Source organism: Amblyomma mixtum, chromosome 3 (assembly GCF_055824585.1).
Source record: "Amblyomma mixtum isolate Tamu chromosome 3, ASM5582458v1, whole genome shotgun sequence".
NCBI lineage: Eukaryota > Metazoa > Arthropoda > Arachnida > Ixodida > Ixodidae > Amblyomma > Amblyomma mixtum.
Window position 1 is genome coordinate 206,951,612 of NC_143014.1, and position 68,669 is coordinate 207,020,280.

At 49.3% G+C, this 68,669-nt stretch overlaps 2 protein-coding genes across 2 annotated transcripts in view; one reads left to right on the top strand and one right to left on the bottom strand.

The window, feature by feature from the left end:
• The first annotated feature begins 18,771 nt into the window (after positions 1 to 18,771).
• On the top strand, positions 18,772 to 35,298 carry LOC149353429 (uncharacterized). The gene is made up of 6 exons (XM_089575821.1): positions 18,772 to 18,884; positions 19,494 to 19,620; positions 24,845 to 25,320; positions 25,628 to 25,738; positions 28,944 to 29,073; positions 34,216 to 35,298. The coding sequence occupies exons 2-6, from the start codon at positions 19,497 to 19,499 to the stop codon at positions 34,908 to 34,910; spliced, it is 1,536 nt and encodes a 511-aa protein (XP_089431947.1). The 5' UTR covers positions 18,772 to 18,884; positions 19,494 to 19,496; the 3' UTR covers positions 34,911 to 35,298.
• A 29,737-nt stretch (positions 35,299 to 65,035) lies between these two features.
• The window catches only part of LOC149353430 (uncharacterized), a 21,496-nt gene continuing 17,862 nt past the window's right edge, over positions 65,036 to 68,669 (bottom strand). The window contains exon 5 of the mRNA XM_089577351.1: positions 65,036 to 65,139. Coding sequence (XP_089433477.1) covers positions 65,065 to 65,139 — 75 coding nt within the window. The 3' untranslated portion in view covers positions 65,036 to 65,064. The remainder of the gene's footprint in view (positions 65,140 to 68,669) is intronic.

The following is a 68,669-nucleotide window of genomic DNA, read 5'->3' on the forward strand; positions in this document are numbered from 1 at the left end:
CGAAGCGGCACTTTTTTAAATTGAGTTGGAGGCCAGCGTTGGTCAGGCAGCGAAGAACAGTCTCAAGGCGATGGAGGTGAGACGAAAAATTCTGGGAAAAGATCACAACGTCATCGAGGTAATAAAGACATATGTGCCATTTTAGCCCGCGTAGGAGGTTGTCCATCATGCGCTCGAATGTGGCGGGGGCATTGCAAAGGCCGAAGGGCATGACATTAAATTCATAGAGCCCGTCGGGTGTGACGAATGCAGTTTTTGGGCGATCGGCCTCTGCCATTGGCACCTGCCAGTAACCAGAGCGCAAGTCCAAAGAAGAGAAGAACTCAGCGCCCTACAGATAGTCAAGAGCGTCATCTATACGAGGGAAAGGGTAAACGTCCTTGCGTGTAATCTTGTTCAGACGACGGTAGTCGACGCAGAACCGGATGGAACCGTCTTTTTTCTTGACCAGGGGCCCGATTCTCGATATTCACCAACCCGCCCAGAGCGGAGCGTACCCGCTACGTGTGAATCGGGGCGGTGCGAAAGTGCGTAAACGCCGGACAGAATGACGAAATTGAAAAATAAAGTACAAAGTTTAAAACAAAAATAAGCAGTGTCGTCTGCAACATGCAACTACAAAAAACACAGCCGAGTTGCGGTGCGTAGGTGCGTACTCGTCGCACAGTAGCCCCGTAGAGATGGACGGTGAAATGCGTTGCGGCGGCGGTCTCGGCGTACGCTCCACACACATCAGCTGAGTAATGGTGCTGAATGCGACGCGAAAGACCCTGTGGGCCGGTCATCACGAAAACAAGAGCTTAACGAAAATTATACTGCATGAAGCGACCGCTTATCGCCCGAAACCATCGCGCAGCGTGCAGCGTCCAATTATCGCCACATGCGGCGATTCCGCACTTGTGAGATGCGATCAGCGTAACGGAGAGAAGAATTGGCGGAGAAACGGCTGGCTCTCGATCGTAACGTCAACGCGTCAGTGGCGTTGGAAAGCTTTTCCTCACCGTGTCGTCTTCAGCGATGTAGCGCGAAGGGCCTTACACAGCGAGTGTTAGCTGCGAAAAAAACCATGCCTAGCTCGGCAATCCTTCATACATTTTAGGAATCGATGTGCATCGAACTTTAACGCTACCCTTGCCTACGTTTGCAAGCGGCCACGCACGAAACGCGACTGCGAATCGCGTCAAGCGCAACGCTATGAACGCGTATAATGTCTTATCAAAAACGACAATTTCTGGAGCCCTCCATTACGGCATCCCTCATTGCCTGAATTCTTTTGGGACGATAAGCCCCACTAAACCAAACCTTGACTATGCACTTCAATAATATATATTTTTTGCATGGCTGTCCTCTTGGAGCTCAGTAAGTCTGCCCCAGTCACTGCGTCGCACCAATAGACAGATGACTGGCTGCAGGGTTGCAGGGTTACTGATGCTGGTAGCACACACACTTTTCATCACAGATGTTGTGATGCGGCCCGCACGATGCGTGTACCATTTTGCACAGTTTGCTTGGTCTCTTGCGCACTCTTCAACGAAGTTCACCATTTCCTGCATTATGGCAAAAACTGCCATTAATTTCTTTGCGCGCTCAGTGAGGTGATGCAGGTCTTCTGCTCGTGCTTCTTCACAGAAGAGGCCATGAAGAGGCTTTGGTTCTCTAGTCTGGGGAGGCCGGAACATTCCATTGTACTGCGGATTCAGTGCGGAAATCGCCGGCTTTATCCCTGAAGCAGCAATTTTGGCATAAAAGGCATTGTGTTCTTTCACGGTTGAAGCAGGGGGCACGGGCAATGATGACTGACCAGAGCATGCTATTGCACTCTGGACATTAGGGTCAACATTTTCTGTGTGATCCATCATTTTTTTTTCTTGCTTGGGATGATGCAAAATCTATGTCCCGCAGCCTCTTGAATGCCACTCCTGGCTTGTGTGCAGGAAAGCACAGACTGCGCTTTTCTGTGCAGGTTTGAGAATCTCTGAGGCGTACTGCTGTCTCTACCGCAAACAACGAGGCACCAACGTGTGAGCAGGCTTCACCTGCTCCTGCTGTGACGACCCCACATAATGCGCAGGTCCACACGGGACGGAGAGGCAAGAAGACACCGTATGGCTCAGTTTAAACAAAATGATGTATTCAATAATTATACATTGTACATCAGAGGCTGGGGTGTCCGAGCTTACGTGGCGACGCCTTCATGGGGGCGATGGAGGGGCTCCGGAGTTGCGCTCCGTCGGTGGCTGGCAGAAGCTGCGCGCCGTCGGGCTTCGGCGCTGAAGGACCCTTTTTGTGAACGATGTCGTGCTGAGCGTGCTTTTCGTCCGCACTGGCCAGCTATCCCTGCTCCGCCGCCCACGCCCGATTTCTCTCTTCCCGGCTGAATTGTTTCCCTCGTCCTCCTTTCCACGGCGGCGCCTGCGGCACCCCCGACCTCCCGCGTTGGGATGTCGTTTGTCTCCCGCTGGCAGCTTTCTTCTCTTGTCGGGTTTTCAGCCTCTCTTGCGTCCTTGTACGGCCAGGCAGCCTAATTGGGCTGGCTTTCCCTATGCGGCGGAGGAGCACGTGGCGCTGGGAGAGCGGGGGGGGGGGGGGGGGGCGTTTCCCTCCCGCCGGCGTCTTTGTACCATTGTACCCTTTCAGTGGTTTTGCTGCCTCTGGGGGCTCCGTCAACGCGGCGCCGTCGAACGCGAACCGTTTAAGGGGAGACAAGGGAGTAGGACGGAACGAGCTGCGTCCTTTGCCGGGGTGCCTCCGGGGTTCAGCACAGAGAAGATTCCGCCGAAGATATGGGCCCTCGTAGCGCACGCTCAGAACGTCACACTCGCTCACCCTCCAGAAGAATGTTCTCCGAACATTTGAGTCCAGGCAGCTCCCCTTCTTTTTCTGAATCGCCTCGCACAGTGCGTCCGACAAAACACTTTTCGCTGCACACAACACCACTGCACTGCACCATATGCCGCAGCTGTCATAACTGGCGTCTCCAGGGGCAGCACTGATCTTCTTTCACAGACAAACATGAAACTCAGCACCCAAGCCTCTCCTTGCTAGTCCAAACTGGACGAAATAAATTTACCACAGTTACAAAGGAGCTCCCACTTCCAGCACAATCACGGCACAGACAAAAAATATATAGGTAACGAAAGGAAGTCGGGCATGTTCTGCATCCTGTGTAAAAGTGTTACTTAATGACAGAAAGGCTTAACTAGCAACTCCGATATCTTAACACATAAGCACATAGCAATGCTATGAGCTGCAGCATTACACAGTCTTAACCAGTCCCCAACTCCGCTCTGTTTACGCCATTAGTCCGACTTAGCTCTCCGATTTCGAAGCGGATATCGGCGTTCATGAGTCGTACCAAGTAATTCTGTGACCCCTTGTCTGCTTTGAGACTCGCGAGGGCTCGTGGCAGGAGCCTCTCTTGGCGTTATCTGCGCGGCAACCTCGCGCGCTTCTTCCTCCAGCAATGCATGAAGTAAATCCGGTGGCATTCCTGCCGTAACCTCTGGCGCTTGCCGAACAAATGCAGGAGAGGGCGTTTCTTGCGAACTATCTGCGCGCTCCGCTTCACTTCGGTCCCCATCAAAATCTGCGCTTTCCCCCTCCTCATTTCGTGAATACTGAACCGGTGCCGACTTGAGGCGATTTGCGTGTATCCTTATCAAGCGGCGGTTCACGTCTCGGACCCTGAAGTTTACCGGAGAAAGCTTCTCGACAACCTCGCACGGTCCTCTCCACCTCGTCTGGAACTTACGAGCCAACCCAATCTGTCTTTGGCTGTTTTCGATGTACACGCTGTCCCCCACATCAAACGGCGCGTCTCTAGCACCGCGATCGTGCACCTCCTTCCTGCGCTTCGCCGCTTTCTTTAAGGCCTCCTTTGCGATGTCCCTCGCCACTTGCAAGCGCGATTCTAGCTCAACCTTATAGTCGTCCAGTGAAGCGTATGGGACACGACGGGGGCCCTCTGGCACTTCACTAGGCTGGTCCGGGTCTCGGCCGTAGAGAAGAAAGAATGGCGATTCGCCCGTGCTCTCGTGTGCTGCGGAATTGTGGGCAAACATTGCATACGGGAGCCACAAGTCCCAGTCCCGCTGGTCGCGCGAAACAAAATGCGACAGGAACCCGGCCACGGTTTGGTTCAGTCGCTCCACCGCGCCGTTACAAGCCGGATGGTACGGTGTTGTCTGCTTCTTAGTGATCTTAAGCAGCTCGCAAACTCTCCTCATTAGCTGCGACACGAAGTTCGTTCCCCGATCTGTCAAGAGTTGCCTCGGAGATCCATGTCGGAGCACGATCTGTTCGACAAATGCTCTTGCAACCGTGTCTGCTTTCTGATCTGGGAGTTCTACCGCTTCCGCGTATTTTGAAAGGTGATCGACAAATACTAAAATGTACCTGTTTCCATAAGTAGTCGTGGGCAATGGGCCCATTATGTCCATACCTGTCCGCTCGAAGGGAGCCGAAACCTCAGGGAACGGCTGAATTGGTGCTGGCCTGCGTCCCTTGGGTGTCTTTCTCTCGAGACAGGAATGACACTTCGCACAGTAGTCTCTAACATCCTGTCGCATGCCACTCCAAAAGTACAAACGCTCCACACGCCTGCGTGTCTTCGCTACGCCAAAATGACCGGCGCATGGTGCATCGTGGAACGCGCGAAGAACCCTTTCTGTCCACGACCGAGGTATGACGACTCTTTCCCAAGCGATTTTCTCTGGTCTCCCTTTCCTGGTTGGCCTCGTGCGCCGACACAGGGTGCCGTCTCTGCCAATGAAATAACCTAGCTGTTTGGGGTGAGATGGTACGCCCTCTAAGCTTTCGATTATTCGCTTCAGGTCAGGATCTTTGCACTGCTCTGTGCGTAATTCGGCGGGGTCGACTACGGGGACAACTCATCTATAGCTGACACGGCAGCTGTGCGGCTGAGCGCATCAGCATTCAGATGTGTCTTTCCTGACTTGTGCTCCACCTCAAAGCAGTATTCCTGCAGCTGTAGATTCCATCTAGCGAGTCGCGAGCTAGGGTCCCTGACACTCATCACCCATTTCAGAGGATGGCAGTCTGTGACTAGCTTGAATTGGCGGCCGTAAAGGTAGCATCTGAAGTGCTTTACTGCCCAGACAACGGCGAGGCACTCTCTTTCTGTAGCTCCGTACTTCTGCTCTGTGGGGCTCAGCTGTCGGCTAGCAAAAGCCACGGGATGTTCTTTTGCCCTCGATAACCTGAGATAACACGGCACCAACTGCGAACTTTGACGCATCTGTGGCCAAAACGAAGGGCAAATTAAAATCCGGGTGGCGCAACAGCGGTGCACTCATTAGCTTCCTCTTCAGGGCCCCAAAAGCATCCTGCGCGTTTTTGCACCAGCGAAAGGCGACATTTTTGGCTGTTAAGGCGGTGAGCGGCTTAGCGAGCTTGGCGAACTCCTCTATGTGCCTTCGGTAGTAACCGATCAGGCCGAGAAACTGCCGGACCTGGCGGACACTAGTCGGGGATGGAAAATCCGAGACACACCTTAGTTTCTTAGGGTCCGGTCGCACGCCGTCAGCTGCAACAACGTGCCCGAGGTATTTCACCTCGTTTTTGAGGAATTGGCACTTAGAAGGCTTCAGCTTGAGACCAGCTCTTCTTAGTCGCACCAAAACCTGCTCAATATCGCGCAAGTGGTTCTCAAAACTGTCACTGTATATGATTATGTCATCCATATACACGAAGCACAGCTTCCCCAGAAGACCCGCCAGGATAACATCAGCGGTTCTCTGCCAGACAGCAGGGCTGTTGACCAGACCCATCGGCATTCTTTTCCATTCATAGTGCCCTGAGGGCGTGTTGAATGCCGTTTTCTCAGCATCTGCCGGATCCATTGTTATCTGCCAGAATCCCGCCGCCATGTCCAATACCGTGAAGTACCTGGCAGAGCCCAGCTGAGAAAGCGTCTCCTGTATATTGGGGTTGGGGTATGGATCGATGCGAGTTACAGCATTTAGTTTGCGGTAGTCCACCACCAATCGATACGAGCCATCTGGCTTTTCCACCAATAGTGCCGGTGCTCCCCATGGTGACTTTGAGTGTTCGACAATGCCGCGATCAATAAGGTCCTGCACCTGCCGCTCCATCTCCTCACGTTGGGAGTAAGGAATCCTGTACGCACGTTGGCAAACGGGCGATGAAGTGCCGGTTTCTATCCTGTGCTTTATAACGCCACAGCAGCCCAAATCCAGGTTGGACGCGGCGAATACCTCTGAGTAGTCGTTCAGCAAACCAGCCAGAACCTCCCTCTCCCTGGATTTTACGTGGGAAAGATCGAACAACGCATTTAGAGGAGCCGAAGGAATAGCATGCTCCACAGTTGCGAGTACCGTATCGGTGGGCTCACGTTTCTCTATCGCAGAGGTGAAGAAAGCCAATGTTTTGTTCTTGGGAAGGCTCAGTGGCTGCTGGCTACAGTTAACCACCCGTAGGGGCACTCTGTGGGCGTCATTAACAGTCACGAGGCACGCGGCTGCCTTCAGGCCATTACTAAGAGAGTCGACCGGTTCAAGCACTCCCACGGCGCCGCTCTCTACATCTGCAGGCACATAAGCGTACAAAATGTGCTCCGACCACGGAAGGACGACTGCCTCATCGACCAGCTTTACGGCAACCCGCGAATATACCTTCTCTAATGATTGACGGGTGTCAATATCGGTACTGCGAATCTCAGCCCTGCTCCTGTTCAAAAACGGAACTTTTGAGCCCCCCGCATTAACTTCTTCCTCAGAGAATGAGACTACTACCTTCCTTTTCTCAAAAAATCCTGCCCTAATATACCTGACACTCCGTTTGGCAGAGACACCGTGTCCGGGCATACGTAGCAGGGGTGCTCCAATGCAATTCCGCCGAGAGTGAAGTGTAACCGGTAGAGCCCACTTATGCCAAGAGGATCCCCCGTTGTGCCTACAAATTTGGTTGCCATGCCACCAGACGCTTCCAACACCTCGCGATCCCCTTTCCTTCGAAGCGTGTTAAAGCTGCTTTCCTTAAGCAAGGTCACCTTTGACCCCGTGTCTATCAACAATTCCATGCAACAACCATTTAACTTGCAACGCACAACAGGGCATGCCTCGTCGGCCACACAAACCACCACCACCTCATTACCCACTGCTCCCTCCCCACGCTCATCAGGATGGGGAGGACAACCTAGTTTTTGTCCCTGTATCTGGAGCCTCGCTGTAGGCTTGCTTAGGGCGTGTCTCGCCTGCTTCTCTTTGTGGCTCCCCACGGCGCACGTTTGGGCAGAACCTTGCGATGTGTCCGCGACACTGGCACGCAAAGCACACGATTTCTTCAAAATCTCGCATACCGCGCCTGTAGCTTTGTGGCGGTCTCCGGTTTCCAGCGAATGGGCGCCGTTGAGTGCCCGCTTCAACCTGGCGTTCCACCTGCTGAGATAGCAGCTGCTCTAAGCGATCTAACCGCTCTGTCAAGAGAGCAACCTCAGGGTTGGGCACCGCTCTCTCTATGACGCGTACTCTCGCTGCGGCCGCCGTTAGCGCCTCATTTCGTTCCTCATCCAATGCGGCCGCCACGGCTTGGTCGAAATTGCTCGGCTTGCGCGAGAGCACGAACCGGCGCACGGGGTCTTGCAGACCAGCCACAAACAAAGCTGGTCATTTCCTCTTTAAGTAGATCCTCCGCGTATTTCTTCTTTAGCTGGTCTCCTTCCTCCTCCCTACTCAATGTATCGCGCGCTAGGCGCTGAAGCCGCGACGCAAACGTTCGCACGTCCTCCCCTACCATCTGTCCGGCATCACGGAACCTCTGTACCCGCACATGACGTGGTTCAGTGTCGAAATGCTCGAACGCGAGCGTCTTAAATTCCGCAAATGATTTTGTTGATTTTACTTTTTCGTCTCGCCATGCAAAATCATGAGCAGCTCCTGCCATCTTACACCTCGCCATTCCCAGCATCTGAGCATCGGACCATCCCCCCATTTTCCCAATCTCTTCTAGCATGGAAAAGAAATCGCAGATTGGAACCCCTGTCTTATCTCCCGTAAACGTCGGAATGACGCTTCCTAATGCCAGCATGCTTGCTCCGAGCGACGGCTGTGGAGTGGGAGCTCCCTCAGTTACAGACATTTTTTCCGCTCCAGCCCTCCGGTGCCTCAAGCCTCTCAAATGGGGGTCAAAGTCCCACAATCAGTCCCGTGATTCCCCTTTGATTACAATTTTGAAGTCATGAATGTCGCAGCATTCAGAGGACATTTGCTTTTGAGACCCCACTTCTGACACCAGTGTGACGACCCCACATAATGCGCAGGTCCACACGGGACGGAGAGGCAAGAAGACACCGTATGGCTCAGTTTAAACACAATGATGTATTCAATAATTATACATTGTACATCAGAGGCTGGGGCGTCCGAGCTTACGTGGCGACGCCTTCATGGGGGCGATGGAGGGGCTCCGGAGTTGCGCTCCGTCGGTGGCTGGCAGAAGCTGCGCGCCGTCGGGCTTCGGCGCTGAAGGACCCTTTTTGTGAACGATGTCGTCCAGAGCGTGCTTTTCGTCCGCACTGGCCAGCTATCCCTGCTCCGCCGCCCACGCCCGATCTCTCTCTTCCCGGCTGAATTGTTTCCCTCGTCCTCCTTTCCACGGCGGCGCCTGCGGCACCCCCGACCTCCCGCGTTGGGATGTCGTTTGTCTCCCGCTGGCAGCTTTCTTCTCTTGTCGGGTTTTCAGCCTCTCTTGCGTCCTTGTACGGCCAGGCAGCCTAAATGGGCTGGCTTTCCCTATGCGGCGGAGGAGCACGTGGCGCCGGGAGAGGGGGGGGGGGGGGGGGGGCGTTTCCCTCCCGCCGGCGTCTTTGTACCATTGTACCCTTTCAGTGGTTTTGCTGCCTCTGGGGGCTCCGTCAACGCGGCGCCGTCGAACGCGGACCGTTTAAGGGGAGACAAGGGAGTAGGACGGAACGAGCTGCGTCCTTTGCCGGGGTGCCTGCGGGGTTCAGCACAGAGAAGATTCCGCCGAAGATATGGGCCCTCGTAGCGCACGCTCGGAACGTCACACTGCCATGCAGGTGCAGTGTGTGGTAATCTTCCGTCAGTGTTGGCCAGAATCCATGCCTTGAGAGGTGCATCTCGCAGCCGCTGGGAATGACTGACCTGGAAACAAAAATTCCAGTTATAAAACCAAGTTGTGCTGTACTGTGTTGGATGTGGAAGCTTTCACTTCTGCTCAAATTTACAATTTATGCTTCTATCCCAAGTTGACACCAGCCAAAGCAGGCTCTGCCTAAACACTGCTTTTGCGAGCACACAGCTCAATGCAGCGTAAATGCACGACACGAGACACCATCATTCGCCCAAGGCCCGCGGCCACGCGATCTCAGATGCAGCGACCTCAGATGCAGCAGATGGAGTCGAAATGTAAAACTGCTTCTGTGCCGCCGCCCGCAGACTTAACACGAACGCTCGAGCGCGTGGATTGACATTAACGTTGCTGGCTGACGGTCGGTGGGTTTTGGAACATTTTTTTTCTTTTTTGTGGCTGCAGGCCATTAGATAACGTCAAACGATGCAAACACGCCGAGCAGCATTGTCATGTACCCACCGGCGAACGCTCAGCGGCGATAATGTCGGTTGAAGTTGCGCGTTCAAGCTTTCGCGTAAGCCTGCGGAAGGCGGATCGGTTTCGGTACACTACGAAGAACCACAGGGCACTACTGAATCAACCAGATTGAAAAAAATGCAGCGTGCACTGATTGATAAACGCCGATGTCTTCAAAAGCGGACTGCGCCTGCACCCTGCGGATTCATATACACGCTTTGCAACCGCACACAACCAAAGTTTGCAGCCTTAGGGCCTTAGCGCGTGCAGGGCAGATGAGACGACCGTGCTTTCGGTTATGGAAACGCGTACGAAGAAATGGAAGTTTTGATAAGATTCACTGGTCACTGACCATGGTCAAACAAAAATGACTTTTCGGGAGCGCTACGGCTCCCTTGTTCACAATCTTCGCGCTCCCGAAACGTCATTTTTGTTTGACCATGGTCAGTGACCAGTGAATCTCATCAAGCCATGATTCCCGACCAGACGGTATGCCGTCGAACCCTCGACAAAGTGGAAGTTTTGTTACGCACTCACCTCGCTCAACAAGACGATACGTTTTGAAGGCAGTTGTTTGGCCAACAGACTCTTCACCCAACCACTCGTAAAGTAGTTGTGTGCGTCAAGCGATTTGTAGGGTTTCATCTGCTGCATCGACACGTAGCTTGTCGAGAAAACAAGGTAATTCAATATGCCCATGTTCTTCGTTGGGGGCATCAGCCGTTGCATCTGTTCCGACGTGCAGCTGGTACGGATCAATGCCGTCGCACATAGCTACCTTTGACTCGTAGCCAGCCCGTGTGGGGCCCACAAGCTGCTCACAGATCGATGGGCAAACCTCCTGGGAACTGGTTTTTGCCGTTGCACCAGCAAAACGCACCGTGTATCGCGCATACGCAGGTTCCACCGCTGCGAAAGGCTGTACGTAAGGTTAAGCGTATGTACACCCTAAGATGGCGGCGGCGGCGGCGGCGGCGGCGGTCTCTTGGCGGTGTGACGCGCGGCATAGGATGTGACGTCACGTAAAAACTATAAGTCTGTTCGATTCAGAACTGGCTCTCTGCACCAATTATGAAAAAGTTCCGTCGGTGCCGGCGCGATGCAATTCCAGTTTTTTTTTGGTGCAGGTGCAACGCGTCAGCAGTGCCACAAATCACTGGTGCGGAGATTTTCAATCGAGCGCGGGCACGCACAAGCCTTGTCGTCTACTATCCGCACATGGCTATCCGGTTCTCGTGCACGCGTGATCACGGTCCGTCGTGGTGTGCTGTGTTGCGGTGCGTCGCGTCTATTTTCCGTGCCTCGTGGAGTCATGGACGACGACATCGCCAAATTCATTTTTATGGAATTTTGCAGTCGTCCGACAGCGAAGATGAGGAAGCCAACGCGGTGCTTTCTTTTGCAGCAACACAGTTAGTTCCAACGGACCGCAACAGAATCCCCAACTACTACTAAAGCGTAGTAGCTATAGGTATTTCAGCTTCGAATTCAAGAGACGTCGCAGAATGATGCCGGATCCTTCGACCACGGGGAAAACTTCCTTTAGTTGGCCATTGATATTAACAAACATTTCGTCGTCTGCTTACGCCGTCAAACACGTGCACCATTATCCTGCACCTCCGTCTCTGAGGGTGCCGCGGTTCTTTGCACCGAAGCGGCACCACGACTGCACCAAAATCAATCGCGGACGGTGGTGCAGGGGGCGCTGTGAATCGAGCGCTTTGGTGCAGCGCACCGTGAACCAGTTCCGGCGGTGCAGAGAACCACGGCTGAATCGAATGCAGCTTATGTATGTTCCTGTGCTTGTTTTAAAGTCATTTCCAGCATGCATGAAAAAGGAATGAGAATGACACTGCACACACAAGGATGTCTCGTCGAGAAGCTCGACTCATTCCTGCAGTTTGTTGCTCGGCCGCGCGAACACCTGTCGTGTCATCCACTCATCACGCGCGCAAAGCCCATCCGTTCAGCGACGTTTCACAGCTGGCGATCGCCCCTCACACCTGGACAGTTCGGCGCTGCTCCTCGCCGCAGTGCATCCTTGCATAGCCACCACACCATATGCCTCGTCAGGTGATTGCACAGACGAGCTGTGTAATCAGAGACAACTCGAAAACATCGCGGTGACCTCGAAAGACGCTCACCTTTCCCACTTGTATATAGGGTTTAACAAACGACGAATAAATGCTACGAGCAGCAAATCGCAGCGCCAGCACCGCCATTCGGGCAATTTTCGCGCTGCACTAACCGCACGGAGCGATGGTTTCCCCCTGCGAGTGAAGGGTTTGCAATGGGAGAGCAGTTAGCGCCCTTATGCGGCTGTACACTCAAGCCTTCACTATTAGCACTCTCAAGGGTTGCTTATTTCAGATGTGCCCTTATAACGCCATATCATTGCATTGTGCAGTCAAAACAAGACTTTTGTAAGCTTAGTTTTGTCTTGAAATAAATACTCGTTAAAATGCGGCTACCTAACGCCGTATAAATCAGCATTTCCCTAACTCATTTGCACAACGTTCTTAGGCTGTCTAAGAACGTTGGTATTCTCTTTTCGTTTCATGTTGAGCCATTGCCTCCTCCAGAAAGATGCCTGCCGTGTGCGACAAAAACCTGCTGCCCTTACCTTTCCCTTTTTCCTCCTTTCCACTTCAGTTGATAGCTAGCGATATTTGTGGCGGTCGCTTGCAACTCAAGTGCGCGTGCGCACACTGCTGCGCGGCCGTGGCTTGCGCGTGCCATAGAGTTTCTTACTATTACCTAGAGGGAAAGCTGGCAGCCCGTCTATGGGAGTTTGCATGGAGATCCCTCGAGGCCACTTCACCCACCATGGGCGCTCAAAGCATCATGGGGCGGTGAGCTACCGACTGCAGAACTACAACTTTTGGCCAAAAAATAATGCAAAAATATAGCTGTTCGATAAATACGAATGTCCTAACATTCAATATCCTGTCTGTAAAATGCAACAAACGAGCAGAAAAGCCTTTAAGTGCAAAGTTTGCCCAAAATAAGAGACGGCTCGCTCTCCTATTGGCCAAGTATTGAACTCTATAAAAACTAATATTTCGTGCTCAACAGGCGCGCTTTTAAAAGGAAACATGTTTTCAGAAAAAATTTCGTTGCTTAAATACTTTAAGAGATTTTTAATGGCATTTTGGAAAAGTGAAACCTTTTATTGGCGTTGTGTGTCGTTGCGGTTTCACTACTATGGTTTTTACACACTGCATTCGCGCGAAAGTCGTCTGCGCCATAGAGTTTCTTACTATTACCTAGAGGGAAAGCTGGCAGCCCATCTATGGGAGTTTGCATGGCGACCCCTCGAGACCACTTCAGCCACCATGGGCGCTCAAAGCATCATGGGGCGGTGAGCTACTTGTTGCGGAACTTCAACTTTTGGCCAAAAAACAATGCAAAAGTAATCGCTATTTGATAATTACAAACGTCATAACATTCAATATCTTGTCTAATGATTGCAACAAACGAGCAGAAAAGCATTTAAGTGCAAAGTTTGCCCAAAATAAGAGACGACTCGCTCTCCTATTGGCCTTGTAATGAACACTATAAAAACTAATATTTCGTAATTAACAGGCGCATTTTTAAAAGTAACTATGTTTTCAAAAAAAATGTTGTTGCTTAGATACTTCAAGAAGTTTTTTGATGGCATTTCGGAAAAGTGAAACCTTTTATTGGCGTCGTGTGTCTATGCGTTTTTACTACTATGGTTTTTGCACACTGCGTTCGCGCTAAAGTCGTCTGCGCACACACGAACAGCGTTTTTGGAATGAAACTTCTTAGTAGTGCCATTCCGTGTTTCCGAAAAACTACGACTGTTCCGCAACAAGTAGCTCACCACCCCATGATGCTTTGAGCGTCCATGGTGGCTGAAGGGCAGCGCCGCCAGCTTTCCCTCTAGGTAATAGTAAGAAACTCTATGGTCTGCGCACACACGAACAGCGTTTTCGGAATGAAACATCTTAGTAGCGCCACTCTATGTTTCCAAAAAAAAAAAATACGACTGTCCCGCAACAAGTAGCTAACCGCCCCATGATGCTTTGAGCGTCCGTGGTGGCTGAAGTGCAGCGCCGCCAGCTTTCCCTCTATAGGTAATAGTAAGAAACTATATGACGCATGCCGTAGCTGTACCAGACGTCTCTACGGCAGACGACCCTTTCCGCGCGTTTTAGACTGTTTATGCGCACGAAAACATAAGGACGCAGAGCTGAAGGGAAAAAGATGCAAATAAGTTTAATTTTGTCTTTTATAGGTTACTTAACCCCTCTTTAAATGAAGTTTAAATCTTTTGTGAAAATGACGGTGGCATACCTATCAGCAGACGAACGGTTTAATACGTCTGCTGACTGCTGCCGCTCGCTGCTAGCAAATGTTTCAGTCTTTCGACATTTCAGCAGCAGTTTTACTTTCTCGTTGTGCGTACTGAAAAGAGTTCGGTTTTGTGCGCGACAATAGCGCGATGCGCTATTGTTGCGTCTTCGCTGCACCTCAGTCGAACGAAGAAAGGAGGCCGGAGTCTCATCACATGAGATACCATACGACAGCGCTGCGCGGGACCGCGACACCTCACCACCAGTGGAAATCAGTGCTCACCACCCCTGATCACCCACCCTCATTGGCGCAGATAGGGAAGTAGCTAGCGCCATCTCTTAACAACCGCTCGCAACTCGAGGCACAGCGGCTACAATGTGTGAGCGCGCGACTCCGCGGGCATCCTTCTGGAGGAGGCAATGGTTGAGCACAGCAAGTGGCCGAAATCGAGAGCCCTCTACTACGACACCTATCTCACTTTTTTTTCGCCCACTCCCATACCCGCTGCGGTAGCTCAGTGGTAAATCGCTCGTCTACCGAGCCGGAGTACCCGGGTTCGAACCCTACCGCGGAAGCCGCCTTTCGATGGAGGCGAAACGCAAGAGGCTCCCGTGTGCTATGCGATGTCAGTGCACGTTAAAGATCCCCATGTGGTCGAAATTATTCCTGAGACCTCCACTACAGCACCTTTTTCTTCCTTTCTTCTTTCACTCCCACGATTTTTTCTTCCCTTACGGCGCCGTTCGGGGTCCACCGAAATATGTGACACAGTTACTGCGTCATTTCCTTAACTCAAACACGAATTTTTCAACTTTTTTATATTCATATTTTCAAGCCTTTTTCGTACCAATGATGTAAGGTGGCATCTAAAGGTCGCGCATTTCGTGCATCCGTTCTTAAGAATTCCCGCAGGTAACATCACTAGCCAAGCATGATTGCAAAGATTTTCACATGCAGTGTCGCGTGTCTCACAACATTTGAGGTATTAATATTAACATCTTTGTTTGAGCCGTAAAATAACGTGAATTCAGCCTGTCTTACGACAGGCAGATTGTGAAGTTGCCGGAAATGATTCCTAGGAACAACCTTCGGCAATTAATTCCGCTGTTTTTTGTAATATTTGCGAGCGAATATCGTCACTTCACAGCACTAATTAAAGGCATCGTTTCGTGTTTCATAAAGAAAGCAATACAGCTTTTTTTATTTTGCCTCGCAAATATGGAAATTTCCTCACTGGCGTCCCAGAACCCTCCTCGCAGCGCCGCTTCCCTCCTCCTCCTCTTCTTTTTTTCCCTTCTCCTCTTTTTTTCTTTCACGGCTGTTGGGCTCTTCGGTCTATTCCTCCGGCGAGTCTGCCTCTGCGCCCCGCCGCCGCGGTTTCTTGCGTTTCTGTCGTGCAAAACCGCGATTCTGCGCGTCTTCTGGACCACGCGGTCTGTGTTCTTTAATATTTTTCGTGTTTTATAGCTTAATTTCTTTATTATTTTGTTTCTTTTCATATTTGCATTTCTTTATTTGTTTTATTTCACTCACGAAACCCGTGCGTTCACTAGATGTGCCTTTTCTCTAATATTTTTCGTGTTTTATGATGTAATTTCTTTATATTTTTGTTTCGTTTCATACTCGCAATTTTTTCTTTTGTTTTATTTGACTCACAAAACCCGTGCGTTCACTAGATCTGCCTTTATTCATGCTCAAACCGTGTTCGTGGCGGAATGGCAGCGACTACCCTTGAAGTGCCAAACGCCCTGGTTCGATTCCCAGTCTCTAAAGTTTTTTTTTCTTTGCCGGAACTCGAACACACTTGCTAGCATTCCCTGCTCACGACAGTATGAGGCATTAAAGGCTTTCGCCTTAATAAAGCGATTCTGCTCGTATTTTCTTTCACAGCTGTTCTGCTGCTGGCGAGCTTCTAGGGCGGCCGGCTCGCGATTTTCGCGTTGCCCTTCGAGCCATTTGTGTGGCCGGCACGTTCCTCGCGCAAAGAAGGCGACTGCGCACGTACTTAAAATGGCGTTAATGGGCGATTCACACGACGGCAACGCGAAAATCGCGAGCCGGCCGCCCTAGAAGCTCGCCAGGAGCAGAACAGCTGTGAAAGAAAATACGAGCAGAATCGCTTTATTAAGGCGAAAGCCTTTAATGCCTCATACTGTCGTGAGCAGGAAATGCTAGCAAGTGTGTTCGAGTTCCGGCAAAGAAAAAAAAAGATTTAGAGGCTGGGAATCGAACCAGGGCGTTTGGCACTTCAAGGGTAGTCGCTGACATTCCGCCACGAACACTTTTTTTCTTTATTGCATGGAAGAACTTCCGTAAAAAGGGGGGAAAACTTCAATGAATCTGGTTCGCGTGTCAAGATACCGGGCTGCTTAATAGGAGCCCGCCATAGCCCTAACTCAACACTGCATCCCCATCAAAACATCAAAATTCAGGGAGGCACACACATGCATCTAGGCACGGCAGCCAGCTTGGAGGTTCTTCGCGTGCAGCATATACGCTCCTCACCAAAGCACACTGTTCACGAAACACAGATTTGGACGATCTTGGTGGCTCGGCATGACTGTCCATCATACGGCTTTTCCAAAGACTGAATAGTCCCATCAACATAAACCGATCATAAGGCACAACAGAGTTTTTGTCAACAGGCAGAAATCTAATAGTGTATGGTGTAATTTCAATGTCCTTCTTACAAGTTCGTTGTAGTATGTCCCAAAAGAACATGGCATCACGGCACAGAATGAAGCAATGATCAGTTGTCTCAGGCACGTTACACAGACGGCAATTCACATTCCAGGGTACAAACATCCCCTTGTCATTAAGAAATGTCTTGACAGGCAGCGTCGCTGTGTGTAGTTTGAAAAAGAACGTTTTAGCGGCTGCCTGAATGCACATCCGCCTAACACGCTTTAGAACACTGATGTCCAAAGACCCCAGATAAGGCTGCCGATACAATGGTGTAGGGAACAAAGACTCAGTAAGAGCCTGGGTCATCTGTTTTTTCGAGAGGCTATACAGGTAATCTAAAGAGAAGCGCACAGTGAGGAAATTGAAAGTGTCAGCAACCTCCTTAAGGAATCCCCATAAAGTCCCCTCGCGAGCCTGCACAGTCGGTGCGAATAAGTAAGGCAAATGAAAACTAAGCCGCCTAATGAGCACAGCTACCAGAAACGGGTGGTTTGCCGATTTGAAAAAGAAAAAACGGGAAACAAGTTGATGCACGAACAGGTGAACAAAGCCCACTCCACCACCCTCTAAGGGAAGGAACAAGTTGTCACGCCTCATGGGCTCCCATTGAGAGCGCCAAGCGAATGTTGCAAATATTCTGTGTATTGCTTGCACCTTCCTCCTCGCACAATGCAGGACTTGAAGGACACACGCAAGCTTTGCAAGCAAAAATATGTTACAGACCTGTGCCCTCGCAAACAATGAGAGTTCCCTACCCATCCAAGCCTGTGTTTGCCGCCATAGAGTTACAATTTGTGAATCCCAGTAGGCTGTACTGTTGCGAACACGGTTTGAGCATGAATAAAGGCAGATCTAGTGAACGCACGGGTTTTGTGAGTCAAATAAAACAAAAGAAAAAATTGCGAGTATGAAACGAAACAAAAATATAAAGAAATTACATCATAAAACACGAAAAATATTAGAGAAAAGGCACATCTAGTGAACGCACGGGTTTCGTGAGTGAAATAAAACAAATAAAAAAATGACAAAAAATGAAAAGAAACAAAATAATAAAGAAGTTAAGCTATAAAACACGAAAAATATTAAAGAACACAGACCGCGTGGTCCAGAAGACGCGCAGAATCGCGGTTTTGCACGACAGAACCACAAGAAACCGCGGCGGCGGGAGCGCAGAGACAGACTCGCCCGAGGAATAGACCGAAGAGCCCAACAGCCGTGAAAGAAAAAAAGAGGAGAAGGGAGAAAAAAGAAGAGGAGGAGGGAAGCGGCGCTGCGAGGAGGGTTCTGGGACGCCTGCGAGGAAATTGCGAAACGGGGCGCAGAGGCAGACTCGCCGGAGGAATAGACCGAAGAGCCCAACAGCCGTGAAAGAAAAAAAGAGGAGAACAGAGAAAAAAGAGGAGGAGGAGGGGCGGCGCTGCGAGGAAATTGCCGAAAATATAGCCGTCACCGCCACACACTTCCGTTGACACACCGCGTTAAATTTCATTCCGTGTCTTTTTTTTTTAGGCTTCGACGATATCCTTTACCTATTGTCCAACACGCAAAGACGTCATAGCGCTGAGAAACGCCATTTTCCTTGAAGCGCAGTATTAAAAAACACTCGCCGATTTCCAGAACTCTCGTAAAACCAACCTTCAAACACCCGTTAAAGCTGCACCGAGCAAAACGCGGACCATTAGAGAGTTTTAGTATAGCGTTAGCGCGATAGCGGACCTAAGGGAAATTACGTTAGCGTGCCGCAAGCAACTTATCCCCACAGACAGTTTTAGTATAGCGTTCTGAAAACGTTAAACGCCACCTGCTTGACATGGATGCGAACGGTCCTTCTAAAATGGTCGACACTGCCGCTACTTTGCCAAAATATAATATTTCCGAGTTTTTTAAACGAATTATTACTGTAGTGCTTATTTTCGTCTGCAAAATGACCCCGAAATTTAAATAAAATGAAAAAACAAACGTAAAGCAGTGGCGCCATCTAGTCAAGGCTATGTTAACTACAAGCCGTTCGAGCAAGAATATTTGTCATCACTTGACGTGTAATGTCAAAAAAACTATTTGAAGTTTAATATAAACTCTCTTTGCATAATTTAAGTCCATAAAACATCACGAAAAACTTCCAAATCTATTTTTGTCTCGTTCCAGATGTTTTTGCTAGGTGTCTGCTGCGTTTCGGGCCGTTGCAGACGGTAGCAGTGCAGCTGGAGGTGCTATTAGGCTTGCGCGCTCCAGAATCAAGAGCGTATCTTAAAAACTGGGCTGAATTGCAGCTTAAACTTTATCGTCGAAGCAAGGTAAGTCATAGCGAAAAGCAAAAACACCAGTAGTTGCCGGTAAACATGCCGACCGGAATCGCAAGAGCTGCTGAATCGGCTGAAGCGGGCGGCTGTCGCTTGATAGGACGCCGCCATGTTTTCACGCTAAGGGCGCAAATGCCGCAACGCTAAATTCTGAAAATTGCGTGCGTACGCTAACGCTATTTCCCCGTTAGCGTTCTGCGCATGCGCACTATGGACCCGCTATTCCGCTATGCACGCAATTACGCAAAGCCCGCTATACTAAAACTCTCTATTGAAATCAGCGATCGTTCCAATTCCATATATGGGCATGATTCCTTCGCGCTGGTAGAGTTGTCGACCCAGAGTTCAACGCTTGGTGATGCCAGACCCCGTCTAACGCGCTTTTTATTTTTATTGGTGTACACGTGCGTTGGGAAGGCACAAGTAGGAACGCGGGTTGTCGTCTGCAAAGACGGGCTAGAAGGCAGAAGGTAGAGGGAAAGGAGGAAAGATATCTAGGTCACGTCAGCTAATGAGGCTTTCATAGCTTGACGGACTCTAGTAGCGGGCGGTTGACGGCAAACACGTTTCCGATTATCAATCGAATTCCTCACTCATTCGCAGAAGATGGACAAGGACAAAAATCCGTGGGAAGACGGTGACTACACGCCGACCAACAAGCGTAAGCGGTCGTCTTCTCAAACAAAGTCGAAGCGCAAGAAGGGAGAACCACGTAGAGTGAAGCCTTGCGGTGAGTGTTGGCGGACGGCCAAGCCGCCATGTTGACCTCATTTCTCGTTCTTCCCGGGCCGTCAAGGTCACCGGGACCGCGTCGCGCTAGGCCTACTTTTACGTCGTCCGCAAGTTCCCTGTATCCGCGGCGTGTTATTGCTCGTTTCGCGCTTTGGAGCTGTTATTTAGGTGCGCTTGTTATTTGCGCTCGCTCGCGCATTTGCGCGGGTGCTTGTGATGGTAACGGTATTTCGCTAGCGCCCGCTCAGCCGAGCAACCTTTGGGGCTCGTGCTGTGACCCGGGCTTATACCGTATTGTGCGTTTTTGTCGTAAAGACTTTAAAAATTTTTCTTACCTCAACCGCTGGCTCGTTAGCGGTGAAACTGTACACAGAGCTTGCGTATTATAGTAACTTTTGTATCGTAGCAAGTTTTACAACGGTACTTAATTAAGTTGAGCCGTGCATGATGCAAAAGCGTAATCGTCTGCGCCGAGATCGGCGTACCGAAACCCAAAACATCGAGTTTTTGCTGAAGGGCGGCATTATAGCGCCGTCTGTCTTCCACAACGAAATTAAACAAGAAAAACACAGCTCAGGACTTCGCGACGTCGTCCTCCGACGCTTTCGGAGAGCCACGAAAGCAGACGATATAAGCTGAATTGGATAAAATCATTGGACGAAAAAAAGACGTGAAACAATATTCTTTTAATTGCAAAGCCTCGTTAAAATAGTTGATTCTGGCATTTTTTCCGCTCAGTTGGCCGAATATGTTCGAAGCGCTTCAGTTGAAGCAGACGAAAAGGCCGGAACGGCGTTTTCAAAGGGCCCGCGCTCCTTGCAACGCTTGCCTTGGCGCCTTGTGACGCTTTCCACTGCAGAAGACAGATGGCGCTACTGCCGCCCTTCAGCAAAAACTCGGTGTTTTCGGTTTCAGTACTCCGATCTCGACGCAGACGATTACGCTTTTGCAACATGCACGGCTCAAGTAAGCAGTAAAACTTGCTACGATAAAAAAGTTACCATAATACGCAAGCTCTGTGCGCAGTTTCGCCGCAAACGAGCCAGCGGTTTAGGTAAGAAAAATTTTGAACGTCTTTGCAATAAAAACGCACAATACGGTACTACCATATTACAGCTGGCTGGCAAGGTATCCCACTTTTGCGACCCTACAAGCTTCAGGCGTTCGGCCTGCGGGGCAGTCACAAAAAATGTGTTCCATCGTGGCTGTCTGGACACAGGACGACGTGGACTGTGAGGAATACGGTAGTGCAGTGGAGGCCTACGGATAAATATCGACCACCTGGGGTCCGTTAACGTGTGCTGGTATCGCACAGTACACGGGCGCATTTGATTCGACTCCATTGAACAGCGGCCGGGATCGAACCCCTTGTCTTCGGGTTCAGCAGACGAGCGCCCTAACCATTGAACAACTGCGATGGGCCTCATTGATTCATCGATTGATTGAATATTCTGATTGATTGATTGATTGATTAATTTGATAAGACTCATGACCGGCTCATTAACTGATCGGTAAACCGACTGAGTAATTGACTGATTGGTCGATCGATTGATTGAGTTGATATGTTGATGAACTGACCGACTGAAGAGTCAGATGACCAATTAATAAGTAATTTGATTGATTTCTTTATTGATTTTATTTCTTATTTAACTCATTCATTGACTAATTGAATGAATGACTGATTCGTCGATCTATTGATTGATTTATTTTGATAAGTTGATCAACTTACAGAATGACCAATCACTTGACCGATTAATCAATCATTTCACTGATTGGTCGGTCAACTGATTGACTCAGTGATTGACTGATTGGTCGATCAACTGATTGACTTAATTTGATGTGTTGACAACTGACCTGACCGATTCATCAATCAATTGGCCAGTTGATAAGTTTGACTGGTTAATTTATTGATTTAATTGATAAACTGATTTAAACTGACATATTTATTGATTTATTTTACAGATTGACTCATTCATTCATTGACTAATTGAGTGGTTGACTGGTCAGTCGATTCAATGATTTAATTTGATGCCTTGATCAACTGTCTGATTAATCAATCGTTTGACTGATTAATTGATCGATCAACTGATCGATTGAGTGATTGTCTGATTGGCCCATTGATTAATCATTTGACTGGTTGATTCTTAGATCTGGCGATTGATTGATTGATCGACTGATTGGAATGATTGATTTATTTTTATATGTTGATCAGTTGACCGACTGATTGATTAATTGATTGATGTATTGATTGATAGACTACCTTAGGTGCATATTTAACACATAATTCGTAGTATGTCTCGCGCACCTCGGTGGACACCCGAACCGCGCCGTAGGGGAAGTGAGGAAGGTGGGCATGAAAGAGGGAAAGAGGTGCCGTAGTGGAGGAAATGGAGGAAATTTGCGTGATTTTCGGGTAGTATCTCTAAATTGCAAATTCAGACCAGCTTCCTCAGTGAACTTGTCTGACAGACTAAGATGGGTTAGATTTTTATGAGATATCCCGGGAGGCACCTATACCGCAGTTGCAAAGGGCACTTAACTCTCTCTTTCTGACTGCATAAGAATCCCGAAATCCTTCAGGTACCTTTTAATACATTTACTGGTACGGCCGAAGAAAAATAGGAGAACTTCCCAAGCCCCAAATGATTTGCAAGCCAAAAAAAAAACACCGAGTTCTTTGTTACTTTTTCTTTTAACTTTCTTTTTTTAATTTTTAAGGTACTTTTATTTCAGTATTTTGATAATTTAAACAAATGATTTAGCACAAATTACACCGCTCAGTACTTCAATGACTTTAATTTTATTGCTTCCAGTCGCTGTCGCTTTGAGGTCTGGCGGGCTTTGTTAGGTGCGTGCTGAATTTGTCTGTCACTGCAGCAGTCATGATTGTATCGAGTGAGCGGTTGAGTTAAATTGCCGTAGAAAATTATTTTTGCGCTGCAGTAATTAGCCTTCAGTGTATTTGGCTGAAAAGAGTGTGAATGCATTTTACCGAAGCTATATTATAACGAACGCTATGCTGCGCTTCCGCACATAGTTGAGTTGAGGCAACTTACCCATCAGCCTGCGAGGTCGCCAGTTCGATTCCCGGAGACTGTGGCCGCGTTCCAGCACTTTATTCATTCTTCTTAGTCGAGGGAAAAATTGGCACTGGCTTAGCTCGGCTATGCGAGGATATACGTACCGAAAGCTAGGCCGAGTGCAACGACGAGGCAAGCGGTGTGACGTCATACCAAACGATGGCGGCGGCTCCGCAGCGAGGCGCGCGGTGTGACGTCATGCCAGATGGCGCGGCGAGCGCGCGGTTGCTAAGCAACGGCTCAAGGCTGATCTTTGTACCTCCTCGGAGCACCGCCACAGCGAAATCGCAAGTTCGTGGCCAATGTAGCTTTCGCTATAAAAAAAAAAGACTGCATATATTCTGAGGATTCAGCCTTGCAGACTATATTTTCGGGAATTTCACAGTGCTTGTTAGCAATCGTATGTACTCGAATTCGAAATTACTGCGATTAATTTTAGCCTTCAGAGTCACGCGGCGCGAAGTGGCAGACAGGAAACTAGAAGCTCTTGTCCAGATTTTGCGGGCTTTCAAAACAGCTTTCCGAAACATGGTTCAGATACATAATTCCGCGCTTCGAACATTTGTTTATGAGCTGGAAAATGCCCGGTAGAGGGAAACTTATCGAACGTACGAAGCACAAGAGCAAAGTTACGGCACCATCTTCACTCAGCTGTGCGCCAGTATGCATCTCGGTTTCATTACCAGGAACACTGATTTTTGTAGCGAAGTGCTTAGCCCTGTCTTCCAGTGAGTGAATCCGCTTGCCCTCTTCGACCGCCGCCGTAAAGAGCCCTCTCACCTTTCTTGAAGCTCCTGAACTGAAGGGATACGATACGGCTCTTACGGTACTCGTTAGAGAGCAGCGCAGTTTCTAAAAGTTCGTGAGAAAGAGCTCTTTACAGCGCTTAACCTGACTGCGCACTTGCCGCACCTGGGATTCTGTTGGAAATACACATTGGGCAGATTTCTGCATTGCCGCAGCTCGGAAGTATACCGGGTTTCGCCTGAGACGTTCAGGAATTTTGTTGCGGGAGCAACACTACGCTATCTGTGCGAATCGATTTCGCGGAGCCCCAGAGAGCCGCAACTGCGCATGCGCGAGGATCGAGTGAGAAACAGTTACTGCGTAATTTCTTTTCCTCAAATACAATTTTCATTTTCTTCATTACGACCCTCTTTCTCTTTCTTCTTTCACTCCCACTTCCTCCCTTCCTCTACAAACGGATGACGGGTGTCCACCAAGATATGTGAGACAGCAGTTACTGCGTAATTTCCTTTCCTCAAATACAATTTAAATTTTCTTTATTACGGCCCCTCTTTCTCTTTCTTCTTTCACTCCGACTTCCTCCCTTCCTGTACGGAGCGGTTCAGGTGTCCACCGAGATCACAGAGAATTACTGCGCCATTTCCTTTCCTCAAAAAGTGTTGCGTTCAAAGGGCAAGGCATTGCGCCGAATGGGTGGTGGCGTTCCGTGGAGTCCCTGGCAGCGCTACGACACGCTGTCGCGTTCCGCTCCTAAAGGCGATGCTTAAGCGTCATTCATTAGCAGTTAATTAGTATTTAATAATTATTCAGTAATTAGTCATTAATTAGTAATTTGGCATTACTTATTAATTAGTACTTAATTACGTGTGACGTCATCCAGTGGTGACGTCAGAAGTGCCACAGAGGCAAAGTGGTGCGGAAAACGCTTTCGCCTCTACGCTAGTAAAAGTGCTCCCTGAGATGCCGCCGCCGCTGCGATTGCCACGCCGTTGCTTCCGCAATTCTACTCGGGATGGCCATTGGTCAAACCGCAGCCAATTTTTAGGGCGAAAGCCTTTAATGCCTCATATTGTCGTGGCCAAGACGTGTTAGAAAATGTGTCTGCGTTTCGGATGCATGCCTTATATGGGCGTATGTCAATCAAAAGTCAATCGATACTTAATCGGGTGCAATCGAAAGACATCGGAACATGATATAAAGGGATTTCATGATTATATCATTGTACTTAATGACTAAATGACTAACTGGTAATTAGTAGTTGTTAAGAAGTAATACGTGGGACTTTGTACTGCGCCTGCACCTTAACTAACACTAATTAATCAGTGTACTAGTTAAAGTCGCGTTAACTATCACTAACCATACATTAACTAGTATCACGAAATGTGCAAGTCGTAGGACCGGTCCAGGAGGGTGTCATCGACCAGTCGCTGGCTGCTCTGCTGGAGCCGTTCAACTCCCCGCCATCTGCGCCATCGCCACCCCTCCAGGGGCCACCGGCCGGCTTCGGGGAGCCCCAGCAACCGATGCCATCAGTGGGGTCGCAGCAGCTGGACCTGGAGCTTGGCCTGCTGACGCCCGAGCGAGCTCCTCCGCCTCAGCAGCAGATGCGCACCCCATACAAGGTGTTGCTGTCACCAGAAACGGTTGGGCCGCAGCAGCCGGAGCCGCAGCAGGCGCAGCCGGAGCCGAAGCAGCACCACCAGCAGCAGCCGCCTGTCGCGTGCCCGAACCCGGCTCCTCCACTACCGTCGACTCCGCAGTCATACAGCGGCGAATCCTACCTGGGCTCCCTCCTCTCGGACCTGCCCGTTTGGTCCGAGGTCACCGTCGAGACTTCGACTGGCTTCCAGTCGGGCCATTTTGCTGCTCAAGTACGTACTCGGCATATCTAGTCAGGTGGGCAGATGACATTGCGAAGTTTGCAAGAACGGGATGAGGCGCACTGGGAGGACAGGTTTAATTGTACACCGATGGGAGAGACGGTTTAACGCGACAGCGTTAAGGGCGCCGATCAGTGGAAAAGCCGGCGTTGTTGTAGTTCCTGGCGTTGTAACTGAAAAATCGTGATTGGGCGAGTGGCTGCTACGGACGTGTCCTTGCGGGACATTCAAACACCCCTCAACGATCGCAAAGAACGACTGCGATGACACCTATACATAATTGCTCATTGGTGCGCAGGGTCGTGGCGTGATTGCCCCACCATTACATAGTGGATCTCAAGGAACAAAAGCAAATGCACTGAAAAGGAAAACGGTCGAGCCGAGACCCGCACAGCTACCCCCTTGGGTCGTGAGCAGGGGAGGCTACCGCTCGATCACACAGGAACGTTTGCCCGGCTTCGTTCTGGGGAGGCCTGGTGTGTCCTGTGGTAAGTGAATAATTTTTAAAATAAAGCAAATCAAAATTAAGATAAATAACAATGAACACAATCTACGTTTGCGAAGAGGTAAGGAAAAAATCCACCAGGCCTTTTCACAGACCCTTTAACGCTGTCGCGTCATACCCTTGTGGCAGAATTTAAAGGGAATCTGAAAGATCTTTCGAGGACAACACACCAACGCGCTCAATCACTGCACTGTGTCGCAAACAAAACCTGAGCCAAATAATACACTTCTAAACGCAGAAGAGGACCCACAGTCACGTGCTAAAGTTGCCGAGCCCTTCCCGGCGACTTTTCCATGCTCGCACCCTCCTGGGTCGCTCTCACCTGTGCATACAAGCTGAGATGTAGCTACTGGTTCGATTCTTTCAGATGTCCGGCAGACACCATTACTGCGGCCAGTAAGGCTCGTAGGACCGGCGGGTCAGGATGCTCCGCCCCGGGAGGTGGGACCAGCGGAGGAGCGCCTACGCTCCAGCGTGCAAAAAGTGGCGAGGGGAGAAGGAAAGGCGCGAAGACGGTGAAATTCAAATTTTGCGTACAGACAACGCAGATTCTGCGAAGCGCATTAAAAAAATTCTTGCTGGAGAATATTCGTAAAGCAGCACGCTTTAACATCCCAGGTATACCGTAACTTTATTAGAGCCCCTTACAGAGCCCTTTTAAGTGTGTCCAAATTTTTTCCCAGCAATTTTTTCCCTTCTGGAGTACACTGTCGGGCATGACGGAAGCCTCCGTCGGGGATAGCGAGTCCGCTGCTACATTCGAACCTTGCGGTCTCCTTCTCTGTTCAGAACGCACAGAACCGCGAAGTTTTGGATTGTTTTTTTTTTCACACCTGATCTTTGGCTGCCGTTAGTTACTGCAGAGTACGCAGACGCCATCTCACACAGAACACAACTGCGCACGAAGAGCCTCCGCCTCCGGACATCCGTCCAGAAAGCTGCGTAGTAATTATACAGGGTGCTTCGCCTAAGTAAGACTTGACACGATTTTTAAAAATAGGCTTTTTGAGTTAAAATAATGCTTTTTTCCGCAGAGCAATGTCAACGGTGTAATGCATCACAATAGAGATAAGACATGCTAACCGTAAGCCTGGTTAACTAATATTAAATCGTTAGCTTTTTAGCACTTACTGTTAGGCGCCTTAATTATTTAGAGGCGTGGAACCCGCCATAAGTGATATCAATACCAGTTTTTAGAATTTTGATGGCGCGGTTACCGTCGGCGCGTGTGTCCGAACAAATTTGGCTACATTGCACAAAAATACATGAGCTTTTGAGAAGCTTCCAGGCAAAGCAACCTCTCCAGTGCCCGCAACTCGAGGAAAGAGCAACAATTTGTTGGGCCACAGCACCTAGGGTAACCGGATTTTCGAAATTCTGAAAACTGATATAGATGGTACTTACGGTGGGCTACACGCCTTTCATACATAATTAGCCTAACAGTAATTGTGAAAGTTAATTATTCAGTATTAGTTATCCTGCCTGCTGTTAGCACATGCCAGCTGTATTGTACTGCACTACCGACAACGTTATGCCGAAAAAGGCGTTCTTCTAACCCAAAAAGCCTTTTTTAAAAAAAAAAAGATGCGTGAAGTCTTAGGTGACACTCCCTGTATAACAAATGTACGCAGTACATGTGGAGTTACAACAGTATTAGTATTGCATTCATACATGAAAACGTTTCCACGCGGACAAATTGGTATACTCTATTAGTCCATGCTGCAGGGTAGTCTACACTGCTGAGGAACACTGTGCTGTAGCAGAGACGTTTTGTAAGCATCCCACCAGGGAACGCTGACTGTCCCTTGTTGCAAGAGTTAATGTATAGTTTCCTAGAGTTGCGCATTTGTTTTCCCTGCGCTGCTTGTCCCTCTATTGGCTAAACGTGATCACGTGATTGAAAAGCATCCATGCTTTGCGGAGATGTCAACTTCCTTTCCGTCGCTTAGCACTAGACCGTTGCTGACAGCGCATTCGTGCAGCTGCTGTTATCGTGCTCTGCGGCATTTTATTTTGTTCGAGTGCACATGCTCACTGAAAACTATGTTTGCTTATCAATAACGCGCAATTTTTTCACAAGTGCTGGCCAGTTCTTGAAAATGTTTGTGAAATGTGCCGTGTACAACAGATGGCGCCACCCATACGCATGGCGAATATTCTGTTCCTAACTCATAGAGATAGGCCTTTCTGTAGCTGGCGCATTGCTAGCAACCTGTGTCATTCGGTGAAACAGTAATCTGTTTGCAATAGCTTGCAATAGCTTGTGCAATAGCTTGTACTCGCTCCAATCACTGGACCAAATCCACCACCTGCATTCAGAAGTTGAGGCTTCTCCTGATTATTTGGATGCTTGGGAGAGCAAAAGAAAATTACCGAAGAAACTGGAAATTCTAAAGTGTGCTTGGCGAAAGCCTTGTGGTCCACCCACTGCCGCTTCCCCGAACCGCTTGGCGCGTGGCGGGCCTCGCGCATGTGCGGTTTTTATTGTCTTTGGCGACTGCGGTCGCTTTTTTGACTGCAGTGTTCTAGAGCGCAGCTCACTGGCGCCCGTTTCGCGGCGTCGCCGTTGCCCGTTTGGCGTTCATTGTGTTCACAGGCGTTGCCGTTGACGTTTTACACTCCGATCATTTTAAGGGAAGGAAGTGCGCAAACTGGCTCCCTGGGTAAGTGGACGCCTGAATCGCGCTGCTGTGTTGTTGATGCGGCCGTATGAGCCGTTGCCTAGCAACCGTCGATGTGGACACCCGAACCGCACCGTACAGGAAGGGAGGAAGTGGGAGTGAAAGAGAAAGAGGGGCCGTAATGAAGAAAATGAAAATTGTATTTGAGGACAGGAAATTGCGCAGTAACTGTCTCGCACATCTCCATGGACACCCGTCATCCGTTTGTAGAGGAAGGGAGGAAGTGGGAGTGGAAGAAGAAACAGGCGCTGCTGCGCGGAGGAAAGGCCACAGCTGGCACGATTCTGGCGCACGGATGGACACCGCGAGCATGGACGGAAACCGCGAGCATGAGCCATTAAAGGCTTTCACTTTAATATGGCGGACCTGCGCGCTAACTGTGGGAACCTATCTGTATTCTACTTGTTCTACATGTTCCTGGTGTGCAGGGTTCGGTGGCGTTCCTTGGCAGTCAGGAAAGGCAGCTGGGTCAGGTGGAGCCGCAACTGCAGCCGCCTCTGGGCGACGAGCAGCAGGGCCTGGTGGAGCAGGAGTCCGATGAGCCGGTTGTGTACGAACGTGAGTGCCGCGATGGATGTTTCCCGCCTGCACTTAAACTGCGAGCACGAATGCGTCTCTGTGGGAGCAAAAAGGGGAGTAAGCTGGCCTCTAGCACACTCCCTTGGTAGAGGACAGCTTACTGTTGTTTCTTTAACCATTTCATGTTCAGAGTGTAGCCGAAGAAGCGTTGGCTGAGTGGCTTTGGCGTTCGGCTGTTGATCCCCAGGTCGCGGGAAAGAATTCCTGTCTGGACGCGATGCAAAACATCGTATGTGTTGTGCAGTTTATATGCACCTTAAAGGATCCGTGGATTTCTCAGATAATCCGCAGCCATCCACTGCGGCGTCCCTCACAGCCCCATGTGTCGATGCAGCACTTTAAGCCACACGTACACTCTTACCCAAAAGTAAACAGGCTGCATGGTTTTCTTTTCGTTCGTACAGTAAACCCCTTCGTCTTTCCTAAAAATCGAAAAGTTCTTCGAAAGTGAGGACAGGGCTCCTCCTTGCCATACAGAGGTTTAGAGCTTGAGGGCTGGCATAATAGCTTTAATATACGCCTGGGAAGCAAACCGTGCAGCCTGGTTACATTTGGCAAGGGCTGTACCTGCCGCTACCAAATCAGTGCTAGAATTATTCAGGCCGGGTATGTTTCTCGCTCGAGGTCTCGTGAGGCGAACTTGTGAGGCGATCATACAGCAGTGAAGAATGTGAATGTACGAGAACCGCTAAAGGGCACACATGTGCGAAGATAGATAACGCGAATAGAAGTAATTGAAAAAAGCATTTCGCCTGGTCACTCAGGTATCACTTAAAGGTACGTATGAAAATGGTGTGTTTGAAATAGAAAGAAAATTTTTTCACATCAAGTAATAAAAACCACACTGTTTAGTTAGCTCGTTAACTAACACTGAGTAATAACTTTTTAATTACACACTTACACACATTGTGGTGGTTAGTGTAAATGGCGAGTTCATGGATAAGGGCAAGACGATGCCATATCAGTTGCAGAAACGATGAAAAAAAGTCGTTTCCTAATTTTTTCTAGAAACTTTTCCTACAAACTGAGGATAATTTTGTGGCTCTCTCTGCACAAAAACGTATAAGCTGAGAGAATGAGGCGCGCAGGAACCTCAGTGAAAACGCAGCTTCCGCTTCGCTTAGCTTTATCGCCCTCGAAAGCAACAGTGATATAGTTGGTGATGAGTGTTGCATCAGGCGACGAAGTAAGAGAAAGTGCATGACATGTTACAATTGTGCAGACAGTTAGAATTTGCCACCGCTGTCACCGCAACACGTCCCCAGCAGGAGAGGACATTAGATCACATTTTTGTTGCGGAAGCAACAATACGCTACGTGTGAGCGATTTCGCGGAGCCCCGGAGAGCCCCAACTGCGCATGCGCGAGAAGCGAGTGACGTCAGAGAAGCGCGGAGCCGCCGCTGACTCCTCCCCTGTGAGTGACTCAGAGGTGCCGCCGCTGCGCAAGCAGTGCATCCTACAGAAGGAGTGACGTCACACGGCGCACAGCTGCAGCGCTGGGGCCACCGCCGACTCCTACGCTACGCGGGTGACTCAGAGGTGCCGCCGCCGCTGCGATTGCCGCGCCGTTGCTTCTGCACTTCTACTCGGGATGGCCATTGGTCAAACCACAGCCAATTTTTTTGAAGCCAGATGTGTGAGCTCCCTCTCTGGTTAGCCGACGTCACAGGGCGTTTGCGCAGGTGCAGCAGACAATGGACATTTTCGCATAGCGGAGACGCATTAGCGAAGACCGGGCGCCTTCTGCTTATGCGCAGTGCGGCCCACCCCCCACCCCCCTTGACATCACGAATGTCACTACGCGGGAAGCATCCAGTAAACCGCTATACGTCCCCGCTAATACGTCTCCGGTATGCAAAAAAATTCAGGGGGCACTTTACTTGACTCTCTAAAGTGCTGCAAGGCGAAAGCGTTTCCTGGCCACTGTTTGTTTTTATGTACTTTTTATTTTTGATATTTTGTTTTTATTTATTTTTTGCTCCTTTCTTAATTTTATTGTTCTTTATTTTTATTTTCACGTCTTTTTATTTTTGATTATTTTCCTATTTTTATTTGACTTTTCCTGACTTTACTCCTTTTATTTTATTTATGAAACCTATGCATTCACTAGATGTGCCTTTATTCATGCTGGAACATTGAGCCTTTTAAGCAGTGACGCCGAAAGGCGGACGAATCTGCCGACGCGTCTGTCGACACGGCTGCCGACGCGTCTGCTAACGACAGTATGAGGCAAGAACGCGTGACTTGTGTGGTGCCCACTTTGTCACAGCGTGAGCTACGATTGCCTCCACGTCACCAATGGACGACGCTGCATGTGCAAAGCGGGCCCCTACGCGCCACTCGCGTTCAGCTCCGCTTTTGTGCGGAAAATTGCCCCGCATTTTTTTCGCGCTGCAGGGCTCTAGAGAAGAGGTTTTTCTTTGTTTCGAAAATTGACATGACATTGTCTTGTTCACGACTACGAGCTCGTCATTAGCACTAACCACTGGACTGGGTTAATTAGGAAGTTTAATATACTTCTTACAGGTTTCCTTTCTATTCGCTAAGAAGTACCGGTATGCCATATTCCGAAACCTCGCATGCCCACTGATGGAGCGGTCGCGCTATCCCGTTGTAAAAACTGCTTTCTTCCATACGCTCCTAAAGAACACTGCTTTCTTTTTTTTTTTTCAAATTTACTCAGCGTTCACCAATATCGCATGATGGTATGCCTGCCACGAAATAAGCGTGGAAGCCAATCTGTGCTCTGCGCCTGGAATACTTTACTGCATTGATTTCATGTACTGCCTTCATTGCAGTACGATAATACTTTGTGCATGCGAAGAGGGTGCAACAGGCACTACTGGTCATGCCAAAGGCACCCAAACTTGTCGCAGGCCGCCGCGGTGGCTCAGTGGTTATGGTGCTCAGCTGCTGATCCGAAAGACGCGGGTTCGATCCTGGTCTCGGCGGTCGAATTTCGATGGAGGCGAAATTCTAGAGGCCCGTGTGCTGTGCGATGTCCGTGCACGTTAAAGAACCCCAGGTGGTCGAAATTTCCGGAGCCCTTCACTACGGCGTCTCTCACAGCCTGAGTCGCTTTGGGACGTTAAACCCCATAAACCAAACCAAACCACAGTTGTCGCGCATCACTTAATGGAACTGCCCTTAGAGGCCTATGTATTCTTCGAGGCTGTCACTTACACTCGAAAGCACACGGGAGGCTCCTGTTATACAGGTGAGCGGAGACTTTCCGTGCTGAGGTGCCTCGTTTCACGACCTTGGGCGAGGCGGCACAGGTTCACATGTACACAGCCTTTGCGCAGGTACGAATCAGTAACAGACAAGGGGCGCCTTTGTTTAGCTACATGCGGGTGTATCTGGGCGGACGGGCGGACGCATGGACAAACATGGCGAATGGGAGAGAGAACAAGGCAGTTTGGGGTCTGCAAAGTTTAGGTTTATGGGGTTTTACGTCCCAAAGCAGCTCAGGCTATGAGAGACGCCGTAGTGAAGTGCTCAGGAAATTTCGACCATCTGGGGATAGTTTAACGTTCACTGACATCGCACAGTACACGGGCCTCCAAATATGAGAGACGCCGTAGTGAAGTGCTCAGGAAATTTCGACCATCTGGGGATAGTGTAACGTTCACTGACATCGCACAGTACACGGGCCTCCAGAATTTTACCTCGATTCGGCCGCCGTGATCGGGATCGAACCCACATATTTCGGGTCAGCAGCCGAGCACCATAAGCGCGCAGCCACAGCGTCTGCCCGGGTCGGCAAAGTGAAAATTCAGCGTACCAACGGCCATAACCTTAATGAATGAACTGATTTATATGTTTAATTTTTAATCAGTAAAGTGAACATTAAATATAGTAATCAGTTCATGCTTTAAGGTTATGGCCGTTGGTATCGCTTGGTTGTCTCGAGAAGTCTTCATTCCAAGCGAAAGTTTTACTGGCCTATAGTCAAGCCAAGGTCATCGGCGCCGCAATTTGACCTTCAAGTGGTGGGGCGATGGAGGTGTGGCAGCCACGTAACATAGCACGTCACTTGCCGAAGCTGTAAAAGCCCGTCGCCGCCGTTCCGACCGCCGCCTTGGCAGCTGTGGCCACGTGACTAACCTACGTGACTCTCCGTTTGCCGGAAAAAGGAGCCGGCCGGCGCTGCTCACGCGGCATTCGCATTGCAGTTCTCGCTATGGACGGAGCGAGTCGGCCGGAGCCGTCTACGTCGTCCGGACGATTTCGGTAAACCACAGTTAGTTGAGCTGAACTCCAACCTTTTTTTTTCATATAGAACAATATCGCCATTTTATGACGCAATGATCTTACGTTGCTAAGAATGAAGGTAGTGCGTACGAAGTGTAAACAGCAACCATCAAAGCACGATGAGCTGCAAAAGGAGCTGATGCCGTAAAAGAAAAACATGTGGAAACAACGAGAGATTACCTGCGTAAAACGTGAGCTTTGGTCTAATGTAGAAATTACTTAGGGCACGTAAGACTACTTACGCGTTGCGAATGCGAAAGCATTTGTCTCTCACAGTGGGTTTCTAGTTAACTATGTTTGTTTACTATTTCGTAATCAGTACAAATGTCTCAAATTCCTTTCCGAGTAAAGGCGTTTAGGTTCAACACCTTTACGGTATGCGCCTGCAGGTTGAAAGCCTTTAGGGTGAAGCCCTTCATATCAAAAGCAGTTACTCTAAATGCCTGCGTTCTAAAGACCTTCACCCTATTGGCCTTTGGCTGTCTATACAATGGATCTTCTGTTGACTGTTGACTCTTATGGTTGCTCTGTGGCTGTGCTGATGTAGTCATTGGAGTTTTTGCACAGTTTCGTATGGACAACAATGTCGGGTTTCGTTGCCGATGAGCCGTATAATGCTCTCGCATTAATACTTCTGTTCATTCTCTTCTAAAGGTAATTTGGGAAGGACAGGTTCTGCACACGCACCTCGTCAGTCGAAGAACCTTTTTTTCATGTCGGCGGCAACCGCTGCTTTCGACACACCAGATCGTGAGGTTTCGTTGCTGTCGTCGCGTTCTAGTGCAAATTCTTACCAGGTATTTTTGTTAATTGTTTCATCTGCACTGCTTAATCTTCCACCTCTTCCTTGATGTGACGCATCGCAGATTCCAGCGGCTCCCAAGACTTCTACAATGGTCAGAGCCCGAGCAAGCCCGACGAGCCCAGCAGGGGCTCGGACTCTCAGCTTTGGAACGAGCATCTGTACGCCAAGAAGGAATCCGACCCAGGTGCTTCCTACGGAGCGTGCGGAACGTTGGCCCCGCCACCGTTTCTCTCCTCGCCGCTACTTACGCACGACACGCCGGTGCCGACGACCAGCGGGGGCTACGCACATACTCCGCCACACCAGCACCCGCTGCTGGCTTCTGGACAGGAATTGCAGTCACAGCCCGAATTTTCCTTTTCACCAGGGCAACTGCAGCAAGAACAGCAGGCAATGATGCCTCAGCAGCAGTTCATTTCACGACCGGGACCACCACGTTCGCGAGAGGGAACCCTGCCGCCTCCACCCCCCATTTTCCCGTGGCCACCGCAGGGACCCCCACTGCCACGGGAATCCACTTCGCCGGCTCGAGAAGGAGGAACGGGCCGATGGGTTCCGGGACCAATATTATGGCCGCGATCTGGGCCGCAGGAATTGCCGCATGCGCCATACGCACGCGAGCCAATGTTTTATGCGATCGCGGAGCCGAGGAGGATCTTTATCGCGGAGGACGGGACGTGGTACATCCTGGGGTATCCAGCAATCCCCGAGGGCGACGATTACTCATCCCGGGTCGCGTGGTATTGGGAAGACTGAATTCCCTGAAAGTAAGAGCTGGCAGTGATCCAGTTCGGCCGTTAGCGAGGTGCTGGTTCTGAGGTGTTCATTATGTGTAGTCAGGTGCTGAAATGTTGAGGCAATTTTCGGTTTCCGCGGGCTCGCTTTTTTCTTTGGATCTATGTTGTAATATAGTTGCATGACCGCAGCTAAATTTTTTTTTAGTTTTCATGTCGGATGTTAACATGGAACGTGGCCGTCTTCAGAGGAATTACTGGCCACTTTTATAACCCTTAATTCTTTTGTTTCCTTTATTCTTTTACAATGCTAGTCGTTTTATACATAATGCGCCAGCATGACGTCATTTTTTACATTTCAGTACCAGTTTTGTGTATCATATGCATAGTTCGTATGTGTATCTGCTAAGCAATGCAGACACATCGTTACCTGAATAAAGTCTTTAAAATAAAACAAAAGGCTGGTTTCGTTTTCTGGGCGACGCATTGTGTCAGCCGGAGTGTCACTTAAAAGGTCATTCTGGGACCTCTTCGGCAACATTTTGAGCTGATAGTTGCATCACGTCCTTTGAAACTCCCCCTCTCTGCTACGAGCATTCGCCTAGCATGGCACAGAAATGAATTCTACTGAATTGACGCCAGATTTTTCTCCAAGTTCAGCGTCGCACCTCAGAGCTCACTTCTGTGACAATTACGGTTAACTCGCATGAATAACTGTAGAGGTCACGGGTGTTCAAAAGCGCTCATTGTATACGCGCGTCGGACATCACGGCAGCCATTATGGTGATCCACCCATAGCTTTGGCCGTGCAAGTCAAAATAACTTCTTACAGTGGGGTGATGTCGCTGCAAGATATGTTACCCTATAAATGTGGCTGTTTCCGCCGCGGTGGCTCGGAGGTTATGGCGCTCGGCTGCATGCTGACCCGGAAAACGCTGGTTCGATCCCGGGCGCGGTGGTCGAATTTCGGTGGAGGTGAAATTTTAGAGGCGCGTGTACTGCGCGATGTCAGTGCACGTTAAGAACCCCAGGTGGTCGAAATTTTCGGAGCCCTCCACTACGGCGTCCCCATAGCCTCAATCGCTTTGAGACGTTAAACCCCCATAAGCCATATACCTTGAAAGTCGTCATAGGCTGTGCGGCTGGATTACACCTGAAGTATTGCGGAGAGAAGGTGCAGAGAGAGAGGGGCAGGTACAGCCTTTGTCAAGGTTTTGTTGCCTATCGTGTCTGTTTCTGAGTCTTGTGGTCTGGTTCGTTTTCCATAATCGACGTTCCAAACCTAGAATTTGAGGGGGACTTGAGCGCCCTCGCCGCTCTGGATGTTATAACTGCCACAGGACTTAGTAGCAAAGTCCACTGTCTGTATATTATTTACAAAGGCTGTACAGCTTATTTCAAAAGTATGTAGTCCAGGGGATTTGCTTCTAAACCATCCAGTGGGGCCCATGTAGTGCCCGTGGAGGACCTCACGTTTATACGGGTGCGGAGGCCAGTTGCTTTCCCACATCGAGGTTTGGAACGATGGCTGCTGAAAGTGAGCCGCGTAGTACGGCCTAAGAGCTAAATCCTTGGGTTGTACAGTTTTGGCGAAGGCCGTATACGTACCACCAGTGTCGGGATGTGACGCATGGGTTAACGTGGTTTCACACCATCGTGCTCCGGGGCGCGGTTTCTAATACGATAATACGTGGCTTAATCGATGTAGTACCCCAGGATCCGGGAGCTCCGCAGGAATGGCTTCGATTCATAACAATTCCGTGCCTCATGTAGTTTCTTCTTTGACACATTGGGGTTGTTCACAGGTCAAGGGAGTTCGGTATCTAAGCACGACGTCGCATGATCGAATCTCGGTCGTGACAGCCTAATTCCTATGCGGGTGAACGCAAAAAATGGCTGTGCCTCAGCTCGGCTTAACCAGGTTATACGGAGCGAAAGGCAACCGCACCCGTAGCCGATGTCGACGCGGAGACTTTGGCAGCATCCGCTGCCCTTTCCCGCTTGAGACACTCGTGTTGCCTGAGCCGCTGCTTCTCCAGACGTACTACCTCCCATTCTTCATCGGTTTCATCAATTCGACGAGGGTGCTTTCACGACTTACCTCCAGACAACGCGGCGTTGCGCGCTCTCTGTCGCAGGGATCGCTAGAAGGAGCCCGCGGCGCCTCCAGTGCCGAGTCGAAGAACCTGTCCCGGTGGTGGTGGAAACATTTATTGCCAAGCAGTGCAGAGGGGGCAAACCCCACCTCTCCTTACGTGGCACGAGGCACCCCTTAGGGGGTTGTCCTTAAAGAGCAAAGGACAGTCCTTGGAGGGCTATATACTTTAAGGCGTCGGTAATTATCCGGTGCTGGTCAGCAGCAGCGGAGCTGGCCAGGAGAGTCTTCCAGTATGACTCCGCCGTAGTTGGGGATGGAGGGTGTGGGAAGGGAGGGCATGTGAGAAGGATATGGATAAAGTCTCCCGGTTTCCCGCAGAGCTTACAGGAGGAAAGGAACAGATCGGGGTAGCGGGCATGAAGAAGAACAGAGCGGGGAGCAGTACGGGTCTAGAGTCGGCACCAGTGGGAGGCCTGGGTTAGGTTTAGAGAGGGAGCCGGTGGTGCGTAAACGCGCCGGGAATCTCGGTAGTGTGTAAGGATATCTGTGAAGGTAAGCAGACGCTCCCGGGATGGCGGAGGGGTCGAACTGCAGCCTGGGGCGAGGGAGTGGATCTCCTCGTTACCGGGAGGCCTGCGTGTGGGGGGTCCAGATAAGGGTTACAGGGCTGGTGGGGTTCCAGAAGCGTAGAAGCCGAGCCACGGTGCGGGATAACAGGCCTTTAGCGAAATTGGACAGGGCGGATTTTGAGTCGGAGAGATAGATTGATACAGAGAGAGGGAAATGCAGGGATGCTAACCAGAAAGGATACCGGTTGGCTACCCTGCAGAGGGGAAGGGAATGAGGGGATTAAAGAGGGAAGAGAGAAGGAACGGGAAATAGTCACAATCTGTCAATCAAGGCAGTCTCTCTCAAAAAACAAAACAGTGCCTTGTAAGCCTTGATGGCAGTCGAATGTTGTGGCCACGGACTGAGGATCTTGGCCTCTGTGAAAGGGCGAGGATCAAGGCGGTCCAGAGCACAACGCAGCTTCTGTATTTAGGTAAAAAGTACAGGGCACTCACACAAGAGATGAGTGAATGTCTCTTCACAGGCACAGTTTACACTAGAAGGGCTGTCGGCCATCGCGATCCGGAAAGCATACTTATTTGTGAAGGCAACACCGAGCCATAGACGACACAGTAATGTTGCTTCACGACGCGCTACATCACATGGAAGACGGAGGCGCAGTCCAGGGTCCAATGCCGTGAGGCGACGGGTGCAGAACTTTCCATATTCCACGCTGAAAGTGTGAGCTCCAGCTTCACGGAACGAAGCCCACACGCTGCGTCGTCTCTCGTTACAGGGATATTGACAGGGATTTCGTCATTGTGTGCAGAACGGGCAGCTTCGTCGGCCTGGTGATTGCCATGAATACCGCAGTGGCCCGGCAGCCACTGGAAAATTATGTCATGTTTTTTCAATGTGGCGTCATGGTACAGCTTGCGAATTTCTGCGACGAGTTGTTCGTGTAACCCGTGGCGTAGTGCAGCTTGCAGGCCTTGAAGGACTTCTTTAGAGTCGGTGAAAACAGTCCAGTCATGTGCAGATTCCTGACTGATGAATTGAACTGCAGCCCGTAGGGCAGCTAGTTCTGCACCAGTTGAAGAGGTGAGATAGGTAACCCTCACCTTCATTAAAATAGACCTGGCCGGTATCACCACAGACCCAGCGGAGCTTGTTGATGTCACTGAGCCATCTGTGTAGACATGTATGCGGTGTTTATGATTAAAATGCAGATGATGCAGTGTCAGTTGTTTGAGAGCAGGCAACGATAAATCAGATTTCTTAGTAATTCCCGGAAGAGATAGGTGCACCCGAGGTTCATGGAGACTCCACATGGTGAGCATGGTCTTGATGCATGGGCGAACTGCGAAGGAAGATAGGCTCGATGAGCTTGATTTACTTTTGCAAATGCAGTATGTGGTCTGAGTACGGGAAGAGCTGCAAGATGATGACTCGGAACTCGCGTGAGGTGCCGAATGTGTGTTCTTATGGCTTCTACAGCAATGTATGAAGTAACAGGATGCTCCCCAGCGACAAGAATAGTTGGTGCCATTGAGGCATATTTAGGTAATCCAAGGAAGATCCAAGGTTTGTCTTTCTAATATTGTTTAAAATGGGAAAGCTATACCACATGTATCCCAGGAACAGCGAACGGTACAGTTGAAGCATCGAGCGCACAGATGCGCCCCAGGAATTTGCCCCGAGGAAGGAGAGAATATGAACAATCGCTGTCAGTTTCTTTCGCATGTTGTAGAGATTGGGACTCCACGAGATGTTCCTATCGATAACAAAGCCAAGGAAGCGATGGCTTTTCTCATAGGGAATGGCGTTGCCATTAATATATATGGGGTAACTGGTCATTTTTTTTCGCGTGAACGCCACAAGGGAACATTTCTCGGTCGAAATATTTAGGCCCTGTTGACGAAGGTATAACGTCAATATCGTTGCCTTTTTTGTAGTTTCGCACGAACTTGGCGACGGGTCATGCTTGATCCCCAAATACAGATATCATCGGCGTATATTGAGATCTAAACGTATTGTGGCAATGAGTCAAACCAGGCCGATGAGAGCTATGTTGAAAAGAGTTAGGCTCAGTGCTCCACCCAGCGGCTCCGAGCGAATTTAGATGCAAAGAGGTTGGTCCGTCTTCAGTCTGGACAAAACACGACCTATCTGCCAAATAGCTGAGTATCCAGCTGAACACGAGGCCTCCAATCTCAGCAGCTTCTAATGCGTCCAAAATGGCCTGATGTGTTACGTTGTCGTAGGCGCCGTTGACGTCCATGGATAGTGCCACGATCAATCTTTTCAAGTTTTCTTAGTGCTGGACGGATGTTACAAGGTCAGCCACATTGTCAATGGAAGAGCGAGTGCAATGACTGCATCCTCTGCAATTTCGAAATGCAATGCGAAAAAGTTTACATCGGCCAAACTGGCCGGTGTATAAATGAAAGGCTATACGAGAGCACCATAACTCTCTGACTCCGGCTGACGGAGCAAACTTGCCTCGCCATTGCCGCGATTGCGGGTGCTACCCGTTGTTTTCGAATGTCACTTTTCTCGGTAGAGGCAAGGGTAAGGTTGAGCGGGAAATTCTCGAAGCATTTCACATTAGCAATCATGGAGATAACTGTGTCAGCACGGCTTCTATCACGTTGATGCAGAAAGAATTAGGTTACTTGTCCCGTTGACACTGCAGCTTGACTATCTTACGAGCTCGCTGTTGTTGTTCTTTTGTGCTGGTTTTGCGGTGCCGGTGAGCTGCGCATGCTCTGTTGGGTTTTCTCGGAGACTGGCTGTTTTTCAATAAAGCACAGTTGATAGTCCAGTCGTTGTGTGTGCCTCGTCTTTTTCCATCGCCGCAGTTTCAATTATCTCCCTCGTTTTTTTATTTTACTAACACTTTGTGATTTCACTAACTGAACACCCCTCAAACTTAAGCGCGCTTGTGACCACGGCAGTGACGAGCCAAATTATCTGGCCCCTCATCTCTAATGTTTCTGTAGTGCTCGCTGAGTCGCTTATTCAGGCACCGACCTGTTTGTCCAATATACAACTTGCCAGATGAAAGCGGCAACCTGTATACAACGTTATCGGTGCATTCAAGTGTCGCGCTGTATTCAAGTGTCGTCTATTTCCGTGAGTCAACATGGTTGTAAATTTCGAGCTGCTTTATGTTGCTGACGTGCTATGTGTGGCCGCTTATTGTTCTGTTAGTTACTGCGGCGACTTTATTGTGGGCTAATCCAGCCCGGAATATTAAATCAAATCAAATCAAATCAAATTTATTTCAACATCACAACGTACATTGCAATGCTGCGGGTGCAGGCAAAAAGCCCTCAGGAGGCTTGACAAGACCTACACCCTACTAACAAACACTTGGCAGAAGCAGCTATGATGATCACTATGTTAGGAATGAGCACAAAACAATAGGAAAAATCCGGAAGAACACAAAAGAAACAATAGAGAAAAAGAATGACATGCAATCTTCTTTCAGAGTGAGGAGATACATTCTGAGTTAAGAGTAGTTGGCAAACAGTATTTTAACATTTGACACCCGTAATTTGTTCCGGTGCGAGGAACTGCCCAGCGGTCAGTGCTACGTGTGTTGTACACATTGGTTCGTAATGTTAATGAAGCAAGATCTTTGAGGTATGTGTAATTTTTGGATATGCTGCGGCGGTAGCGTGAACTAAGCACTGAATTTTGCAATGCGGTGACGGGTAGAAGCTGCAATTCATCAGAGATTGGTTTTGTGTGGGCGTTAATGTTGCCATTTTTAATGATATGGATTCCTTTTTTCTGTAACCTAAAAAGAATGTAAACATTAGCTTGTGTGGCAGTGCCCCAGATCAGGAAACAGTAGCTCAACGTGGAAAAAAAACAATGAATTGTAGAATAGCAATTTAATGTTTTGTCGCAAAAGAAACCGTAGTCGCGACAACAAGCCGACTGTGCGAGCGAGTTTAGAACGAATATGGGCGACCTGCGAGTTGCAACACATATTCTCGTGTAAAATGACGCCCAGGCTCCTTACTTGTGACGTTATGCTCTATGTTATTAGAGCCAATATACAGGTTGATATCATTATCTATTTTCTTGTTGCGAGGACGAAATAATACGGATTTTGTCTTGGAAGTGTTAAGAGTAAGTGAATTTGAAATGTTCCAGTTGTTTACCAAATCGAGTACATTATTAGCTTTGACTTGTAGTTCGGATAAAGACGGGCCGAGAAAAAGCAAGGTAGTGTCATCGGCGTAAATTATGAAGTGGCTATTTGAGAAGATGTTAAATATGTCATTAATGTAGATGTTAAAAATCAGGGGACCTAGAATGCTGTCCTGCGGGACACCGCAACGTACCGTTCTCAGTTCAGATTTAAAATCGTTAATTTGGACCTGTTGTGTGGGGTTCCGCAAGTGGCTTTTCAGAAGGACCAAAAAGATGCCGCGAAATCCGTAATATTCTAGTTTTTCAATAAGAGTCCTGTGGTTAATGCTGTCGAATGCTTTTGAAAAGTCAATAAATAACGCGAGCTTGTTCTCTTTACGCTCAAAGGCTTCCAAAATTAATTCTTTCTGGAGGAGCAGGGCACTTTCCGTAGAGCGCTTTTTTACAAATCCGAACTGATAGGGCGTAATGACGTTATGTTTGTTTAGAAAGCTGCTCATTCTCTCATGACTTAATCTTTCTATGACCTTAGAAAAAACAAAGAATTGATATTGGCCTGTAGTTAGACATGTAGCCTCGATCGCCCCCTTTGAAAATAACGGAAACTTTAGCAACCTTAAGACTTTCAGGGAAAACGCCTGTTACGAATATTAAATTAATTAAATGTGTTAAAATAGGGCTTATTATGTGAAGCACATGCTTTATCGGAGCTATCTGCAATCCGTCAACATCGCAGCTTCTGCTGTTCCCAAGGGACAAAAATGTAGTTTGAACTTCTGCCGTGGCTACTGGTGACAAGAAAGCACTATCGCGTATGCTGCATTTCATTAAGTCCATTGAATGCGTGTAATGTGTAGCGCTTGAGATGGAGACAAGATACTCGTTGAAGGTGGTGGCTAACTCATCACCCGTGACAGATTCTTTATCGATTGTGATTGTGGACGGAAGGGTATCTTTGGTTCGACTAGGATTTATCAAAGAATTTATTCGCTTCCAAAGCACACCTATCTGTTTTACAGCGTCGGCGTTAAATAGATTTTCAAAATAAGACGCATTACTTTTGCGGAGCACAACTAAACTAAAAAAATGGCAGCCGATTTGCGTAGTTAGGTAAATACTAATATGTGCACTAGAAGGGTGTGTTTCACAATTTGCGTGTAAGTAAACATTCCTACGCTAAGACCTTGGCTACCCAGTGGGCAGGTTGCGATTTGTCAGTAAAGCATCACGGGTCCTTGTGACGTCATCGCAACCAGCCGGGTGTTTGCACACGCACGCACGCACGCACGCACACGCACACACGCGCACACACACACACACACACGCGCGCACACACACACACACACACACACACACACACACACACACACACACGCGCGCGCGCGCGCGCACGCACACTAGGCTTCAGGTAAACAAACAATGGCTAAATGCGGGGAATGGCCCCTATAAGCACTGGCGTACTAAAAAAAGAGCAACCTTAGAGCTCAGTGCCGACACTTTCCCTCCATACTTTCCTTGTGACCCGGCCTGGCTTATGGGGCAGCGTCTTCCGCATCAAATGCAACGTTTCCCCGCTGCTCTATATCTTCTGATTCACTGTAGTGCTTTAAAAGTATTTGCGGTCTTGGTATGGTCTCTGTTCTTAACAGCCAAGTTGCTTGCAAATTCCCCTCCATATTTCAAGCTGGTGATGAAGCCAGGAAAAAAAGGCGTCAAACGCGGATTTCATTGTAAAACATTGTATTTGCCAGAAAGCTTGGTAAGAGGTCGCGTTAAATGGTCGAGAGTACATAGCCCTCGACGACTTTGTCAGCCCACTCCAACGCCAAAGCTTGCGTTCTGGGAGCAGAGCTCGCCAGCCCGGTCTCCCACCGCACGAGAGAAGGAGCGGTAACTAGATCATCCGGTGGCGGCTCTATTTTGCAATCCCGGAGGATATGATCGTAGTTGGCTCGTTGGGCGCAATGTTTACAGTTCGGGTTGTATAGATCAAGATAAATGTGCGCGAAGAGTGATGGGGTACGTATCGATCTCGTCTGTAGACGACGGCGCGTAACCTCTTGTTCTTTAGTCAGGCTTTTGTCCGGAGTGGGGAAAGTTTTCCTCTCTAGTTTAAAATTCTTGAGATCATGATATGCATCATGGAGCCCTTCCTGAAATTCAGGGAGCCAGTCTCATCCACTGCCCGGTCCGGTCGACGAAACCTCAGACTTTATTGTGGGCTGCGTCGTTCACCGGATTCCCCGAATGGGCTGGGACCTATATCACTTCGGAATAATTCGGCGTGAATTTTTTGGCGTTAAGGATTCCAGGGGAAGGGTTTGTAATTCGCCCTTATGCGAAATTACTGATGGCCGTTTTGGAGTCGTTGAGAATGATGCTCTCTTAGGTATGCGCTAGGGCGAGGACGTATCTGCACTGACACAGCTTCAAACACGGCGCCAAATATGCCAGAAGTTCGTCATTCATAGCGATCACTATCATCCCCAACACCGAGAGCACTGTTCTTTGTTTACAAAATATTTGCAAAACATTGTATCGAGTGTCGGTCTCAGATTTGAAAATTGTATATGGAGGCTGCAGTTCAAGAATTTAGTGTCGCATAGTGGTTTCGGTTAGCAGACAACAGATCACTCACCTCAGGGGGCGCTGCATTAGCCAACGTTACAGTTTCTGTTTCGCAGCTCCTCTCGGGAGGTGGCTAAAGTGGCGGTCGCTGGAATTAGTGGCGCTGCAGTCAAGCGTTTCTACATCGTCTGCCTTCGCGGGAGTTTCACTCGCTGCAGTTACGACAGGCTAGTCAGATTTTCCAGCTGGTTTTTCGTGTGATAGTGCTGTTAGTGTTGTGAAAACGTGTTTGTGGCGAAGTATGTGCACTTGGTGCCTTCAAGCGAGAGGTACACATGCCATCCTGCTTTGCGCCCGGCTGCACAAGTGGCAAAAGAAGCGATGCCACCGATCATCATTTTTTCAAACCGCCTTGCGATGAAAGCGAATTTAAAAGGTGGGAGCAGATGTCGCATCGCAAGGACAGACGGCTCTCTCACGCGTCTAAGATATGTGAGCCTCATTTTGAGCATGAAGATATTATCAAGTAGTAAAAGCACGTTGTGAACGGGCATGAGATCCGAATTCCCCACGGAACTGAGCGCTAGTGCCCGGTGTCGGCCCTCGTCTCTTTCACAGCCTTCCAAATCGATTCTCAAAGCCAAAAATTGTGAAATGCAGGCGAAAGTCATCAAAAACGCGTGCTGTCATGTAGAATGATAAGTGTGAAGATCCTTGAAGCGACAGCACACGTTTTTCTCAGGCGAGGCTTGCGTAGAGGCCGTCAGCCCTAATGAGCTGATGCCTCTTTCCCGCTCGGCGGGAACCGGTACTGCGTCGACTGCACTGACGATTGATGACCTGGTGACTGCGACTCAACCATCTACGGAGTGGCAACATGAATCTATATAGGACGAAATAACTGGGAAGGTGTGTGCAGTTTTCTACTGCAGAAAGCTAGCGGCAAACCTTCTAGTGATTCCCAGGGCTGTTGTTGTGGAAGAACATGGTAGCTGCTTCGTGAACGGCTAAAACAAGCTGCACAAGCAGCTGTTCAAAACTGTAGCTGCTGTCACTGACCTTGAAAACATTTCGCTGGAAACAGATGGCTTATAAATATCGTGCAGGAGTAAATACAAATATTGATGAAGAGCCGACGAAGCCGAAAGGTGTTCACAAACACTGCTATTTTTTTTCGAAGCAGCTAATCTGTGCGCGTTGCTTGCGTTTGCGAAGACAGGTTCGAACGAGGAAGAAAACAGCAGCGCGCCTAGTGCAGTGCCTCGTTCAGACATCACTCGCCCAAACCCCCGTGGTTGTACTCTTGTGCCCTCCAAGCGGAACATCTTTTCGCCAGGTACCAACGCCAGTTATGCCATATTCTTGTTTGCTCACGTCGGAAAAAAGTAATTTACCTCCAGGTATGGGCACGACGCCGCCCCTCTTTATGAGTGTGTAGCGGACGACGCGCAAGATGTGTAGAAAAGCGCGACTCGTTAGTTCCAGCGACGTCCACGATAGGCACTCCAGCAAGCGGAAAGTATAGGGAGCAGCGAAACTGAAACTGTCTAAGAACGTTGTCATTTGCATGATTCGGGTACCTTTCGCCGGGCGAAATGATGGCGGCCAATTTCAGCCATTTTTTGCAATGGCGGCAGAGTGTAAACGTGATGAAACGTCAATCTGACTTAACTCCAAAAAGTGTGCGTATCACGTGTTTTACGTGACATTGTTCCAACCAATCAGATTTTAGGAAGTAGCCATTTCCGCCATTTTCTCCAAATTGGCATGTCGAGCGCAAGTTTTCTCGTACGGACCACTTGCAGCTTCTTTTCCCTTCACAATCACATATATGTACCAGCTGGGCACCAAGAATAGCGCTGCGAAAAATACATTTTCAATGCCACGTCAAATCGACGTCAACGCGAAAAGTGCTCCTGTAACTGACCCTGATTGACACATCCATTGATGGTGCATGACACTTCTGACAGCCAATCAGAGAGACAATATGGCGCCGAGAGGCGAATGTGAATATCGAGAATCGGACCCCAGGACCGCCGGCGGTGCCCACGGGCTGTGCGACGGCAGTATCACGTGGCGCTTGAGCACGTCGGTCACCTGTTCGTCAACGATGCGGCGCTCAGCGGCTGACACGCGGTACGGGCGTTGGCGCAAAGGGGCATGGGTGCCAGTGTCAATACAGTGGGTAACGGTGGTTGCACGGCCCATTGAAGTTTGCTGGTAGTCAAACAACGTTGCAAAACGGTGCAAGACGGCGACAAGTTGGGCTCGTTGGGTAGGCGTCAGGGCGGCGTCGACGTAACGGTGAAAAATATCGAGAGGAGACGGACTAGCAATGGGAACAGGTGTAATGACGCTGACATAAAGGTGGTGGTGGTGGTGAAAACTTTTATTTGATAAAATAGAGTTTGGGAGCCCCAGAGTGGCCCCGCTGCATGGTCGGCGTCCCTAGTCCGGGACACCGCATGGCGAGGCCCCGTCTCTCGCCCGTTTCACCAGAGCCCTTTGGGACTCAAGCGAGGAGCAGTTGAGGAGGGCAGTCTCCCATGAAAGCCGGCCGTGCTGTCGACGAGTGGGTATGCTGAGGCGGGATCGAGCACGGCAACACTATACCAAGCGATTGGCCCTGGAGCAAAGTGGTAGGGCAGGAGTACGGGTTGGACACATAAATAGCGCTTGAGCCGCGAATAATTGTCAGCACTGCATGAGGTAGCAAAACAGATTTCTGGTCAGCGCATCGTGAAGAGGGCATGTATGTGACAGTTGCGTCGGAGAGAGCAGCACAAGAAAGAGGCACCAACACTGAAGTGAAAGGCGGAACGTCTCTGTCCTCTGAGACCACCACAGTAGCGGCGGCAGCAGCTCCGGACACGTCCAAGGTAGCGTCACTGAAGGGCGATAACTCAAGCTGAGTACGGGCGCAGTCAATAACAGCGTGATGTGTGGAAAGAAAGTCCCAACCAATGATCACGTTGTGAGATGAGCGGGCGAGGACGATGAACTCTATTGTGTAGGGGACGTTCTCAATAAGTAGGCGGGCGGTGCAGGTGGCTAATGTTCGAATGTTTTGAGCGCTGGCGGTGCTGAGAGAAACGGCAGGAAGAGGCATCGTCACTTTTTTGAGTCTGCGACAGAGTGTGTGACTAAGAACGGAAAGGGCTGCGCCAGTGTCAACAAGTGCTTCGACGGCGGCTACCTCAACGAACACGGTGATAATGTTGCCGTGCACGGAAACAGGTCTTGAGCGAGCCACTGGCGGCGCAGTTCTTGCTTCCGGAACTGCGGCCGTTAGTTTACCGCTTGCAAGGCGGGTGGGCGGCGGAGCATCGGAGAACGGGAACGTAGGCCAGGAGACGGCGAACGGTGGGAGCGGAAACGGTAACTAGGAGAAGAGGGATCCGGAGGCGGCTCATGTTTATTTATTTATTTATTTATTAGTACCTCAAAGGCCCACTAGGGGCATTACATGACGGGTGGGCATGCATATCATTGAAGAAAAAAATCAGTGATGAATGATTTGAAGTATTCCAGGCCAGGATGGATGAAAGCTTCAGCGGGGAGGTCGTTCCAGTCTCTTGCGGTCTGGGCGAAGAATGATTTTAGGTGCGCAGAAGTAGATGCTCGAGGTGTATGAACAGCTTTCGGTTGACTGATGCGAAGTGAAAGGCGATATGCAGGGGTGATAACAGATTGGCTGAAATGCGAATGATAAAACTTGTGGAAAAGGCAAAGTCTGGCTATTTTTCGACGGGATTCAAGGCTGGGGAGGTTAGCTTTTGTTTTCAATGCTGTTACGCTCGTATGATATGAGTAATCAGAATATACGAATCTTATCGCGCGGTTCTGGACGCACTCAAGGGTTTTGGCTAGGTTAATTTGTTGGGGGTCCCAGATTGAGCATGAATATTCAAGTTTAGGACGGACAAGAGTTAAATAGGCGGACAGTTTTACGGAAGCAGGTGCCAAACGCAAGTTACGCTTTAGATAACCAAGAACACGGTTAGCTTCGTTGGTTATGTTCATTATGTGGGTGGTCCAAGAGAAATCCTGTGTAAAGCTAATACCTAAATATTTATATGAAGATGCGTGTGTTATCATGGAACCGCGAAGGGTGTAATTGGGAGTAGGATACGATTGACGACGATGAAATGATACTAGCGTTGTTCTATTAACGTTTAAAGACATCAGCCAGTTTGCGCACCACTCTTCCACAAGTCCTATGTCGTACTGCAGATGGTAAGTGTCTCTGTTACAAGTGATGCTCCGGTAGATGACGCAGTCGTCGGCGAACAAACGAACGGTGGAAGATAGATTACTTGGGAGGTCGTTGATGTAAATTAAAAATAGTAGAGGTCCTAAAACCGTGCCTTGAGGTACGCCGGAGGTAACAGGGGAGATGGAAGATGCATGATTGTTAGCCCATACAAACTGCTGACGGTTAGTCAAAAAATTCCGGAGCCAATCGTATACTAGTGGGTGGAGGTTTAGGCGCGAAAGTTTAAATAAGAGGCGTTCATGGGAGACTTTGTCGAAAGCTTTTTCAAAGTCTAAGAAAAGAGCGTCGACGGGTGTGTTCGTGTCCATACTAGAACTGATGTCATGAGTAAAGAGGGCCAGTTGGGTAGAGCAGGATAGGTTTTTCAGGAATCCGTGTTGAGAAGGGTCAAAAAAGCTGACAGACTGCAAGAAGGTCATGATGTGTGAGTAAATTACGTGCTCCATTAATTTAGAGGGAACGCTAGTGAGGGAGATGGGACGGTAGTTCTTACTAGACGATGGGGGGCCTTTTTTGTGTACTGGGATGATTTTCCCCACTTTCCAGTCGTGGGGTACAATACCGCACTCGAGTGATTGCTGGAAGATACGACAAAGAAGAACAGCTACAACGTTTTTAGTATTCTTGAGAACTTTTGTGTTAATTTCATCTATACCAGCAGATGAGGTTAGTTTCATAGAATCAATCAACGCGATTATTCCGTTAGGGTCGAAACGTATGTCAGGCATAGGGGGGTAATCAAAATAAGGATAGTCAGGCATGTCGCCTACAGGATCGTGGGTAAAATTGGATGAAAAGGTATAATTTAATGCTTCAGCCGTGTCAGTATGTGGAATTGATGAACCGTGTTCGTCGCAAAGCGATATTGGCGGGGTTGCTTTTGGGTTTATAGCTTTCCAAAATTGCCTGGGGTTGTTGTGAAGCATATCAGGTAATGTGGATGAGAAGAAGGTTTTTTTGGCTTGTGCTGCGTGAGAAAGTTCTTTTCGGCAGTATGATACCTTTCCCATGCGCGGGCGTCATTGGAATGATTTGCAGAACGAAAGAGCCTTTTCTTTTTGTTAAGCAGCCTTTTTAACTTTCCGTTGAACCATGGCGATGATGACCGTGTGGTGACTGTTTTAGTAGGGATGTAGGTGTGGATGAGCTCGCGCATTTTATCAGTGAACAGAGACCAGTTAGTTTCGACAGAGCGATTTGAAAAGTTCGAGAGGAGAGAGCTACAGAATTCCGTGAGGTCGTTATTCATGGCATCATAGTCACCTTTGTCGTAGAGCGTCAATGTTTTCGTTAATTTTTCAGGGCGTAATAAAGGACTGTGATAGGTGCCGTAGATTACCGAGTGATCACTCAAGCCTGCTAGGTGCGTAAGCGGTGAAATGCTCTCAGGATGAGTAGCGAGCACGAGATCAAGAATGCTAGAAGAATGATTATCCTGCCTAGTCGGGTTGGTGACGAGCTGAGACAGATCAAATGTGAGGCACGAGTTCAAAAAATCGCTCTCGATAGTATGCTTGTTTAATGTTGTTGCAAGGTCATTCCACGCTATGAGAGGGAAATTGAAGTCGCCAAATATAAGCAAAGGTGTGCGCGGATATGAGGTGGTTACGGACTGGAGCGCATCGTGAAAGTGCACGACAAAATAGGCATCAGCGTCAGGAGGCCTGTAGCAGGAGCCGATGATAACGGGTGGGTTAAATGCTTTGGAGCCAACGAATGCGATTTCCAAACACGAGGTGACGTTTATGGGGTAGCAGAGTAAGCTTTGATGGGTGGCAATTAAGACGCCACCGCCACGCCTGTTCTCGCGATCATGGCGGAAGATATCATAATTAGGAAAAATGGAAGACAATTCAGAGTTAGAAACGGAAGGATACAGCCAAGTTTCCGTTAGTACCACTATTTTACTTTCGGTGGTGTCAATAAGGCTGCGCAAAGAATCGGATTTTGATAAAATGCTTCTGATGTTTGTGTAAATGAAAGGTATACACTTAGCATGGGATTTGGAGCGCGACGCGGTCTTTAGCTATGGCTGACGTGGAGCAACAGTCTGACAGGGGACGACAGTCTGGGAAGAGTGGTCAAAAACGTATGTGGTGTTATCTGCAATGAGTTTGTTATATCTTAATTTGTAAGTTTTCTTTTCGGATTTGGCGAATTCAAGGAGACGTTTGCGGACTAGCCGGGTTCTAGATGAGCAATCTTCGGATATTGCATATGAAGAGCCTTTAAGGTTCTTGGCGCGTGACATGACAGATTCCTTAGTTTTGAAATGAGCAAACGCTACAATTATGGGCCGAGTTTTGTTACTTTGGTAGCGTCCAAGCCTGTGTGCGCGTTCGATGTCGGTAGTTTGGATGGTGATATCAAGTTTTTCTTCGCAGAGCTTAATTACGTGTTTTTCAGACTCGTCCCATGTCTCCTGAGCTGCATCTTTCAAATTGAAGAAAAGAAGATTAGAGCGACGGGCCCTGTCCTCAGCATCATCCATCCTGGCCGTCATGATAGTGATTTGTTTAGCATTGTCTTCAGCAAGCGTCCTCGTGCATGCCACTTCAGCCTTTAGATCGACTAAAGAGGAGCAATCTTCTTCAATTTTAGCGAGCCTTTTGCTTATCTCTTCGATGTGACACAGGCGAGGAGGACGGCGGAAGATCGCGCGTCGGCTCACGCCTATAATTGCACGGACGGTGGTCGCGACTGCGGCACAAATGAGCCACGTGGCCAGCGACTCCGGCCAAAGACATCTGTGAGGCTGGTTTTAAGATCCGCCCAGCTGGAGATGTGAGCCTCGTGGTTGCGGAACCACAGATTGGCCACGTCGCCCAAATGAAATATAACATTGGTGAGCTTGACGCTGACATCCCACTTGTTATACGCACTTGCGCGCTCATAGGAGGCGATCCAGTCTTCTACGTCGGTATCGTCCTTGCCGTTGAAGATCGTAGGGTCGCGCTGACGGACGGCACCGGAACAGATAACAGCAGTGGGAACAGGCTGGACAGGTTGGGCCGGGGTGTCGGGCACCGTGGTAGAAGCTGGTGTTATGATTGTATTTCTGGCCACGTGGGCCCGAGCAAGCAGCAACCGAGAACAGTCAACAAGGCCGACAACCTCGCGACGGCGGCGGTGCAGTGTAGTGCTTGTGATGCACCCCTCCTAGCCTAAGTGGATTAGGGCAGCGGACTTCCTTGACCGGAGGTGACCACGGCCGCAGCGACGAAGGTCGAAGACCAGCGAAGGCCGAAGATACGACGAGGGCTGGTGAAGATTAGTAGCGACGGAAGCAGCGCCGACGAGGGTGGTGTCAGGTCGAGTCTACCCTCGGGTCGCCGGACGACGGAGTGGTGCTACGCCAAGTCAAGCTGTTGCTGTTAATTGAAAGGCAGCTGTGTCCTCGGCAGAGGTCTCGTGTTTTGGACATCCGGCGGGGAAGCACGACGACGTTCACCTGCTGGTAGACTGCGGGAGATTCGTTTCCAGCAGTGTTTGATTACTCAGCATCGACCCCTTCCCATCGACCGAGCTGCGAGAGAGCGGTACAGCCCAGCACCGCCCCTGCCGTGGGTGGTAACACCAGCGTCCACATCTGTCCATCCGATTGGACAGCGTTCTTCGAACTTGATTCCCCAGTCAGGGATCTGGGGAATCCGAACCATATTTAACTCGGCTGTGAGTGTGGCCGAGACACGCCTGTTAACTCCCGTCGACTCCGGTTGACGAAGAAGTTCCCTTCCGCTGAGAGTCACTCTCAGTCGCTTTTTTGTAAACAATGTAAATATTTGTATAAACCTTTCTTTGCCTTCCTCCTAACCCAGTCTCCCATCCTCCTCGTCCCATCACCGGTCCGGCTATGCTACCCGGGTCGTAACACTGGTAGCCTGGACATTGTGGCTTATCTCGAGCAGCTCTACGAAGTGTAATGTAGGATGTCTTCCAAGGCGCTGCGTCGCGACCGACTAGCGGTACAGTCCCGATACAAAGAATAGGTTGGGGCAAACGAAAAGGAAATAAAAATAATAAGCTCCTTGGTCCAGGTACAGACCAGAGGCCGCGATTAGTCCAGCACACGCACGAGCATCGGAACGGTTTGCACTTGTCGTCGTCTTCATCCTTAAGCGCCAGCTGCCGATGGTTCGGGCGCCGAAGGCCTGGCTTACATGAGTTTTAAAGAAAGTGCTTTATTTGCAGCAGATGTTTTAGAGAAAAAGGTCGTCAAGCTGTCCTTCGACGAAGCAGACCAGCGACAAAACGTGTTCTTTTAACAACTGTCGTCTTCGAGGCAAGCTGTTGTCGGACGGTTCCTTCTCAGACGCCTCCCGTAGCGTATATGCTTTAGAGATGCAAAAGTGATGGCTTAACTGTTCTCTGGCAAGGCTGGAACCAGAACTGCGCGAAAACGCGTTTTGCTCTGCCAGAGAGATAGAACTTTTGTGATCTGCGTACAGTACGAGATGTCACTGAGCAAAAACAAAAAACTTGTATTATGTGCGGGTTTTTACGGCAATGCGCATACTGAGCATAAGTTACGCCGTTAAAAGTGTGCTCGCCGTAATGCCTCTCAGAGCGTTCTATTCTTGTTATTCACTCCTACTCTAAAGGTGACACGGCATAGACCGCTATGGTTTCCATGTTGGGTGATGCATCCACTTGGGCGTATCCGCGAACAATCTTCTGAATCCTCCTTGTGCGTACGACAGGCTGGTGCACGCTTCATAACAAAATTGGGCGCAATTATCTGACACGGATGAGTTTCGCTCGAATTGTGCTATTTCAAAATCACTCATGTTTGCTTCCACGCTACATATTTTCATTTCTTGCACGCATAAATGTCAAAGCGCGCACAAGCACTGAGGTCAACCTGTCATGTTTTAAGGCGTTAGCTCTTATTCATCACGTTTCTCGATTTCTTAGGGTCTGCTACCACCTCCCTTCGGCGTGAAATTTTCTAAGTCCGAGGACTTCAAGATGGCGGCCCCTATAGTAAATCGATATAGCAACCCAATTGGTGATTGATTGGTGAGGCCATTAGTATATCGAATTAGTGATTGGTGACGTCACCAATTTTGTGACGTCATAATTAACTAGTCACATGACTTGTTCAATCGCTTTTAATTCATTAATTAATGAGGCATCACAAAACGAATTAGATATTTGGAATCCTCTATATGGGTAGAACAGGTTAGACACCAAATTAACTAATGAAGTTAATGTTTAGTTATGGTTATGCTTATATATAATTGCCTATAATTAACGAACCGATAACGTCATGATCTAACTAATGGATATTCGTAACGGGCTCGATGAGTAAGACGTGTTAGACACCAATATTGTGTAATTAGGCCAATATTTATTATGGTTAGGCTTAACATGGCGGCCATGTTGTCAGCACTCGGGAGCTCACAATTTGATGCCTCGTGGCGACCGGGCACCTACCGCCTAGAGGTAATGAAAAAGGGCCCTCGAAAGAGTCGAAAAACTTTTTCGGCCCAAATTGGTCAAAAATATTCGAGCTGAAGGCGGGAGGCGCCCGCTCGCCATAAGGTTTGGAAAAGTAGCCTAATCACGGGGCAATACATCACATGGACGATAGATAGCGCTACCGAACAGCTAACGCTCGTTACTTCAACGTCTTCCAGACGGTGGCGGCATTTTTTTAAGGGCAAAAGTAGCCTGAGCATTTCCTCAGTGGCTATTGCTTTCAGCTGTTTAATCCAAGGTTACGTGATTTAATCCCGGCAAGGGCGGCCGCATTCCGGGAAATAGAGAGACACTGGACAGACACCTGTGTACTACGAAACATCAGTGCACGATGAAAGGCCGCCAGTGCCCGAAATAAATCGGGAGCCCTTGCATTACGACTTCTCTCATAGAGCCTGCTTACAGCTTCAAAGCGTTAAACTCCACACACGTGAACATATAATGAAACTTAACATCAATAAGTGTAAATCTCTTCGCGTATCCAGGACTGACAGAAGTACCCCCACTTATTTCCTGAATCATATTCCCTTAGAATCAGTAAACTCGTACAAGTGCATTGGTGTGCACATCACTTCCACTCTCACTTGGCCTTTACATATCACATACATAGTTAACAATGCCAATCGTATGCTTGGTTACATCCGCCGCAACTTCGCCAGAGCTCCTTCATCCCTCAAACTGCTATTGTACAAGACATTAATCCGTCCAAAACTAGAATACGCCGCATCCATCTGGGACCCTCATCATGAATACCTTATTCATTCACTAGAAATGGTCCAACATAACGCAGCCCGCTTCATTCTCTCCAACTATAACAGGACCGCTAGCATATCTTCAATGAAATCAAGCCTTAATCTGCCATCATTAGCTTCACGTCGCAAAATATTTCGTATCTGCCTTTTTCATAAGATGTTTCATCATCCACACCTGCGCAGTGAATTAATCTCTCCCCCGCATCACCTATCATCAAGATTAGATCATGCATACAAAGTCGGTGTCCCATTTTGCAGAACTTACGCTTTCTTTCAGTCGTTTTTACCTCGAACAGCAGCAGAGTGGAATCACCTTCCCGCACCAACAGCAACCATCAAAGATTACCACCTTTTCAAGAACGCCTTAGCTAACATTGTATGATTAGACACATCTGGAACTTTTTTGATAATAGCCCCATTTCGTTTATTGTATTGTTTGTTTTGTTTTTCCTGTCACCACTCCCCTCTTTAATGCCAATGGCCCTGAGGGTATATGAAATAAATAAATAAATAAATGAATAAATAAATAAATAAATAAATAAATAAATAAATAAATAAATAAATAAATAAATAAATAAATAAATAAATAAATAAATAAATAAATGAATGAACGCAAAAGCGATGCTGTAAACTGAATTACTTGCAGGTATTATCTTCTGTACACATGTTTTCTGTACGCATGAGCTGTGGCGGATTCAGTCCCTTCGGTCGGCGATGCAGAAGCCCGTTTTCAGTAGCTTCAGTGGTTTAGAAAGGTGCGGCAGCGGGTTGCTGGTGATTCAGCTGTTCAGCGCAGCAAGGACGTCATTGCGGAGGCACAACAACGGAAGCGACAAGCGGAGAGGGAAGACGACAGGCAGCGTCGTCTAGCAGCTGAAGCTCAGTACAGGAGGCGCAAACTGCAAGCGGACTCTAATTTTAGCGTACACCGCCGCATGAATCGCATTGGTTATCTCTGAGTCTTTTTGCAAGACACGACGCTACAAGGGGCGTACAGTGTGCTTTCCCTCCGCATGTCCAAGTGCGCGCTGATAATATTTCTGAGGAGGCGTGGCGTGTGGTTTTCAAATGGCACTGTAAACGCAGCAGACCAATCTGTGCCGATATTTTATTGTTTGGGGATTTGCAGATATACTTCTTCTGCACAGACGTCGATCCGCTTGATCCTGAAGCGCAGGTCGACGCGACACTGCGGCCGCGTGACGCTAGATGCATTCGAGGCTGATGCGCAACTTACACATAGCAGGACCCTAGTCATGATTAGCCGCACAGTCTGCTTCGTTCCGTTCGAGTTGCCACCAGTGGCATTGTTAGCAATGACGATGGTGACGCTAACCAACGACCATACGGACCGCACGGTGCCCATGCGAGGGGCTCTGCCAGTCGTCACAGCCATATACAAGGTCTGTTCTGAAAGTAGTAGGACTGGTTTTTTTCTGGGTGAACGGGCGGACTAGAGGCGATCTGCGCGTGCAGGACCGTTGAAGGGGGATATTGGGAATGCTGCGGAAAATCGGCAGTCGGCTCTCGGACGTTGAAGAGAGCAGCTCGCTTGTACTGGGAACCCCTGTCGAAACGTCTCGTCACGCAGAATCATAGAGCGTTTACTGGATCAGCGATACACGATAATATTTTGTGTAAATATTGATAAAACGGGCTTAAAGACTCACGACATGATTAAGCAGGCCTACAGTGATGCTGCCATGGATAGATCAGGTGCTTTTTGAGTGGCACAAGCTGTTCCGAGAAGGTCAGGAAAGAGGGAAAGAGGACGACCGCTCCGGACGCCCTTCGACCACCGAGACCAACGAAAATGTGTGGCGAGTGAAACATTTACTGAACAGTGATCGTAGGATGGGTATCAGAATGATTTCTGATGACTTGATCATTCCTGAAACCCAAGTTTTTGAGATCGTGACAGAAAACTTAGCCATGAGGAAAGTGTGCGCGAAGTTGGTGCCGGGAGTGTTTTCAGAGGAGCAAAAGACCAACCGGAAAGCGATCTGCCAGGATCTTCTTCATCATGTGAATGAGGGCCCCGATATTTTGCCCAGCACAAGGCAGCAACGCTGCCTCAGGCCCCCTGCAGCCTCAACTTGGCCCCGCCAGACTTTTTTCTACTACTGAGAATAAAATGGACGCTCAAGGGGAAATATCGCGGATCGGTAGAGGCGGTTCAACAGGCCGTGACGACAGAGCTAAACAGCATTCCGGTCCAGGCGTTCCTGGAGGCGTACGAAAACTGGAAAACTCATTGACAGCAGCGTGTAGGTGCGGAAGGGTGCAATTTTTAAAAATTCTAATCGTTTGTACTATTGTCTCGAATAAATTTTATTTTAAAAAATGAGTCCTACTACTTTCAGAACAGACCCTGTATTTCATCCCTTTCATCGTTGACCGGTGTTCGTGTATATTTACGAGTGCGCCGTGACGCTGTCTTGAGAGAGGTAATTGGTGCCGTTCGTGCCCTGAGCGACTGATGACACCAAGTTGCATCTACAGCTGTAGACATTTGGTATGTGACACTATGCACAGAGAAATGTGCGGCGCAGTGCACACAAAGCTCCCGCTGAGTGGACATGGAAAGCGCGCATGTTAAAACCGTTAGACTGAACGCAGGAAGAAAACATAAAAGCTTTTGTTGGCAAAGCCCACGGTTGTAACGATCTCGTGATGTATGACCCTGAGTCACAACGCAGTTCGATTCTAAATAGATGTGAGAAGTGCTTCTCGAAATGCCGTCATCCTTCATACGCATTTTTCCTGCTTCAAAAGACAGGCGTCCACGCCGAAAGATTCTTCGAAGCGATAGGGAAAAGCTATAAAACTGCGGAAGTCGAATAAATGCGATCGCAGCGCATTCCCATACTTTGCGCCAGTTGTAAGATCATTGTCATAAAGCGTCCTAATACCGCAAAATGCATTACTACTACTTCTGACGCGAAACGGAGGCTCGTTGGTGTGCTCAGCACCGCTACGGCCAATTTAAAGCCCACTTTGGCTTTGTATCGGCAGCCCCATTTGGGCTCCCCGCGTTTTTTTCCGGCATAGAACAGGGATGTATGTTACGATGCCCCTAAAGTACCGGACACGGGACAGATGTGGGCAGCATGCCCGCAAGTCCGCTTTCCATTCCCGGCGCAGCTTATGAATAACTTCAGCTATCATCTGCCGGTAGCCCCATTTGAGCTGAAAATTAAAGAGAGTTGGGCTGGTTGGTTATAGATATACATAGTAGCGCAAGACAACAAAGGCGACAACTAGAAGACGGGACAAGGGATAGTGCTTGTACCGTCTTCTAGTACGTCGTCTTTGTTCTCTTGCGTCTCGCACAGTCGTGCTTCGTTAATACGACCCCCATTAATATGCACGACTCGAATTATGGACGATTTTTCTAGCGATAAAAGTTTTTCAATGCATTTGCACCTCGTTAATATAGAAATTACCTGCCCGGGCAATGGACAGGGAGGAAATGCACAGACGTCATTGGGCCCCATGCATTTTTGTCGCGTTATTATTGACAGTGTTAAGAACAAAATCTATACTACCCCAACCAATGTTTCATATTCCGCATTTTGTATGCAGGTCACCTGAGGAATGCAGTGGAGAAGTGTGAATGAATGACTTATGCCGTTCCCTTTTCTTTTTTTGTTTCATGCTTTACAGTGCAAAGTTGCAGAGTCGACGCCCATTACCATTTTTCTTCAGAGAAAACTGTCTGCGGATAGCGCTACGTATAGAAAACGTTACTGAGCAACTATCAGCCGACTGACTAGTGGGTCGCGGGATGTGAACAGTCGCAGTAGGGGTTAGGTCATCTAACCATGCGACGCTATCAAGCGTATCACACACACTGACCGTGCTGCACTACAATATTTCGATCATAATGGCGGCCATTATAATGGGCTCGGAGCTCGCAAAATTGTGTCGAAGTTCAACTTCACTCACCACCGCTATGCACTCAGGCAGACTCTATATTCACAGGATTTTTTTTCATGAATATTTTTTTCTTCGTGATCGGTTAGTACGGACGACTTGCTTTACGTACAGCTTTTATCGGGAGCCAAAGTGTCCATATTAACAAGGCACAACTGTATATACTTAACCAACTAGCCCAACTTTCCGTAAGCACTCGTCCCATCTTCTTGCCTGCCGTCTTTTTTGTTTTGCTCTACTGTGTATATCCATTTCTGCGTGCCCAAGTATTTCCGCATCAGGCCATACTTGTGTTACAACTGCCCTAAAGCAACCCAGAAAGCGCAGATTAAGGCATACGGTGGGCACGCCCACTTATCTGCCGCACCGCCACCCATGCGGCTTCTACAGCGGTTTGCTGTGGGCAGCCCCATTTGGGATATTCCAGGTTTTTCCTGCATAAAGCGTACACTTGCGTGGCATCTGCCCTCAAGAATTCCACAAGGGACCAATCTGGGCATCATGCGGGCACGCCCACTTTCCAGCCCCGCCACGACCCATCTGGGATCTACAGCGGATTTGTGCAGACAGCCACATTTGGGCTAGCCCAGGTTTTTCCTGCGTATACAGACCACACTGGCGTGGCATCTAAGAAGAGGGACCGCAGCCATCGCAGTCGACGTATCAGACACCGGCGGGAGGCTCGCTTGCCGGCCACATCCCTGACTGGCTTCACACCCATCGCTCGAAGCGACTTCCTCCAGACAGTCGGCCCGTCTGGCGTTTTTCGCGCCGCCGCACCGTCGCAGTAATGAAAGCGATCTACGCGCAAACGCTATACAGCTAGATCTCGAAAGGGAAGCCAAAAGATCACGGGAGGGACAGGACACAGTGTTAGACGCGCACGAAAGAGCAGTGACTTTCAACTGAACGTTTATTTCGTAGAGCGAGCAGAGGAAACGGGCTGGGCTACAAAGGACATGATTGCACAGGGGACGAGAACTAACTACAGCAAGAAAAAACAACAAGAGCGGGACAAAACCCCGATAAACAAGTGGCACTTCTGCAGATTTGGCCTGGTCGTGTCACGGACTCTCTCGCTGCTCGTCGAAGTGGGAACATGGTAGGCGCAGAGTAAGGTGCTTCGGTGCTCGAAGGGCCAGAGCACCTCAACTACTGGCCCTAGAAGTGCGGACCGCTTCCATCGACAAAATTCGGCTATCATTTTAAGGGCCTGTCACACTACATCAAGAGTCGGCCGATTCGGTCTGCCAAAACCGTGTCGTCGTGATGTCTGGCTCTATGTCACACTGCGCCGACTAAAACAGTCGGCCGAGTATCGGCGTCGGCGCCAGGTCTCCCACAAGACGGTAGTTGGCCGATGGTCCACCAACTCTCATGTCAGACTAGCGAGACAAGGTGCGAGACCTCCACTCTTAATATCGCTTTGCTGTCAACAGCATCATCTCACAATAAACTAAAGATATGGTCAATTTCCTCGACGCCTTCGGCAGAAGAGTTACAGCGGACCGCTGCGGGCGCCAGGAGAGCCGGACCGCAACGGCGAGCCAGCGGCAGCTGCGAGGCGATTCCGGCTAGCAATTTCCTCGTATCACTGTTATTACTTCCACCAGCAACTCGGTAGTGATGGACGATCCTCATAAATGCTATAATTTTCACATTTCTCTATACAAGCGTTTATGATTTACAAAAGCAATCTTAAGCTGACTTTTATGACGCCTGTGGACGGGATCCACGCTGGCCGGCCGACCAGCAGGCTCGATCTACTTCACGTTCCCACCAGAAAAGACAAAACAGCCATGCTATCAAAAATGCTGCCTGCTATATTCGAGCAGTGACAGCATGCCGGCGCAAGAGCCGAGCTTTCGGCAACGACACCGTCTGCCGGAGTGCCGGGCGACGAACTGCGCTGCTTCCCGGCTGCCCCGATCGACACTAAGCCCAGCTGGTTTCGCATCGACGCCGCAGCTGAAGGTGCTTCGGAACTAGCCAGCGCCGTAATAAAGCAACTTGTCTAGTCACCTCTTGACTGCGAACCCGTCCCATAATAATATAAAGTTATGCTCGATTTCCGCGACGCCTTCAGCAGCGGATCTAGCAGACGCCAGGCGAGCCGCACCAAGCAGCAGCAGCGGCAAGCGGCTATAGGATGAAATTACTTTTATCGTAGTTATAACCTCTACCAGCACCTCGGTATTGGTCAACAATCCTAAGAAAGGATACATTTTTGACACTCATCTATCCCAGAGCTTGTCATGAACGTAAACAAGCAAAACTATAGAGGAAACGAGTTCGTGTTTGGTGAATGTTCTAGCTCGGCGGCCGATCTCGCGAAGACCCGGTCGCCGATGGTCGGCAGACTGGTTTTGTCGGCGTCACAGGCGTGACAGCAAGTCACACTGCGCAGACATTTGGTCTTCGGTCGCGTTGGTGTCGTTGTCGGCGTAGTGTGACAGCTTGGTCTGGCACAGACACGGTCTGGCGACCGGTCGGCCGATCATCGGTGTCGTCATCGGGCCTGCGGCAGGCCCGTCGTACCGGGCTAGTGTGACAGGCCCTTTAGAGCGTTGGCTCTTATTAGCTCGTGCCTCAGTTTCGCGTCGTCGTCATCGTCGTCGGCGTAGGCGTCCGCAGCGCCACCTGCTCCGGCTGGCATGTGGAAAAGTGAAAAGAGAGTAATCCACCTCTCTACATTTAGGGAATTGGAGGGAGAGGTAAAATGCGAGAGGGAAAAGGGGGCAGGGTGGAACAAGGATGGGTACAAGCGTCCACCCGCTCGGCGTCCGGCTTTCTTAGGAATGTACCCTTGGAAGAGGCTCCGAAAACCCTGCAGAGGATCCTTGCAGTCCCGGGCAAGTTCGGATCCACCTCCGACTGTCTGACTTTAAGAGCAAAAAAAAAAACATCTGTGAAAAATTCTTCGCTGTCACACCAGAGCTAGCATTGAAACATTCGCGTTACGCACTCGTAACCGTTTTCCCAGCTGCCCTCGGTTGGAATTCGTGCTCTCTTCGTCGCACACGTCGATTTCCACGTCCTGTCCGACGGCGTATTTCGTTTGTCGGGATGCGTGCCGTAAAATGCCTCAGTTTCTCCGAAGGCACTGCTCCTTCGTAGGAGCTCTGTGGTCTTCGGAGTCCTGCACGTCGTGTCTTTAGTTGTGAAGCTTTTCCATGGTGATATATGAACCTGAGTATATTCGGCCCAACTTGCATTGTTCTTCTGTTGCACTTAGATTCCTGTCAAGAAACACTGTGTGGCTCGTAAGCAAGCATGCTTGGAAGCCAGACTCTTTCCTTCGTCATTTGTTGAAGATTTATCCCGGCTTCTCTTAGTCCCGTTGCGTTTTCAATCGCCTTCTCCAGCTTCATGTTTACCTAATACGCAGCTCGCAGTGAATGGGCTGCACGTATCATGCAGCCCGCCTTTAGTCACCGTTCCTGCATCCACGCGTGTACAGTAATAGGCTGCGCCCCGGACAGGAAACTTAAGAAAGGCGACGTCAGGCACGAACTCTGAGGCACCCTCAGCCTCAACCTGTGCATCTTTCCCTCCCACACACTCTCCTCACTACCTCCGCCCTCCCACACCCTCACCTTTGCATTTTTTTTCTCCGCTAATCCTCCCTCACCTCCCGGGGTGAGGCCCTCACGAGGTGAGGGTGTGGACGCCCTCATGAGGGCTCGTCCTCGTGGGGGTGCCCATGTCTGGGAATAACGGTGCCGCCTTACCTGGATATGCTGTACTACTTGCGATTCCCCGCGCTTCACTGTGGTTCGAAATACACACATCGCTCGTTGCTACTGCACCTCCTCCTCATCATTTTCAAAATAAACGTTTTCGAAACACAATAAGTAGCCCAATACTGACTCCGCGTGAGCAGTCCACATTCGTGAAGTGCTACAAAAAAAATTCGGGTAGTATGTTTAGATAGTAAACACGCGTGATCAATTAGTGTGCAGTTATGGGTGCCTGATAATCCCACAGAAACAACTGGGACTAGAGCAGGAATATGGCCTCGGCCTCCTGCAGAACCAGCATCGTTCACATTAAGCAATACGATTGAGTAGCCCTTAAATACCTAAATCGGCCCTTTGTGGGGAATATGTCGTCATCATCAGCCTGACCGCACCCACTGCAGGGCAAAGGCCTCTCTCATGTTTCCACAATTAACCCCCTCCTTTGCCAGCTGCGGCCACCGTATCCCCGCAAACTTCTTAATCTCATCCGCCCACCTAACTAACTTTCTGCCGTCCCCTGCTACGCTTCCCTTCTCATGGAATCCAATCCGTTACCCTTATGGACCAGCGGTTATCCTGCCTTCGCATTACATGCCCTGCCCAAGCCCATTTCATCCTCTTGATTTTGACTAGGATGTTATCAACCTGCGTTTGTTCCCTCGCTCACTCTGTCCGCTTCCGGTCTCTTGACGTTACACCTATAATTTTCCTTTCCATAGCTCGCTGCGTTGTCCTTAACTTAAGCTGAACCCTTTTCTTTAGCCTGCACGTTTCTGCCCCATAGGAGAGCATCGGTAAGATGCAGCGGTTGTATACTTTTCTCTTGAGAGATATTGATAAACGGCCATTCATGATTTGAGAGAGCCTGCCACATGCGCTCCACCCCATTCTTGTTCTTCTAGTTATATCGCTCTCATGATCCGGATCAGCGGTCACTACCTGCCCTAATAGACGTATTCCCTTACCACTTCCAGCACCTTGCTGCCAGTTGTGAACTACGGTTCCCTTGTGAGACAGTTGAATATTACTTTGGTTTTCTGCATGTTAATTTTTAGACCAATCGTTCTGCTTTGCCTGCCTAACCCATTGATCACGTTTTGCAGTTCATCTCCTGAGTGACTCAGCACGGCAATGTCATCAGCGAATCGCAAACTACTTAGATATTGTCCATTAACTCTTATCCTCAGCTGTTCCCAATCCCGGCCTCGGAACACCGCCTGTAAACAGCCGGTGAATAGCATTGGCGAAATCGTGTCTCCCTGCCTGACACCCTTCCTTATTGGAATATTTGCGCTGACTTTATGGATTACTATGGTAGCTGCGCAGTCGTTATAGATATCTTCCAGTATTTTCACATAAGACTCTTCGACACCCTGATTCCGCATGACTGCTGAGGTTTCCACTGAGGCAAATGCTTTCTCGCAATCAATGAACGCTGTATATAGGGGTTTATTATATTCTGCGGATTTATCTATCACCTGATTGATATTGTGAATATGGTCTATTGTCGATTACCATTTACGAAAGCCTGCCAGATCATCTGGCTGATTGAAGTCTAAGGTTGTCCGGATTCTATTTGTGATTACCTTAGTAAATACATTCCAAGCTAATTTTCCAACTATTACTTATAGGCACCTGGTTGCAATTGGAGATTTCTAGGCTGACCATTCGTGATACCTTTAAAATTTACAAAACGCGATAACCCTTAGTCCTGTGGCTTTGACGTCACTGTAGGGGTGTGTTTTGCAACTTTTCGTTTTCTACTTCGTTTGGTCCTGACATCAATCGTAACGAGAGCAAAAGGAAATGGAGAAGCCCCATTATGTAGGCCACGGCGGTCAGCGGTGTTTGCATGAAGCTCGTGCTGCCATGTATCTTCGTAAACAGGCCCATGGCGTCATTTATTTGCATAAGCACGTACATGCCGCTATTTCAGTCGGCGTGGTTACGGTAATCAACAGTTTCCCGGTTCAAAATCGGTGAAGCTTCATTTAGAAATAATGAAACTTGTCGCGCCGCTGAGGATACGGGCACCGGTTGCGATAGCGTTATTTTTATGAACGGTTGCAGACCGGCGCCGACATCGTCGATTGAGCGAACATGACAACGCAACTGGCAATCATCACAAAAAAAAAATATTGGAGCATGGCCCCCGGGATTCTTCATTTCCTGTTGCTTTCGTCACGATTAACGTGACGACCAAGTGAAATGAAAACGAAATTGAACGATCGAAAATATGGCCTCTTATTGCTTTTTTTCTCTTTCTGTCACAGAACATTACAAAATAAAGCTACGGGATGCAGAGTAAGGCCGGGACAGTACGACGATGCCGCTCCACTTTGGTCCGGAGACTGTAGGTGGCGAGTAGGAATTCTGCTAATGTTGTTGTGAGGGCGAGAATATGATCACAACAATGTCGACAACAGGCATTTGTGACCTTGAACAATTACCGGCGTTTTGGCCTCAGGATTTCGCGTTGTCGTTGTTTATCTGGCAAAACACCAACCTCATTTCCTGCCCTTTTATTGTTCACCGAGGATGAATGGATGATGGAGAATGAGGCAAAATAAAAAAGAAATAATCTTTATTGCGTCTTCGAGAGAAATGTATTAAGTCTGGACTGATTTCTCGCACGCTGAAAATGGTTTCTGCAAGTCCAGGTCTTCAATACTGGAATTCCGTCCCTGTCAAGGTAACGTAGCATGCCATGAAGGAACCCAGAATGTGTAAATCACGTGGTCTAGTCATTAAACACTTACCTGAAGGACACGTTTTTGATCGGAGATATGCAAAACAGACTCCGCGATTCGGGGCCCTATTTAATCCTTTTTGCAGAAACGTAAACCTAAACATAACGATTTCACTTCATGCATTGTATTGCACACGCATCGAACTAAATTAAATGTTACAAGCATGTTACAAGTATTTTATAATGTTATACTATAAGAAACTTCTCAGCAGTGACTTTCGGAAGATTTACCTCTGTCCGTAATGGCGAGAATAAACGAGCTTTCAAGTTTCGCTTCGTATTACTGCCGTATCGGTGGATAGCTCGTTTTTGAGAGCTTGAAACGCAATTGCGCTCTAAAATTAGACGCAAAAGGGGCAGTATTTTTATATTTGTTCAATGAAGTACTTATTTGAATTAAAATGTGTCGTGTCCGGTCGCTGTGTTGAATGCAGCGAAAGACGCACACGGTACTTTTAGACTTCGTTTATTTTAAGCCGATGAGGGTGCGACCAGCGTCGACCGAGGTAGGAGCCGAACTGGCCGCCCGAAGAAAGGAGGGAGTGGAGAAGCGTCCACGGGAGGGAGTGACTTCCCAGAACAGGAGGAGGGTGCGGGGGCGCACCGTGGGGGGGCCTCTGGTGACAGCGTGCGACGAGGGGCAAGTGTCGTTAGGAGGAGGATTGAGTGGTCGTTAGGAGGAGGATGCGAACTGTCGTTAGGAGGGGAATGCGAGTGGTCGTTAGGAGGGGGCGCACACACACAAAAGCAATAAGGGGACACAACACTTCCTTCCCCCTTAGAAAGTTGCCTGGTATCGTGCAGGGGGTCGGCGCTCACGCATGGAGGCGCGCTGGCTTTGTGCGCTCGGGGGAGAAAGACTTGTAGGCTGGCTGTTGTTCGCTGTGTCTCCTAGGTCTGTCCTGGGCGAAGTCTCTTCTTCCGGGAAGGGGTGCCAGGCTATGTGGGAAGATGGTGCACGTGTTCTCTTCGCTGGCGGACAGCTCTCAGACGGCGTCGTAAATCTACGCAGCTGGTTGAGATGTCGGCGTGCTACTGTGCCATGTATGTTGACGAGCCAAGAGCGCAGGCCTATGCGTCTGACAATTGTAGCTTCCTCCCAGCGTGGCTTTTTCAGAAACTGTCGGGCGGGGACGCGCTGCCCCTCATTAAGCGTGCCGCAGCGCGGAATTGCTTTTTCTTCCCGGAACGTCTCTGCCTTTGGCTCGGGGAGGATGGCTGTGAGCTGGGTTCGCATTTCACGCTCGAACATCATTTTCGAGGGGTCTCGCCTGTTGTGCTCTGAACCGTCGTGTGCTGCTTGAAGAGAAAGCGCGCAAGGCGGCGCTGCAGCGAGCTTGTCTGATCTCTTTCAAGGGCGCGTTTTAGCTCGGCTACGTAGCGCTCGGCTTGTCCGTTTGTCGCTGGGTGGTAGGGGGCCGATGTAACTGATGAGATCCCGTTGTCGCGATAAAACTTGAGGATCTCCGCAGACACAAACGGTGTTCCGTTGTCCGACACTACCTTGCGCGGCAGGCCGAACGTTGCAAATAGTGATCGGAGGTTGTCAATGACTGCTGCCGAAGTCGTCTGTCCCATTTGCCTTATCTCAAGCCACTTTGTGTAGGCATCTACGACCACAAGGAAAGTGCAGCCCTCAATTGGTCCTGCAAAATCAATGTGCAGTGTGTGCCATGGTGTGTCTGGCTTTTCCCATTCTGGGACAGGAGCTTTCGGCGGGGCGCTCCGGCTGCTCTGGCAAGGCTTGCATTCTCGCACCACTGTTTCGATGTCGTTGTCAATGCCAGGCCACCACATGTAGCTTCTGGCACACTTTTTCATTGCAACGATGCCCCGATGTCCGGCGTGGATGAGAGACATAGCTTGTGCGCGTAGTTCTCTCGGCATCACAACTCGGGACCCAAATATGATGCAGCCGCGATGGGTGCTCAACTCTGTAGCTCGCCTGCGGTAAGCGTCGAAGTTGTCCCCTTTGAGTTTATGCACGTTGCCTTGTTGAACAGCTGTGTAAACTAGCCGGAGAGCTGCGCACTTCTGCGTAGATGCTGCAACTGTGCCTGCTGTAAGCGGAGGTTCTGGCAGTGCTTCGAACATCAGAACGTCTCCTGGTGGAAATGGTTCGTCAACAGTTGCGTCTAGTGGCAGACGGCTTAGCGCATCGGCGTTTTGATGTTTACCAACCATGTTCTGGCTCGGCGTCTGGTGTATGCCGCATATCATCACGCCTAGTGGAGAAAACCAGTTTCTCCCTAGAAGGCTTGATCCTGTGCCCTTCACAACAAGCAGAGGTAGCGTATGGGTCTGGCCGTTGTAGTTAACCTGCACGTTGGCAGAGCCCAATAGTGGCAGATTCTGTCCTGACCACGTTCGCAGGTGCGTGTCGTCTTGTTGCAGGGCGGGTGCGTCAGATGGCCATGAAGTTCGGAACGTGTCCTCACTGATCAGAGTACAGGCTGCGCCGGAGTCCACCTCGAACTTAATCAGCTGGTGATGTACGCTTACTTCTGTAAAAATCTTCGGTCGCGTGCCGAGATTCATGGTGTTCAGGTCGTACAACACAGATGGTGTTGCTGATGTTGTTCCATGGAGATCAGATAGCGGCGTATTCTCTGAGGCGTTGACGCTGTGATTAGGCTGGGAAGGTGACTTTATCTTGGCAAGTCTCCGTTTCGTAATGCATGCTCTTTCGATATGCCCTCGCTTGTGGCAAAAATTACACGTGGCTGACTGGAATCGACATCCCTGGGGGTTGTGTTGGTCGTCACACCGCCAGCAGCGTTGTGCCTTTTTGACCGATTTTACAACAACAGAAGGCTTGCGCACCTGGTTGCTTGTCTGGTGTACCGGCTCGGTGTTCCGGCGAATCCCTCTCTGCTGGTGACCGGCGCTCTCCGCTCGAACGGCGATGTCGTAAGCTTTGCTGAATGTGAGGTCCTTCTCAGCGAACAGGCGCTGCTGCAGTGACTCGTCACTCAGTCCGCACACAAATCTGTCGCGTAACATCACGTCCAAGGGAAGCATGGTGGTGTTAGCAGAAGAAGCTGCGTCTCCCTCCTGCCCGGTAGCTGTTGTCGACAGCGTTCCAAAATTGCAGTCGGCAGCGAGCTTCTTGAGCGCGGCTACGTAGGCGCTCACAGTTTCTCCTTCCAGTTGATCTCGTCGTTGGAAGCGAGCCCGGCTGTAGACCTCGGATGGCCTTGGGTCGTAGTGCTTTTGCAGCGCTTTTACGATGTCGTCGTAAGACACTGCCGCTGGTGTGCTTGGCTGAATAAGGGCGCAGACAGTATCGTAGGTCTGCTCCCCGCACAGCGTCAGCAGGTTGGCCCTCTTCAAGGCTGGGTCTGTGATGTTGTTAGCTTCAAAGTAGAACTGAAGGCGTCCAACCCACGATGACCACGATGAGCCGTTGAACTCTGATATCTGATTGGGAAACCCTCGCGTAGCCATGGCTTGTCAATAGCGTTG

Excerpts from the sequence above, each read along its gene's own strand:
- LOC149353429 (XM_089575821.1), top strand. The coding sequence starts at position 19,497 with ATGGACAAGGACAAAAATCCGTGGGAAGACGGTGACTACACGCCGACC. Across the intron at positions 19,621-24,844 it reads ACGTAGAGTGAAGCCTTGCG|GACCGGTCCAGGAGGGTGTC; the intron begins GTGAGTGTTGGC and ends TGCAAGTCGTAG. Across the intron at positions 25,321-25,627 it reads CGGGCCATTTTGCTGCTCAA|GGTCGTGGCGTGATTGCCCC; the intron begins GTACGTACTCGG and ends ATTGGTGCGCAG.